Source organism: Oenanthe melanoleuca, chromosome 3 (assembly GCF_029582105.1).
Source record: "Oenanthe melanoleuca isolate GR-GAL-2019-014 chromosome 3, OMel1.0, whole genome shotgun sequence".
NCBI lineage: Eukaryota > Metazoa > Chordata > Aves > Passeriformes > Muscicapidae > Oenanthe > Oenanthe melanoleuca.
Genome location: NC_079336.1, coordinates 41,002,556 through 41,074,644, shown reverse-complemented (window position 1 = coordinate 41,074,644; position 72,089 = coordinate 41,002,556). Strand labels below are relative to the sequence as shown.

The 72,089-nt window shown below is 37.4% G+C and overlaps 1 protein-coding gene across 4 annotated transcripts; it reads left to right on the top strand.

Annotated features, from left to right (window-relative positions):
* Positions 1-12,890: 12,890 nt before the first annotated feature.
* HACE1 (HECT domain and ankyrin repeat containing E3 ubiquitin protein ligase 1) lies at positions 12,891-60,943 on the top strand. 4 transcript variants are annotated; one of them, XM_056487722.1, is made up of 25 exons: positions 12,989-13,078; positions 13,439-13,663; positions 17,454-17,508; positions 18,424-18,513; positions 19,932-20,036; positions 21,336-21,411; positions 21,724-21,855; positions 22,705-22,787; positions 25,012-25,108; positions 27,711-27,812; positions 29,382-29,488; positions 33,060-33,306; positions 38,262-38,599; positions 39,681-39,749; positions 40,398-40,485; positions 41,713-41,824; positions 41,907-42,004; positions 42,203-42,290; positions 42,881-43,030; positions 47,919-48,115; positions 52,738-52,869; positions 53,569-53,667; positions 54,000-54,070; positions 59,481-59,594; positions 60,036-60,943. In XM_056487722.1, the coding sequence occupies exons 3-25, from the start codon at positions 17,480-17,482 to the stop codon at positions 60,136-60,138; spliced, it is 2,727 nt and encodes a 908-aa protein (XP_056343697.1). In that variant the 5' UTR covers positions 12,989-13,078; positions 13,439-13,663; positions 17,454-17,479; the 3' UTR covers positions 60,139-60,943. The 4 variants fall into 4 exon arrangements, with proteins under 4 accessions (XP_056343696.1, XP_056343695.1, XP_056343697.1 ...); XM_056487721.1 differs by lacking the exon at positions 13,439-13,663 and having other exon boundaries at positions 12,891-13,078; positions 33,060-33,210; XM_056487720.1 differs by lacking the exon at positions 13,439-13,663 and having other exon boundaries at positions 12,902-13,078.
* Positions 60,944-72,089: the final 11,146 nt, after the last annotated feature.

Below are 72,089 nucleotides of genomic sequence, written 5' to 3'. Positions count from 1 at the left end.
TAATTCTTTGATATAACACACAGATATTGTTCCCTTAGCCTATGAACCACCCCTGCAAAATGTCCACACAATGTCCCCAAAATGTCTGTTGCATGTATGTAGTCCATGACTTTGGGCTGCATCTGCTGTGGTCACTCAGGACAGGAGAAGTGGTGTATATGGGGAGTCACTGGGCACCAAAGCCAGCTCAGCTCAGCTCAGATCACTGCTGCACTGCAACTGCCTCTTGTAAGGCTCCTCCTCCATTGGATTGGGTGGTGCCTGTTACAGTAATTCCTGAAACATACAACTCAAATCATAGCTTACAACAGTTTAAAGGCACATCCATTACAATCTCCACCCCTGGTCCCCTGTGGGGTCACAAGTCCTACCAGCAAACCAGCTCCAGCATGGGCTTCTCACAGGGTCACATCACATCCTCCTTCAGGCATCCACCTGCTCCAGCATGGGGTCCTCCACGGAGTACATGTGTATCTCTGGGACTACATGTGTATCTCTGCTTTCTTGTGGACTCCCTCACCCATCACAGTCCCTTCAACTCAAGTTCACGCTGGAGCTCCAGCCTGTCCAGCACAGCAGCACAGAACACAGCAGCAGTGCCTGGCCACCTGCCTGCCCAGGCACATCGCCATGGCTGTTATCAAAATGTTCCCAGGCACAATGGAGTGAGGTGATAAGCAGTACAGCAGCATCAAAAGTGAAAAGCAGCCAATAACGAGCACAATACAGCCAGGCAGGCAAGCCCCATGGAAGCAAAGAAGTTGCACATTACTAGCTAAACAGCACTATCAAATGTAAGTTCAGTTGGCCACATCCCAATAAAATCTATCATTATTTCAAAGTCTTTAAACCCCACATTGTGTGCCAAAACAGGACAGACACAGTTTAACCTCAGCCAGCAATCAAGCCCTATGCAGCCTCGTTCACTCCCCACCAGAGAGATCAGGGAGAGAATTTGAAGGGTAAAAGCCAGAGAACTCATGGGTTGAGATAAAGACAGTTTAATAGTGAAAGCAAAAGCCAAACACACAAGTGAAGGAAAACAAGGAACTAATTCACTGCTTCCCATGGGCAGGTATGTTCAGCCATTTCCAGAAGAGCAGGGCCCCATTGCACCTAATAGTGACTTGGGAAGACAAATGCCATCACTTCAAATTTCCCCTTCCTCCTTCTTCCTTCCACTTTGTATACTGAGCACGATGTCAGTATGGTCTGGAATATCCTTTTGGTCACTTTGGGTCACCTGTTCTCTCTGTGTCTCCTCCCAGTCTCCTTGCACCTCCCAGCTCTCTTTCCAGCATGCCAGTATGGAGAACAGAACATGTCTTGGCTTTGTGCAAGCCCTACTCAGCAGTATCAGGAACATTTCTGTATTATGAACCCTGTATTCTGCCCATATCCAAAACACAGCCCCATAAGAGCCACAGTGAAGGAAATTAACTCTGCCCCAGCTGAAAAAAAGTACAATAACTTTGTCTTAAAATGGTAAAACTAGAAAAGCACATACTGAGAAGAGGTGAGCAAGAGAATAACATTTAAGAAGCTGATTAAGCATCAGGCAAGGAAAGAAAACTCTCTTTTAATGGAATACAGTAACTCTATTAGCTGTCTTCAATGAAACTTGAGCTTGGGTTGTACTGACTAATGTAAAGATACCCATGAAACCAAGGGCTTCATGAGCTTCTAATGTAAGAGCTGGGGGTGCTACACTACTTAGTCTTGTGATATAAACAAGCTCTTTAAATGGCAAATTCTAGTAGAGTGTTGAAAAATATAAATATTGTTATCTGAGTGATCTGAAAATTGATTTTTTTTTCTGTTGGAAGCATTGGACTTTGCAGAAATCATCCATGTCAGATATATTTTTAGATAAGTTCTGGAATTTCATTGTCTTGTTGACATTTTGCATCGCTCCAGTGGTACTCATTATAAAATAATTGATGAGCACTAAATCAATGTAAGTTAACTCCTGAGTCTGTGATTCTGCATCCCTTGTGACTGTGTTAGTAGCCTATATGTCTAGTTGCTTCCCAGAACAGAAAGTACACAGGAATGAACTGATTATGTACTAAAAACCAGACAAGATTCCAGGCAAATGACAAGACAGAAGTTGAGAGAAAAAAGAAAAAAACAGATTTTCATCCTTTACCTTTTTACTTTTAATATTTGCAAAGGATTATTGCAAGTAAAGGATACTGTTATAAAAAATTATGCATAAGGAAAAAGCTTTGACATCCCAAAATATTTTCCCTCCTAAATTTTGAAACATCCTACTACAGCCCATTCATTTTATAAAGCACAGAACAGAACTCAGCAGAGCATGAGTCATCTTTCAATCAGACACACAAATAACCTATGTTTGCAGCCATGCTTGTCCCAGATGGCAGGAGACTTTCAGCCATGGGATGCAGGTTCAGACTACTCCACGAGTGCATCATCTCCCTTCTTGCCCTGTGTGAGTGCATTTTATGTGTCCCTGTTTTGGGATTAGTGTTAGGCAGTTGCAGAGTGGTGTCTCTGCTCTCTGACATCTTACCACTGAGAAGACCAGAGCCAAGACGCACAGCACCTTTAATCTGCATATTAGGATGCCTGCTCCTGTCAAAAAACAGAAAAAAATGCCCCAAGGGAGACTTGCAACCATCAAACAGTACATTATGAAACCTGAAGATAGAGAAGGTGAATTAAATTTTAATAAAGTAACTTTAGTAAAATTGCTTTCAGTTAATAGCTGAATGCCAAGAGTCGGTCAGCTCCAGTTAAGTGGTTTGTAAGGCTGGAGGTGTGAGGTGCAGGGGAGGCTGACAGCCTCTGTGAGGATCCCAAAAGATGGCCTGTCTGCAGAGAGCCAGTGAAGGAAACAAAGATTCACAGTTTAATTTCCTGGTAAGTGTTGTGGTGCCTTGGGATATTTCAACAACATGATGATTTGTAAGGGGTTTATTTGTGTTTTGGGCAACAGATCTGCGATTGCTGAGGAAGCAAATGCTGCAGCTTGTCACTGGATCTCACAGTAAAGGAAGCAAAAGCAAATCTGGGTCAAAGCATATTTCAGTGTTTTGTCTGTATTTTTCAGAATCTGGGAAAGATCCTGCTGGAAAATTGCCTTTTTTTTCATAAGGTCTCTTTACAGATCCTGGATATCGCTTCAACTTTTCCAGCACAACTGAAAGATTGCAGAAATAAAGGTTTGAGCAGAAGCACAGAAGCAAACTGCAGTTTTGCTGCAGATCAGAGCAGACCAAAGCAGCACAGTGTGAACAACCAGCAGAAACAACAACAGGAAATTGTGACTGCTGGCAGAAGCTAGTGGTAAACCTGCTGAGCAAACAGGTAGCAAATGCAAGAACAGTGCTGGTGTGAGTAGCAAGAGGTAAACAGAGTGTCCCTCAAAAAAAGCAGTGTAGAGCACAGCTCCTTTGTCAGGGCTCAAATGGTGAACTATGAGGGAATGGATTGTAAAGTATCCCTGGAACAATGATCAATACCTGTCACTTGGATGTCTCTAAACCTGGACTGGAAATGGAAATTGGACTTTCTTATTATTTTACAAACATTCAGAAATGTAGGATTAGAACATGGTCAAGACTATTAAGAAAATAAAAATAGCTTTACAGAAAAAAGCACAAAGTCTATATAGTCTGATACTCCAACTCAGATGGAAGATGCTTAGAGAAAATGTGTGGAAAAAGGCAAGTGGGGTGGGACAAATCCGTGCTATGTCCTTCCTGTGAGTCCCTAGCAGAAGGGTTAAATCTTCTAGAAGAAACAAATATGCACGGAGGCTATATTGGGATCTGATCGTTCATTTTCATGCATATGTTTAGGACTAGCAATATTATTCCTAGATCACTTTCTGCACAAATATTTGAACATAATCAATAGTTTTCCGCTGCCTAGTTCCTTACCAGAAAGGAGCCAATCAGAATAATCTACTGTAATTCATTAAGAGTGACATCTTGTGGCTGCATTTCGTATGACACCTTCCGCCCGGACTTGGGAAAGGCTGAATTCAGATCCTCTCCGTGTTACTGAGGCTGTATTAGCCACACGATTCTGAAAATTATTCAGTAACCCCACCAGGGACCTGAAAAAAGAATTAATGCGGTATCAAAATTTAATTCTCTTTTTTACTTCCCCCTCAGAGCTTTATGGTGTTGAATTGCTAATGCACAAAAGCATTCTTATCGCTGCAATCACAGTCTCTTTAATCATGTCTCTGTTTGCATAAAAATATTTATCATCTTGAATATTTTAAAAACTCTTAGTAATCCTATCCTAGAACATTATGCAAACTCTAGGGTGTTGGCTAGAGTAACAAAGGAGTCTCCTTTGGTTGGAAAGTCTCTCTAGTCATGTTCTGTCTTTTGTGAGCTAAAAGTTAGCATGTTCAGCAGAATGTGTATAGTGAGACCTGCCTTTTGCAAGAATCAAGACAGTTACTGGGATTCAGCTGTACTCCCCAGGGTTTCATCATGTATTTTAGTGTGGTGCAAAATATGATCCATTTCAGAGATTTCACTATTTCTGCCAGTCCAAAGACTTTAGAAATTGCCAAATTATTTTTTTAATCTCAGGGATTGTGTTAAGAGGCTCTATATTCATATTCTCCTAAATTTTAAAGTAGAAGTTTCTTTCTTAGACGGTATTTACAACTGACAATGTGTTGATACAAAACTAGAAAGTAATTGGAATGCTTATCTGAAACTCTGCAATCTTCTGTTGGTACTTGATTAGCTTCTTCATAGGCATCAGCAATGTCTGAAAGAATGCTTTACATGAGGTCTGGGATATCAAGGGGAGTCCACCTGTGTAGCATCAGCAGCAAGTAACAGAGGAACAGCAGGACAAATATCTTCAGTTGCTTTATCAAGTGTGGATACATCAACCTTGTGTATGTAACTAATTCATTTATTTATTTGCCTGAGAAAAGAAGGGAGATTGTCTTCCTTTGAACTTTTCTGGCTGACAGAAGGCTTCCTTGTCTCCCAAAAGCTATTTTTAGTTGTTTTAATATATATTCCCAGTTTTAATATATATTCTCAAGATGAAAATGAGTTGATTAGGACCAGATTAATAGATTTTGCTTGTCCTTCAAAACAGAATCAGTTCTAGAATGACAGCAAATAGTGTCAACCTGAATGCAATTTTTACAGAATTAATAAAGACCTGAAACAGCGAGAGATAGTGAAAACTGCAGGATATCATATACACAAAATTTGCAGCAAATGGAACAAAATAATGGTTACACAGTTCATTCAACATTTTTAGGTTGTTGTTCAAGATGTAACATAGTATTTCAGCATTTATCACCTTGTAGGTTTCCTTTTTTTGATCTCTGAGTGTGGTGATGATCAGTTACAGGACCTTAAGTCATGGTTATTTTTGCAGAATTGTAAATATGCATATTCTAGAAACATGAGAGTATATAACGAAACTGCCATCATTATCTGGAGAAAAAGTTTCCCTAACATCTGTAGAATAAAGGTGCAAACACAACTAACCAGAGAAGTGGTAGGAAAAGCATGACAGCCAGAAATAATCTCACAAGACCAACATCACTAGCATTAGAGAGAAAAGGACAGAATCGTTATTGATCTTCTTGGCCAAGCACGTGTTTAAATACTTGGATCTTCCCTGATTCCATCTAGGCTAATACTGACAGAAGCATAATGATTAGCAGAAAAAACCCTTATGTTTATATCTTTCTTGCTCTCTGCTTTGTGCAGAAGAGTGTTGATATTTTTTTTAATATGAGACATAGTCGTAAGCTTTTCAAACTCCAGTAAAGACAATGCAAACCTAAGGGCTATGACATAATGAAAATAGTTCAAAGTATCTCCACTCTAATCCTTGAGCACTCTGGATTTGTTTTGAGGCACTTTAAAGCTTCTATTTGAAAAATTAATGCAAGGGAGACACAGCACAAATATAGCAGAAATAGAACTGCCAGGAGCTGCTTCAGACTAGGAGCCTAGGTGAATTAGGCAGAGAGAAAGTTTAAAAATATATCTTCAAGCCTGGATGTAGTATTTTTGAGAAATTTCATCAAACCAGTTTTAAGGAAATGTAGGTAGGCGTCATGTAGCATTAACTGCTCCACAGAGAACAGAAATGGATGCTGCATAAGCTGTAATTGATGGTCCTTTAGTTTAGAAATTTTGACAGTCAATGTAAATCATGTGGGTCATAAAAATAGACAATAACATTTTAAACCTTATTTAAAAAAAATTATATCTCTTTTGCTGCAGTTCCATACTTCCAGAAAGAGAAACCAGGACTTAGTATAGTTCTTACAGCAAAGCAGCAAAGAAATAAAAGGCAAGATAGTTCAACAGGCAGATAAAATAAAACCAGAAAAAGTGATGGGGAGTTTTTGTGATGTCCTGACCTATCGTTGCTGACCTGTCAGTTGGCAGAATCAATACAGCTGTGGTGCTTTCAGGGCCCTCTCTGAGCAATTTTCCCTCCTTGATGAAATTTCTTCATCTTAAAATGAAAAGAAACCCAGTCAAAGTATACACAGTTTGTACTCTTCTAGAACATGGTTTTCAATGTTATCTGGGGAAATAAGTTTGCCTACTAAAATAATATATTAAAATTACTTCAAGAAATGCCATTAAGTGATTATAAAGCCAGCATCTTTCTTACATAGGATTATATTACTCAAAAATAAGACAAGGCATAGAAACAGTAGATCTTATTTTGTGAGGCTATTCTTCTTCTTCTTCTTCTTCTTCTTCTTCTTCTTCTTCTTCTTCTTCTTCTTCTTCTTCTTCTTCTTCTTCTTCTTCTTTTTCTTAATGAAATATAAAATTATTATTTTTATTATTAATAATTAATGCAGCCTTTATTAGTATTGCTTTGGCATCTATAGCACAAAAAATGAGGATCAGAAATCAAATCTGAATTCAGCCAAGTTCTCATTTCTTTTGACAGTAGAAATAAAAGTAGAGATAATCCATATTATTATTATTGACTTTTAACCCCATTGACAAAATGTGGTGTTGCATTGATTGTTTTTAAGACAGATATTCAAATTAAAAATTGACTTCCAGTAGAAATAACAAATAAAAGTGAAACAATTTAAAGCTACATTTTCTTACCCTCAATACTAATGATAACAAGGTGAAACATAGATTTTGGATTAAAAAAAATCTCTGGAAAAACACAGATTCACGTATACATATATAAAGCTTATCTATCCAATGGCGAAAAATGTTGCTTGAAGTTTCATTGTGGTAGCATTTTACATGGCCAAATACACAAAAACACAGCTGCATGTGTTTAGGACAGATGTGCAGCTGTGTTAGTACTGGAATTCTCAGAGATATGTAAAGATCCTCTATTATTGTTTTCATTTGGATTAGGCACTGCTCTCTGACTGCAGTGCCTTGATCTAATTTTCTCAATCCCAAAGAGCCCAGCAGTAAGAATGGATCATTTACAGGATCACTGAATGGCTCACAGGGCTGGAACACCTCTCCTATGAAAACAGACTGAGAGAGTTGGAGCTCTTTGTTTTGGAGAAGGGTCAAGGGAGATCTTCTGTGGCCTTGCAGCACCTAAAGGGTGCTTGCAAGAAGGCTGGAGAGGGACTTTGCACAAGGGCATGTTGTGATAGGAGAAGAGGGAGTGGCCTTAAGATGAAAGAGGGCAGGTTTAGAATAGTCGAGGAAAAACCTCTTTACTGTGACGGTGGTGAGGCACCGGAACAGAGAAGCTGTGGATGTCCCATCCCTGGAGGAGTTCAAAAGCAGGCTGGATGGGGCTCTAAGAGCCTTGGTCTAGTGGAAAGTGTCTCTGCCCATGGCAGGGTGCTGGAGCTAGATGACCTTTATGGTCTCATCTAGTCCAAACCACACTTTGATTGCATGAAGACAAGGCCCCTCAAGAGCAGAGGGAAAGCGCCATGCACATGTTGCCTGTGAATGTCTTATGTTCTTTGATGGTAATATAGAGAGGAGGAAGGTAGTTGAACATTTCTATGAATTAAGTTGACCTCTACTACAATTCTGCAAAGGTCCTTGGTTATATAGCTTCATCTTCATTGCAGACAAGTCTCAGCTCAGTATATGCAGGCAGTTTTCAACCTTAGTCTGCTGGCATGTCCAGAAGAAGCTGACTCAGCCCACAAGGAGCACATGGCTGTTGGGAAAAATGGCTCCAAGCCACACTCCAAAGATGTGCTGACTCCTAACACTGCAATGCAGTGGAGAAGAAAATCTATGCTGGCAGAGCTGCTTCCAGGAAGAGCTCAGATTGCACTTGGAGTTCACTGCTAGGGAATGGAATCAAGGCAAATGGAATTGCAGGAGGAAGAACATGCCTGTCTATCTGGCGTATCCCATAAAAATATCATACTCTTTTCAGATTTTTAGTTCATTCCTTGATGAAACAGGGACTACCACGCTATCTTGGTTTGTATCAGAAACAGTATGGCCAGCAGGACCAGGGCAATGATCATACCCTTGTACTCAGCAATGGTGAGGCTGCACTTTGAATCCTGTGTTCTGCTTCACGCCCCTCACTACAAGAAGGACATTGGGGTGCTGGAACGAGTCCAGAGACTGGCAACAAAGTGGGCTAAGGGTCTGGAGTACAATCTTACAAGGAATGGCTTGTTTGTGGGACCTGGCTTGTCTAGCCTGGGGAAAAGGAGGCATGGGGGGACTTTATTGCTCTGTGAACTACCTGAAAGGAGTAGGTCAGGCAGGGGTTGGTCTCATCTCCCATGTAACAAGAGATAGCATAGGAAGAAACAGATTCAAGCTGAATCAGAGGAGGTTTAGATGAGATATCTGGAGAAATTTCTTCACCAAAAGGGTTGTCAATCACTGGACTGCGCTACTCAGGGAAGTGGTTGTCACCATCCCTGGAGGTATTTAAAAGTTGTGCAGTATTGGTACTTAGGGACATGGTTTAGTGCTGGGCATAGCAGAGCTGGGTTAATGGTTGGACTTAATGATCCTAGAATTCTTTGCAGGCAAAATAAAAAATTATGCTCTTCTTTTTCTATTTCCAAATATTTAATGATAATTTTCCTTTCTGCAGAGATTTAGTATTTTTTTTAAGTAGTCTTGTTTCATAGTTTTCCTGTAAATTAATAGGGCCTGTTGAACTGAATCTGATGAGAAACCCTTTTATTTTTTGGTAAAAGGAGACAACAAACTATAGATGAAACTCACTTTCCCACATATTGAATTTATTTCTATATTTTGGTGTTCTGTGATGAACAAAGGTCCAGTTTAGGACTGGATGCTTGGGCTCAGAACTGTCCAGAGAAGGCTCTTTATTAATAACTAGCAATCTAATGACAGAAAAGGTGTGGAAAAAAACTGAGATCCAAAGCTCACTAAGTCTTTTTGCCACAAATTTCCCTTGGCATTTAAACTTGGAAAAATCAATATCAATTCCTCACTTCTATGCTGTAGGCTAACTAGCATAAAGTTTTTCTAATTTTGTATGCCTTTGTGAAGAATGTATAGAGGAAAAAACAGAGTGAAAGAGCTGAATGTTTTTAGTTTTACATAGTACTGCATTCCATTTCTGACAACAATCTGCATTCCTCCCAATCCTGAAAACAAAATAATTTTTATCTCTGAAGAAAACTTTTTATACACTCATCAATTAAAGCAGTTGTTGATCATTGTAGACTTCTTCATGCTGTCGTGGAAAGAATAAGGCTACAAAGCTGCAAATGCCCATCCATATGTCCTATCTGTTTGGGAATGTTTTGGCAAGTAGAATGAGTTTGTACAAGAAAACCTGAAATAGGGTCAAAAATAGAGGGAGAGAAAGCAGGGACATTTGGCGTTTGTCTTCCCAAGTCATTGCTGCACGTGTTGGAGCCCTGCTTTCCTTGGCATGACTGAACACCTGCCTGCCCACAGGAAATGGTGAACAAATTCCTTGTTTTGCTTTGCTTGTGTGTGTAGATTTTGTTCCACCTTTTAATTGAGGTGAGTTTTCTCACTTTTACCCTTCCTATTCTCTTCCCCATCCCATTAGGAGGCAGTAAATGAGCAGCTGGGAGGGGCTGAGTTGCTGGCCGTGGCTAAATCACAACAGAGACCCCAGGAGACAGAGAGTAGAAGAACCTGTATTTAGGTCAAGGAAGACCTTGTGTTTAGGGTTGGGAGACTGTGCAGCTTATTGCTGTGGAAATGAGTCAGTTGGTATGTATGCTCATTCCCTTCTTTCCTGGGCAGTTTGTGATAGTATGGAAGATAATAACCACCAAGCTTTTATCCATTCTCTTTCCCAAGAAGAACTAAGAAGAATTTAAACCACAATGAGATCAAGCAAGGCTGTATTGTATACAAGAACTTGTATTGTCTCTTCACTGTCTACTAATAGCATTTCCTCCCTGCTGATTACAGATCACAGTAAAACACTCAAAATTTAAAACAAAATTTACTAAGGATTTTATACTGCTGTATTAATCCTTTAACTTTTGAGGATGCATCCTGAATATATTTTGTGCTTAACACTGAATTAGAAGTTAAATGCATAAAAAAATTAGAACATTTTTTGACTGATTGCATACTCCTAATGTTTTTGTTTCAGCCCATTATTTTGGTGCTTTTAAAAAATGCCACCAAATATGTCTTGTGGCAGTGTTGCATTGAAGGAATATTACTGTACTTACAGAGAGTTTCAAAAGATAATAATTTAGAAAAAACCCATACATTCTCCAGTTCCCTTACTTTTATCTTCTTCGATTTTTATGAACAGTTGTTCATACATACTGTAATTCTAACATTAGGTGTATCTGGAATCACTTTCACAAAACGGAAAGGGACCTTGAGCAGTCACGTAATTAATCCTCTACACTAGTGAGAACATTTAGAAATTGAAATAAACTCTAACCTCAGTCCCTAGGAACTTGGAATAAAATGAAGCAGCTCTCTTAGGGCTTGTGCAGAGGGGAAGCTGTGCTGCAGCAGATTTGCTGGCAGGAGTTGTGACCCTGTGGGGACCCACACTGGAGCAGCCTGTTCCTGAAGGCCTGCACTCGTGGAAGGGACTCATGCTGGAGCAGCTCATGAAGAACTGCAGCCTGTGGAAGGGATATACACTGGAGATGTTTGTGGAGGACTGACTTCTGTGGGAGTGACTCCAGACAGGAACAGAGGAAGAGTGTGAGATGTTCTCCCTCTGGGGAAGAAGGAATGAATAGAGAGTGTGTGATGAATTTACCACAGTCCTCATTTCCTGTCCCCCTGTGCTGCTGGTGGGGAGAAGATAGAGAATTTAGGCATGAAGTTGAGGAAGAAGGGAGTTGTAGGGGAGAAAGCGTTTTTTAAAATTTATTTTTTTGTTTCTTATGAACCTACTCTGTTTTGATTGGTAATAAATTAATTTTTTTTTTCCCTCAGGTCATATATTCATGACATTCATTATTTTTCCACTTCTACTTTGTCCTGTACAGTGTTTCTTTTCCAGAGAGCAGAATTCCAAGTCAGTTCTCATTTATATGGAAGAATTCACAGGGTCTTTTGCAATAGAAGAAGGGGTCATGGTTTTAAACTGAAGAAGGGTTGATTTAGATTAGATATAAGAAAAAATATTTTTACAATGAGAGTAGTGAAACACTGGAGCAGGGTGCCCAGAGAGATGGATGCCCCAAACCTGCAAATGTGCAAGGTCAGGTTGGACAGCACTTTGAGCGACCTGATCTAGTTGAAGATGTCCCTGTTCATTACAGAAGGGTCAGAATGGGTGACCTTTAAAAGCCTATTCCAATTTAAACTATCACATGAATCTATGATTCTTGATGGTCCTTGTTGTCCTTTCTGAACCTTTTTCAAATCTTAGATAGATTTTCTTCATTTTATCAAGTCAAAGTCATTGGAGCATTTTACAGAATGATACAATGAAAGCATAGTACAGAACCAGACCCCCACAGAGTCCTATATACTTTCTTGCATTTGGAAGTTGATCCTGAATAAAATCTTGTGGAGGTATGTCATCTTTACATTCAATTTTTACATAGTTTTTTCCATTTAACTTGACAGAATTGTCATGCAGCCCATACTCCCCTGGTTTGCCAAGATTGCATCAACACCTGAACCATCATTAAAGCCAAAATACCCAACACTGAGTGCTCCATGACTCTTGACAACATGTACTATCGTGCCAGAGGAAGAAATGAATTGACAGGCTCATGCTGGCAACATTCCTTGTTTCCTTGCACGAGGAAATACAGACTTGTTCCCAGTGTCTGTGGTTTTTGTGCTGGCACTAGAAGGGCAATGCAGCTGCTGAGGAGTCTGGAGCAGGAGTCCTGCCGGGAGCAGCTGAGGGATCTGGGTGCTTATCCTGGAGAAATGGAGGCTCGGGACTGGCCTTATCCCCCGAAAGGAGGGCGCAGCCCGGTGGGGCGGGTCTCCTCTCCCAGGCGAGCAGCGACAGGACGAGAGGACACAGGCTGCACCACGGGAGGTTCAGGATGGACATTAGGAAGAAGTTCTTCGCAAAAAGGATCATGAGGCACTGGAATGGGCTGCCCAAGGAGGTGGAATCACCATCCCTAGAGGTGTTTAAAAAAAGAGTGGGTGTGGCACTTGGTGCCATGGTGGTGTGCGGTCACAGGTTGGTCTGGATTATTTCAGATGTCTTTTCCAACCTGATCGATTCTGTGATTATGTTCCGCTCAGGTGCCTTTGAGCCCTATTCCCTTCCGTAGCTCCGTGGAAACGAGACCGCACGGGCTCGATCACCTGGCACGGGCGGCTTCAAGAGGCAGCACTTTTTAATTTTTACTTGTAACAACAGGCATTTAAAGCTCTATTTTCTACGAACCTTGAAAACCGACGCCCGCCACCCCTTTCCCTGGTTCGGGAGAGACGCTGAGGGAGCGGGCCCCGCCCCCAGCCCCCGCCCCGCGCATGCGCGCAGCCTGCGGGGTGGCGGCGGCCTGGGCCGCCCGCGCCGCGATGGGCTGAGGGCCGGCGGCGGCAGCGGGGTGTCCGCGGCTCCGGGCTGGGCGCTCCGAGGATGGAGAGAGCCATGGAGCAGCTCAACCGGCTGACGAGGTCCCTGCGCCGCGCCCGCACCGTGGAGCTGCCGGACGGTAGGAGCGGGGCCCTGGCGTAGCGGTCGGTCCCGGCGGCCTCCTCGCCCTGGCCGGCGGGGATGAGCTGAGGCGGCTGGGGAGAGCGGGAGCGTTTCCTCTCTCCGCTGTGACGGGCTCTGTGTCTCTGCCGTGCTGACAGCAGCAGCGGTGCCTCCCCTGCCCTCCCCCGCGGGGCGCGGGGGTCCCTGCCGGCTGCTGCCGCCCCTGAGCCCGGCCGGGCTGCCGGACACCGGCCGTACTCGCTTTTAAATCCTTCCTCCTCCATGACAGAGCAGTGATGACAAGTCTTTGTGGCTTTTTTTTTTTTTTTTGTTTTTTTTTTTGTTTTGTTTTGTTTTGTTTTGTTTTGTTTTATAGTGGTGCTGAATTTTGTTTGGAAAGGTACTGTAAGTCACTGTCACCCGTCACAGCCTAATTTTTCTGTCTCTAAACCACTTCACATGGATGCTGGTCCCCCATATCAGGATGAATTTGAAAACAGAGCTTCAGGCTCTTACGGCAAGTTGTTTGTTTTTCCAGCCAGGTCCAGTTTTTGGGAGGACTAACTGTAAAACTCTTGGATATTGCATTGCATATCTTCTTGTGAGTCATATGCTGTCACTGTTCCTTTTTCACTGTTTACTTTTATGGATGAATCTTTGGCTGCCTGTCTGCCAGCTTTCATCTCCAGTGGTGGAGGAGGGGGAATAATATTCTGTTTTCTCTGTGCATTCTGTTTGGACTTCCTAATGTCCTCCTGAACTGTCCTACACCCTTCACTTTTTCCATTTTTATTATGTCACAGTTCCAGAGTCTTCCAGTGCAGTTGCTTATAAATTTCACTTGACAGGCAAGTTTCAGGCAGATTTTGCTGCTGCTTGTAAGTGACTGGCAATTGTGAAAATTGGCATAATACTATTAACTTAATCTTAGACTTACAGAAATAATGGAGTAGCACCAGTTTAACTAATTGAAGATGCTAATATGAATAATGCTTTGCACAACCCGTGTCAGTTGGAGCTGCTGTAAATTCACTCTGGTACTAATGTAGGCAAATAGTTTCTGAATTTCATCTGTTTTCTTCACATCTTGGGCATTTTTATCTTACTCTTTAGAGGTAGTTATGTTTGTGGAATGGCAGTGCAAGTGCAAGCCCTGAGACCTTTGGAACAAGTACTTCTATCACTCTAGTGCAGAAGGAGTGTGAGTTTTATGCATTTCCTAGGAATTGTATGAAAAGAATCAGTGGGACTGATATAAGATAAGTGAGTTTAACACTGAAGTCTCAAATTGTATTCCAAGAAGGTCTCCTTTCAATGGCCATCCAACTCTCTGGGTGCATCTTGCCTCATTAGGTAAGATTACCTCTTTCTTGACCTTGGTGTTCCTTAGGTTCATGCAGGTCTGCCCAAACTGTTGTTGAAGAGCTGGTTTGGCTTGTAGAATGTTGTTCCAAACATGTACTGACAGGATCAGCTTTTAATATTCCACCCTGGTCTAGGATATGTAGTTTGGTGGCTTCTTCTTTGCTGTGTCTGGCCTCTTGAATTATGATTCCCCCCCATCTCCTTTTCCCATCACATTTGAATAACTTTAATTTGACATTTAATTTGAAAGATACGTAGTTTACCCCTCCATCCTTAAGTGAGAGTTATAGGAAATGGAGATGTATGTTTGAATTTACTTAGGCTGAAGAAGGCAGTAAATCCAGGTGTTGAACTTCCATTTCATGTGCCATAGCCATTAAGATATTATGTGGACAGTGTTGACACTTCTTCAAGATTGTCATCTCTGCCAACTTCAGGACAGTATCTCTGAGGAAATAAAGTAGTAAGTGTATCTTGCCAGGGCAGGATTCTAGATGATGAGTTTCAAGTGTTTTTTTTTTTTTTTTAAAGCAAGTTTCAACACCTGAGTCCAGCACCAGTGAATGCTATGAGCTCGCAAGTAGAACTTTTTTTTTTAATCACTCTCCCAAAGTATCCTTCAGCAGTTGTTTTCTGGACACTTGAGAGCTTGACACAAATTTCTGGGTGCTGCTGTTAAGGCTCAGTGCCTGAAAACTAGGTCTTGCTGCTAACACTGCATTTGATGTGCCTTTTTTTGTCTTTGCGTAATCAAGATTTGAAATGCAAGTAAGTTAAATAGCAAATAAATTTGGTGAGTCCATGAGGTGTATAATGCTTTTTTTTTAATGACTAGAGAAAATAATCACACAAGATAGGCATAATAGCTCCTTGGTCCTGCACCCTTTTAATTAATTCTATACAGAAAAACTCTGGGAAAATCTGTGTGTGCTCCACAGTGTGATTTCTGTTAATAAAATGCCAAAATGCTTAGTTTTGTAACTGTACCATAAATTCCTGTTATGGCCCAGCTACACTCATATTTGACTGTTGTCTTTTTCTAGATCACTATACTTGCAATGTAGTTAAACTTAATTAGAATCAATATTAAACATTTCAGTTAAGCATGCTGATTTATTTCAAAGCTTTTTTCACCTTTTTTTTGGTGTCTTGCATAGGGTCTGATTGTGGAAATATATAAGGATGCCATGTTTACATTTAGTTAATGTTCTTTTTTTTTTGTTTTATTCCGAAAGTTTTATCTTCTTGCCTAGAGGTCTGTGAAACAGAGCTCAAGATTTCTTTTTTTTTTTTTTAAAGTTTATGTGTACTGGGAGCTAATAATGGATGGATTTAAAACAAGTGCTCAAGTATTTTTCTCAATTGATATTTATTTAGCATCTATGTGATTTTATTTCAGGGCTCTTTCTCGCTGTGTCCCCTCCCTCCCAGTTTGTTCTTTGCACAGGAGTCAAATTCTAGGGGTGTGTGTTGAAGGTGCAGTTATCTGATGCTCACAGGACTTTGTCATAAGAAATAATTTGTAGAGAGTTCAAACTTGAACTTGGTCATTGTTGGTGACTCACTGCAATGTTTAGTTATCATTTGGTGTTTTGAGAGGCTTGTGTCTCTTGCACCATGTGTTTACTATAAACAATGTTGATTTTTAAAAAACTTGTTTTAAAAATTTTATAGCTGGCAAAATGTGATATGAATTTGACTTCTCTCTGTTCAGTGTTCAAAGACAATAATAGATTAGCATTGCTTCTTTCTTTTGTTAGCAAGGGACACACAACTTCAAACAGCTGATAGCAGCAGTAATCTTGGAGCACTGTAGAACCATAATAACAACGAATACCATAGCTGCAGCATGATAACAGTTTCTTGGATTCCACTTCATAATTCTGAAGAATCTTTATTTAATCTTCAGTAAATGTAACTTTGCTGACTTAGTGGAAGTAGTGAATGTGTAGAGGCATGGTATGTAAAAGACATAAAATACTATGCTTGTTTGGGACTGTTTTGATTCTTCCTGTTCTGGTTGCTTTGTAACTTTGGATCAGTGAAGGTGATGAGGAAAAACTTGAAAATGCAGATTTTGTGAGAACAATCCTGTATTTGCATATCCTGAAACCATATACCTGAGTTCTCAGAAAGCATGTCTTAAGTTGGTATCCACATGAACAATCTGTGAAAATTGTACTCTCAAAAATGGGTAGCTTGTTGAAGGGAAAAGTTAAGTAATTGTCTGTAATAAAATAAAAATTATTGCACATTAATATTATTTATAATTATTATATGTTAAAAGATTTTAACTTTTGCCAAATTAATATTTTAAAAATAGTATTTTACTTCAGGAAGTCTGTAAGTGACCAGACAGGCTCATCACACCCATGCAGTGTGCAGGCATTTGCAGCAGAAGTGATGACAGAGAATGTGTGGCTGAATGTCAGTGTGTTCCCACCACTGATGGGGATTTCTTTGTTCTGGCCCTTCTTCATTGCCTTCAAATGTGAAATAAAAAAATGATTAGAGATTAAAAATTAGAATGAAACTTACCTCACTCAGGTATTCAAGTGTAGAGACAAAATGGAATGGTTGTGAAGTAATTGAAGGAAGTCATTACTACAGAATCATAGTTTCAGGACTATGGAAGTCATCTTGGAAGACAGGAAACTTCCTTCTTTTTAAAATTAAATAGTTAAGTATTTTTGTTTTATTTGGGTTTTTGAAATGCTCATTTCTTTAAAACTTTCATTTGATTAACAGAATGTCAATTCAAATAAATTGATGCTCCACTGAAAATTCTATAATTTTACTTAGTAAAAGAAAAGAAGCCACATTGAGATTTCATGTATTGCAATTCTGTTCTCTCATTTATCTAAGTATGTTGAGTTATTCTTTATAATGGAAATTTGTGTGTATAGAATCTGTGTAAAAAGAATAATCTGTTGAACAGTGGACACTTGGAAAGGTAAATAAGTGTTTACATTTATTTTATGTAAAAGAGATCCTTATAGTAACGGAGTAATTTAATTTCTTCCTAGATAATGAAACTGCTGTCTATACACTGATGCCGATGGTTATGGCTGACCAGCACAGGTGAGAGCATCTTTAAATTTATTTATTTATTTATTTTATTTTTTTTTTTCTCAGATCTGAGAAATGCAGCATGTTTGCTGAAGTTGTAGCTCATAAAGTGCTCTCAGAAGTCCTGCTGCTGAACTGCTGAGTTATGTTCTAATTTGGAGTTAGTCATTGACTGTGTGCATCCCAGCATACTTTTCTTTTTCCTGTTTTGATTTTTGCCAGCCATAGACTGGAAGTGGGATTTGTTTTGTTGAAGCACACAGGAAAATTTGTCCTCTAATAAGAACAAAAGTGTTATTTGGTAACTGTATCTTAGCTCTGAGTGTGTATTTATGGATGACATAGAAGCTCTCAGTCTCATTAGACATCTCAGAAAGACGTGGAATAAGAGTTGGCCAGTGAGATTGATACTTCTGAAATTCCTCAGATAAGCAGCTCTTTTTTTACTGAGTTATCCTCAAAGTGCTTGGAACCTGGAGGCTTGTATCCTTCTACTTCATCATTATGATTTCACATACTGATCTTCCTTCTGAACTTCGCGTGTGTTTGGGAAAACTTTTGGATATGTGGTTGGGGTGATTGTGAGGGAGGAAAATGGGAATTTATGTTTTGTTTAAACCAAAGGTGTTGAAATGCTTGTTTTGCATATTTGTAAAGAAGTGATTTGGTTGTTTGGTCTAATTCTTACTAGTTTACATTTGAAACAGTTTCCCAGTGGCACAGTTCATTTTTTATGTACAGTAAGAAGTGGAAAGGTATTGTTAATCAGCAAATACTTAAAAACTGTTTGATTTCTTAGTAATCAGTTGGAGGGAAAAGAAATAGAGATTAAGTAAGAAACAGTACTTGTGTACAACTTACAGTGTAAATTTTGCTTGGATACTGTGAGTTATTTTTAAAATTAAAAAATTATTTTTCTATTTGAAGGTCTGTGTCAGAGCTACTGTCAAATTCAAAATTTGATGTGAATTATGCCTTTGGACGTGTGAAGAGAAGTTTACTTCATATTGCAGCAAAGTAAGACTTACTTGAGTCCAGTCCAGAAGTTAACAATGAAAATGTTGCCACAAATCTAAGGCACCAATGTAAGCTGGAAAACTCTGTAGTGTCAGTTAACATTTTGTTTTCACACTTTTTGTGTCTTGTTTGTTCTTGGTAATGTACCTGCCTCATAAAGAGGACAGATTTTACACATGGTATCAAGTGGCTTTCCAAATTCCAATGAAGGAGGTCTGGCTAGATACTTTTTTGCCTTTCTGTGAAATATCAAGTCTTTAAAAAAATGCAACCATGATGTCCATCCTGTATAGCTGGGTTATTCTTGCTTTTGTAGAGGTGGAGAACTCTCATTTGCAGGTGCTGATTGTTTTTGAGGTATTCTAGAACAGTGGGAATCATTTGGATATTAGTTGGGAAGCAGCTGTTCCAAAGTACTTGATGTGACCATAACTGAGGGGAATACAACTGGAGCACTCACTTCTAAATAAATTTTGTGTCCTGGATAGAGGGCTTAAGTACAATTTTTGATCTACATTACTTGTTGTTTGTATAGCTCTTCAATGGGGATAACTATTTTATATTTAACTCTGCCCATAAATAGACAGGTTACCATCATATAAATAGAAATGAACCAGATAGTTCTTGACATGACCTTTCAGGACACTAAACTTTAAACTGATTAATGAATGCTCTGTATTTGGCTCCCTTTTAAATATCTTGAAAGTTCTTATATTTAAACTGTTAAAAAAAGGCAAAAAAAAAAAAAAAAAAAAAAAAAAAAAGAAATAGTAGTAGTATTGCATATATATAGCAGTATTTGGTCACAAACGTGGAAATTCCGGTTTCTAAAACAAACTTCTAGAAATAGCTGTTTCCCAATGATTTAATCTCAGAATTACATATTGCTTATATAGAATTTACTTAAGGAAGTACTTACAAAAATGCAAGCAAATTTTAGCATACACTTTAGAAGTATATTTGAAAATACACTGTACTTACTGATTCAGAAGATACAACAAGTTGTGCTACACTTAGTTTCTGGATTGTCCCAGACCCCAAAATATTTAATGGAAAATTTAGTCCTATTAATGGATTAGGGATGAGGGAGGTGAGAGGAAACTGAGAGCAAAACTTTTAAAACAGTTTATAGTTTAAAGAATTACCAGTCTTAAAGAGTCACCATTGTGTTTTAAAGTCATTAAAACCATAGAGAAGGCTAGCATGTATTCTTTGCTACAAGTTATATTTGGTCACTTCTCACTGCATTAAGTGACTTTCCTTTAGCTTTGTGTAGCCTGAACTATGAGGTGTAAAACAATTTTATATAAAGATGTTCTAGTGAGTGTGATCTATACATAATATTGCTGTTGTCTTTATCCAATCCAGATTTGTAAATATTCTTGTTACAGTTTTCTCCTTTCTTATTTTCTTCTTAGCTGTGGATCAGTTGAATGCCTGGTTCTTTTACTAAAAAAAGGAGCTAATCCAAACTATCAGGACATCTCAGGATGTACTCCTCTCCATTTAGCAGCAAGGAATGGGTAAGTTTTTAAAACGCTTAAACTCTTAAAAAATTTGTTCATAATGCGCTTGAGCTGGCATGTTCCGTAATATTTTTGCATAGTTCAAAAAAACCCCTTTGGTTTCACTTTTGGAAATAGAAGACATGGAGTTTAAAATCCTTTCTTGGAGTATTCATAGAATAACTTTTTTATAAATAGTAAGTAATGTCTGAAATACCAATTCCAGTGCCAGTCATTTTAGTGCTGTCTGTTAATCAGGGGCATAATGATTTTTACATCAGTAATTGAACAAGGGATACATTGACCTTCCAGTTAGCTGAGAAAGAAAACATTTTGAGGGCTTGGAGGGGGTCAGAGACTTCTGATTTTTCTGGGATAGTATCTCTAAGAAAATTTTCCCTGCAAGGAAAGGAATACAAAGTTGGCCTGCACAGTGTTAGGGAGAGGGACAGAGAAAAAGCTCCAAATGAGCAAGCACCTTAAGATCCTACTTCTTGAATTGTGGTGTGTGAAAACATGCAGCTGTAAAGGTAATGTTGTCTTTTTCTTTTTAGAACATGTATGTGATAAAATAACTGAATTGTATCACAGCTGGTACTTCACCTGAGGAGGTGATAGTGTTTAGTGACTTCTGGGTATGTGTGAAGTCTGTTTGTAGGAGAGGAAAGAAGCTGCCAAGTGGTTTATGAAGAAGTGCAGAAATTCACACAGGAGACAGTTATGTGGAAATTAGGTATAGGAAAGGTGTGAAAGGTGCCAAATAAAAAGGAAAAGCAAAATCAATTTATAAAGGTAAAGCACTTAGAGCATTAAAAATGTTAAAAAACCAAGCAAAACATGAATTAGGAAAAAATACCTCTACTTTTATTAAGACAGTACTTGTACTCACTGAACATTTGCATAGTTTTACAGTGACTCTCTCATTAAATGATGATTTTGTGGTGTACTGTAAACATGTTCCCTGACATGTACAGGGGACAGTGAACTTCATAGGCTTCTGTTAGCTGAACTCTGGCTTTTTGTCTTGAAAGGGTAGTACTTGCAGAGCTGAAACTGTTAGGGTAGGGGTTAGGTGCTTCTGCACTTTCCACAAAAACAGCTATGATTTTAGCCCTATGTTGTTGTTTGCTACCCTTGCACTGTCTGAGTCTGTGAAGATCACTTTTTCACATGCTCAGTACTATACTCCTTATAAATTGGAACCACCTTCTGTGCTTAGAACAATGATAAATTAGAGTGAGTGAAGCTCTAAGAAGATATTTAATCTTTGCAAGCGATTTTCCCTGACTGGATTTTAATGTATTCTTTTGCTTATAGCCAGAAAAAATGTATGAGCAAGCTGCTGGAATACAGTGCAGATGTCAACATTTGTAATAATGAAGGCTTGACTGCAGTAAGTGCTATTCATTATCATTGTGTTCTTAAAATGAATGAAGAATTTGGAGATTCTTGGTTTTTAAGCATTTGCTATCTTACATGTAAAATAAAACTGCTGTGTGTCCAGTGCCATCAAGAATCAAAAGATATGATCAAAACACCTAAGCATGTGATTGTATTGTGTATTGTTCAAAGCTTCTCTTAATATAGTGCAAAGCTTCTCTTTGTGAAAGTGTTGACAATAATACAACTAGGTTTAAAATCAATTTTATGGGATATATATACATATAATTGCTAAAGGAAATGTGTATCATAATTTTGTACTTAGATTCATTGGTTGGCTGTCAATGGACGAACAGAATTGCTTCATGATCTTGTTCAGCATGTCAGTAACGTCGATGTTGAAGATGCCATGGGACAGACAGCCCTTCATGTAGCTTGTCAAAATGGACACAAGACAGTAAGTTTCTAAATTGTATGAACACAATTGATTTGTGAAGAACTTGGTAATGCTTCAAAGCTGCTGTGATTTTTTTATAAACTTCAGAGTAGTAATGTGCATGATAATGGCTGCAAGTGTGAGGAATGCGGTTGTGTGTTTTAGTATCAACTGCAAGCACTTCCATGGGTACAACTTATTTATTCTTTTGGATGTGCTAATGGGAGTTTAGGTGACTGTATACTGTTCAGCTCTTCTATAGTGCTATTATTGGCTTGTTAATATCAAGTTTTTCTATAATGTTAAATGTTTGAAAATATTTTTCCTTATTTTTCAGAATATGTTTAATTTGTAGTTGTGCAAGCTATTATATGCTTTTGAAATCTGAAATACTAATTTACTGTGAGTAAAAAATGAAAACAGAGTTGGGTTAGTTACAATTTTAACTCTAGAAGTAAACAAGTTAATATAAACTCTTTTGTTATTGATATGTGTGAATAATTTTTATGCCTGGCATTGCGTTAGGACTATTTATATTCAGAGTACGAGTCTGGATGCTTTACTTGAACTGCATTACAGCCCCATAGAGTTACATAGATTGCCACTAAAATTATTTACTGCTAAAAAGAATAAATTGTAATTCTAAATCTATATAGATCCATTCTGTTCTTGTCAGTGCTGGATATTGAAAGGCCAAATTCTAAAAAACTGTTATCTATAAATGTAGCAAATTTATGCAACTGAAATGTAACAAAAGTTGTTTGAGAGTCTGCTCAGTGTTTTCATATTTTAGACATGCACTGAATAGTTACAAGCCAATAGGGTTTTCCAGTGCTCTTTTTCTAAAGCTGGTGTTTTGTTCTCTTGTAGACGGTGCAGTGTTTGCTGGACAGTGGTGCAGATATAAACAGGCCGAACGTTTCTGGGGCGACTCCGCTTTATTTTGCTTGCAGGTTGTATACCTTTAACTTTTGAACACTGGCCTAAAAGGGAAATATTTTTTCCCCTTTTGCAATAACTGATTATAATTTACAAAATATAGGAAATATAAAAGCTGGCTGGTACTTAATTTTGGCTAAATTTTGAGTGTAGTTTGGTGTCTTCTCTAAACACTTAGGTTAGTACTGCAGGCTTATGTGCCTCTTTCTAACAGACATGTTAAATGCATACCTGTGCATGTTCTAGCATGAGTCATAAATTGATGACTGCTCAACCTTTTTCTGAAAAAATGAATTCTGCCAACTTAGATAATTTTGAGTACACTAAAACCAGACCCTTTTATAAGGCAAGTTTGGCTGTTCCTAATGTACAGTGTGGTATTACAGTATACATGAAATGTGCGTATATATGTTAAAGTTACAATGTTGAATTGAAATGACATTGTTGCTTTGATCAGTGTTTTCTTCAAAAGTTTAGTTATATTTCAAAATTAATCACATATGATAAATTATCTTTTGTTTTAATTAGAATATTTCTGTGATTTTTTTTAGAGCATTTACAATTTTTGCAACGCCTGTGCTTTGGTTACAGGTTGAATAGTGCACCTAAGATTAATTGTTGCTGTAATCAAAAATAGAAATGGACTGACCTGCTGGCCTATTAAGAGTTATGTTCTGGGAGCTGTGGTTTATGGGGATAGTGTATGTTGACTTGTGGCAGCTGAGAAGAAGAGAAGAATAAATAGCTGCTAGGTTTGGTCCTTTAGGGACTGGTATTTGTGCAAACTTTAAAAGAAGTAAGCAGCTTGTCTTGTCTTGGAGGATTTTCATAAGAAGGGAATGAGGCAAGTACAGGAGTGATATTCTTTAGAAATTACCCACTGGAGCAGCTGGCAGGATAGAATGAACAGGATGTCTACTACAGCAAACCTGGAAAGAAAGGTTGTAGGTCCCTGGTGGCGGGGAGGGCAGGATGTGGTAGCAGTGGCAGGTGATAGCTGCAGAAATGGTATCAGTATTCCAAGTCTGAGTCTCAAACACTTGTTCTGTCAATGTGTTGGGATGTACACTTAGTCTAGAGAATTACAGTGAAGATGCTGCAAGTAGGCCATTAGTCTTAGCTCCTTTCTGGCCCTTAATGTTTGCTTGCTTTGGGACAAAGTCTGGTATATTAGATTAATCTGTTGGCTTCCTGGGCTGGAAGGACAAGACTCAGGAGACCTCATTTGGGAGTTACTGAGAGATCAGTGAAGCTGCCTCTTGCCCCTCAGCTGTTACTTGTCACTTTGCCTGTGCCCTTTCTGAACTATCAGGCTGAGGATGCTGGCAGCCTCTTATATGTTCCAGTATGCCAAATACTCATATATATTGATGTAAAGGGGGTGCTGCAAACTAGCTTGAGAAATAAAACTTCACTGAAAAAACCTGTAACCTTAATTGCTATGTCTTTTTTATCAGTCTTTCATTTCACCTTTAGATACTTCTCTGTTATGTTTGACAGTATATGCACTTAATGGTGGTGAAGGCAATATTTAAGTTCCATGTGTTTTTAATGAAGTAAACCTCTGATCACTGGTACTCAATTTCTCATTTTTTTCAGAAGAAAAGGTTTGGGAAAGTGTTGAGAAGTATGAATAGTTGGTTTTCTGTTTTCTAGGTAATGCTGGCATGTTGGGAAATTTTTAACTCAAGGGAACTAAGGATCCTATACATCCCATAAGCAGATTAGTGAATAAGATGTGAAACAGACTTTTAATGCTCACCACTTCTAGAGGCTACGCGAGACCTTTATATATAGAAATTAGAGCCATTTGAGAGATGTATTTATCTCTTGTGCAAAAAAAAACCCTATCAATAAAAATATCTTGCTAATAATTTATTGATGGTTAAAGCACAATTAGATTGTTTTTTTTTTCCCAAATATGGTAGAAGTGAGCAAAGAACTTGGCAAAGAGAACTTCCTCTGTGAAGTAAATTGGGATGTAAATTGAGAAAGATCTCTCTTTTTGGAGGAATGCAGCCCATAAATATTTGAGGCGAGGCTAAGATGAATCATTTCTGAGTGATGAGGGTGACTCTGACTTTATAAATGGCCCGAATTTTGCACTGCTCTTTTGCAGTGACTATTTTCCTTTAGCTTATGTTGGTTTTGTTGATGAGATGCAATAGAGACAGATTTATGACTCATAATAGATCATAAATCTTGTATTAACTCTCTTTCTTCTCTTCTTTTGAATAGCCATGGTCAGAGAGACACTGCACAAATTCTTTTGATGAGAGGAGCCAAATATTTACCAGACAAGAATGGTGTTACTCCACTGGATCTCTGTGTACAGGTATTAAGTTAGCAACACTTTTTCTGTGAATTTCTGTATCTTGCTAAAGTGTCACCTGATCATTATTGCTTTTTATATTCCTAAGGCCTCTGTAAGATGATAGTCCTTTGGCAGAAGAAGTGCAAAACATAATTTTTTTATCATGAAATTGATCCTACAGGCAGGTTCATAATTTCTACCCTTTGCATAAGTCATGCAGGAATTGACCTCAGGAGAAAGAATTTCCATTTGACTCCATTTGACTAGAAAGTTTTGGAATCCTTGGTATAATGATAGTAGACAATTTAGCTTCTTACCTGTAAACAAGTGGGAGGTAAAGGCATGCAGAAAAGAGTGTTTTTGGTTTTTTTATGTCAAATAATAGATTTTCTTTTTTCTTGAGGATATGTTGCTGTTAAAATCAAACAAAGCTTACATGGTGATGGCTCTTACTTTGCAAAGATATTTCTATATTTGGATGAGGAGCAAAATTCTTACATATTTTCAACTAACAGCATTTTCAACTGCAAAACAGTTGATACCAAGTACTGCTTGTGCTGCTTGCTAAAGTGAATTTTTTTTGTTTGTGAACACTTACACTTTTTTCTGTCAGATCAGTTGAAGATCAGTGTGTAAATAACATGACTGTATGGAAGCTTTTGAACCTTTGCTAGTAATCAGACTAGGAAACTGAACTGAAAGCTGAAAAAACCAAATCACTGGAATGAGTGGACATCACACTGCCTTTGTGCATGTCATTAGTTTGTCAGGATAAAGTTGAAACTTTCTATTTTTTTTTCTGTATTTTCAAATTATTTAAACCTCAAGTTATTTAATTTCTGAGGTGTCCTCATGTGCCTAAGACTTGCACTTGAAATAGTTGTATATGTGCAACAGTGCTGTCTCCAGTACCTGCGGGATATTTTTTGAATGTTTAACTCTGAAGTCTTTATTTCTCATACTATCTATGGAAGACCTTGATCCAGTTAGGTTACTTACAGAATTTTTTTTCTTTTTAGATATAAGAAACCAAGCAAGTCCTACTCTGGTCACTATGTTTTCTCACTGCTGACTTGATTGTGAAACTCAAGAGCTTTTTTCTTTGCTGTGGCAGAATGACTTACCATTGCATAAAGCCACAGGGAGTGTGATCAGTTTCAAGGTCTTCTGCAGCCATAGACCTATAAGACAGTATATGGCAGGAGAGGTTTAGATTAGATGTTAGGAATAATTTCTTCATGGAAAGGGCTGTAAAGCATTGGAGAAGACTGCCCAGGGAAGTGGTAGTCACTCCATCCCTGAAAGCTTTCAAAAAATTATGGGTATGGCACTTGAGGTTTAGTAGCATGCATAGAGGTGCTGCTAGGCTGATGTTTGGACTTCATGATCTTAAAGGTGTTTTCCAACCTAAATGATTCTGTGATTCTATACCACTGTTTGCTTAATGGTACAGTTATTATTTTTTATGATTAATGTTTTGTGTTGCTGTGTCAGTCTCCAGTTTTGCAATCCCTCGGGCATCTCTTTACACATAAAACTTCTGTTAACTTTTTTTGGTGTGAGTAGTGACACCTGGTGTTTGTTTTGTAGTGATGATCTTACTGTGTTCAAGATCATGCAGTATACAAGTTCATGATGCAAAGTAAGAATGGAGAAAACAGTATGTTTTCTTTGTTTTTACATTGAGGTTTTTATTCTATGCTTACAGGTTTTTTTTTTTCAAAGTTGATACATGTTTTTAGAAGACTGAAATTATAGATTCATATACTTCTTGCCAACATTACCTTGATCTTGAAGACTTGACTTTCATTAATTCTTACAGATTCTGGGTGGGTTAATTTTTAGTACTTAATTTCTTGGTACCAGAAAAAATTAGATTAATTTTTTTAATGTATGGTTTTTACTGAGGTAATGTCAACTGTCATTCAAGGAGGAGTCCTTGGAGTTGTAGCAGTTAACACATAATATGGTCCTCTTCCCACAGTGGAGGTTGATGTATGGTGTTAGGTCTGCTTAAAAATGCAGCTGTGTGAAATAATATTTGATACAAATAAACCAAAAAATCCAAGTTCTGTTCTTTCCAGAAAGCATTTTTTTCTCTGAAGGGTGTGAAGTTAGTCTAAGGCACAAGTGGAATCATACTTGTGTATTGATTTTAAAGCTAAATAACCCTTTCATGGGTTTATCGCATTTCTGTAACAAGTCAGATGTGTGTCCTATGAGACTTTAGAAAATGTTTGTTTTGAAGGATTAGGTTCTGGGTGTTTTTAAGTAGATGTCAGCAAGAGGAAGAGAAGGGAAGTACTTCACTGTTTTTAAACTCTGGTAATTGTCGGCTGAAGTGCTGTTCAACTGTACCTTTAGTTTGGTAAGTAGGAAAATGTTTTGAAAACCGGAAAAATGGGAGTGGATATATGTGTGCTAGTATACTGAAAAAAAAATGGTTCTGTCTTCTCTCAAACATTTTGGAATACCTAACTTTGCTACATTTTTGAATTTCAATTTATTTTAGAATAGGATTTCTTCAACATTAAAAAAATAGTGTAATCCTTAGTAGATGTTATTGCCTGTAGTAGTCCAACTCACAATTCTAATGTTTTTTTTAACTAAAACATTTTCTTAGGGTGGTTATGGAGAGACTTGTGAAGTGTTAATACAGTACCATCCTCGGCTTTTCCAGACAATAATCCAAATGACACAGAATGAAGATCTGCGGGAAAACATGGTAATATGGGATTCTGTGTTACAGCCAGGGATCTCTCTATGTGTGGTGGAAAGCTGAGCTCTTAATATGAATGACAGTCAGTACCACAGTAGCTGATCACTGGGTATCTTTCTTTCCTCATGGAAAATGTACATTCTTCATGTAATTTTAAACACAAGAATTTGGAATTTAATGTAGGATCTGTTTTCATTTAGTGTTCTGACTTTGCACATTTGGCAAAGTGATCTAGACAATTTAAAGAGCAGACATTGCAAACTTCAATACAAAGGTGCTGGTAGAGCATTCCTAGACCATGCTATATATACAATTACTTAATGTAACAGAGCCTATTTTCCTTCATTTAGTCATTATCTGCAGACCTCCATTCTAGGATGTATCTTGAGGCTGAATCATCCGGAATTAACTTAAGAGTTTGTGGTATGAGCACTCACCTGGATGAGGTTGCCTTGTACAATTAGAGTGTAGAAGATTGCAGCCACCATTTCATTTGATTATTATTTCTGTAGATGAAACTAATTTTTTTTAATGATTCTCTTATACTTTGCTACTTTGGTTATTGTGGGGTAGTACAATCTAAAGCAAAGAAAAATCAAGGAAAAAAGCTTTGTTTCTTGATTGTGTGAGGAGAAAGAAGCATGGGATGCCTTTTCCCCCTTGTAAATCTAGCTTGCTGTGGGTTTTTAATACATTATTTGTTTTAAAATAATGCAAATGACCTTACAGACTGCAAAAAAAAATTTAGTGAGGTGCTGGCTGCCAGTTTGCTTAATTTAGTTTGCTAGATTTTTGACGTTTTCATTTTCTTTGACTCCATTACTTCCACTGTAACAGTGAGGATTTCTAAGTCAGTGTTTAGATTTCTGAGACAGGATTGAGTTTTACAGAGTGAAGTGATGCAGGTGAGAATTCTCAAAGTGTATGGGGAGATGCTATAGATGATTTAAATTAAAAGAGAAAGAGCTAAAACAATGGAACAAAAAGACATTTCGTATATTGTAGAAGTGAAGAAAGTAAGTGAGAAATTTTTCATGTGTCTGAGTAATGGTGGAGCTGTGTGCAAAAACAAGATCTTAATGGGAGTGTATACAAAATATATTAGCTAATACAGTTCTGCTTCATTGCTGGAATGTAATCATATATTGAAAATTACCTTCTATGGCCAAGTCTGAGCTGTTCTGCTTAGTCTTGGGTAATGACCAGTTCATATTATCTGGAAGTGGTGACATAGGGAAACTGGGTATATGTTACAAGTCAGGACTTATATTTTAAATGTCGTAAGTTATTCTTATGAATTAATAATACAGGGTTGAGCTTTCAGTGTTTGTAACATTCTGGAATGTTAAATACCCTGTAGTGCATGCATTGTCACTAGAATGTGTACATTTGCATTAATCTTTGTAAATGATAATGAAATGTTAACTGAGGTTAGATTAAAGGTTGTACAGTATAGATGTGCATTATTATTGCTAGATATTAAGGCTTGGGTGATAGTGTTCTACATAATTGATAAATTATTGTTGATCTGATGCTCCTTGACACTGTGCAATTGCTTTTGTTTTAATCCTTCAGTTGCGGCAAGTTCTGGAGCACTTGTCTCAGCAGAGTGAAAGCCAGTATCTTAAAATCTTGACAAGTCTTGCTGAAGTTGCTACAACAAATGGTCACAAATTGCTCAGGTAAGTGTGAGGGCACAAGATGATACACTACCTAGCAGTTAGTGCCACTTAATAGTTTTATAAGTCCAAGCTATCTGATGCTCAGCATATGCTGGAGTATATGGATCTCAAATGTGATTTATATGATGTCTGTTTAGATCACTGTCTTTACAAAGACTTCAAGAGAAAAAGTTGGTGTCCATGTATAGCTGTTGGTATCTAGAAGCTTGAGTTGCAGAGAAGTGTATTTTTGATTTGGTTAGTTTGACTATGTCAGCCCTAGGAAGGAAAGCTGCTTAGACAACTCCCAAATAATTTTTTTTTTTTGTCTACACCCTTCTCACTTTTTCTTCCCTTCCACATTTTAGGTTTTTTTTACATGCTTCCTCAGTATGCTTGAGGAGAGTTTTGTTACTTTTGAGACCTGTCTTATGTTTGCTGGCTCTGCTTGCCTTACATGGCTGCTAATATATATGAGATAAAAAATTTCGTCTACCAGTGTGCTGTCTTAGCACAGTAGCTTGGGGAGATACATGACATAGGCAAGCATCTTTACATGGTATGCTTACCTACTTTTTGTGGCATCTGTTTGAGTTTGTGCAAAAGACTTTGTCTACTATTGGAACATTTTACTGTTTTCAGCACCTAACAGATTTTGGTGTAATCTTTATGCTTTACTAGAAAATCTTTACTGAAGGAGTCAAGGGTCTGAAAGCATGAGTTCCTTATTAACATGTTTTAGATGGCAGAGAGAGGTTTGAGAGTGGTCTGTAGTCAGAGCAACCTGTCAGCATAGGTTGTGAAGGATTATGACATGGAAAGCTCCTTTTTAATTTGGGCTGGGGTCCAAGGAGCCCATCAGTGAGATGGAAAATAAATAGTATATTTTACTCCCAGATGCCTTTTTTTTTTCCTTCCCATTAGTAATGTTTTTAAATGGAGCTTGTAGATAGCAGGTCAGAACTCCTGGATGATGGTAGGAAATTAATTTCATTGCATCATTAATAAATCTTACTCTGATGGGTGTTTATTTCAATGAATTAATCTAAAGGTCTGAATCCCTTTCAACTTTAGGGTTAAAGAGTATAGACATTAATGAAATTTTGTTGCTGCAAAGGTAACTTTTTGAACAATTTCTGCTGTTGCTGAGTTTTAGTATGTATCAGCTTAGCTTGTAACATACACATTTTTGTCTCCAGACTTCCTTAGAGCCGATAGATCTCCCACGATTAAATTGTGATAAAGTGTAAAACTGTAGTGCAGGAAAGGGTTTCAAACTTGCTCTGTATAGGGACATTATTGGAAGTTGTAGTAGCTGGATTGCATCATATGAGGTAGCATTTGTTTCTGTTTCGGTGTCTTCAGAGGTAAATTAAAGTGTTTGTTGGCTAGATTTGATTTTTTACTGTTACTGCTCTTCTGATTGGAGTAATGCTCTCAGTGTGGCTGTAGAAACTGTAGTTCTGTGCCTGTACTGTCCGAGTTTGATTTGCTGTGTGCTCCTGTGTTGCTGTGTTTGGGTGGGCTAGTGGAGGCTGAAGACAGGTGGAAGAGTTTCATTGCATTGGATGAGGACACATTTCTAGGGATGCCAGTACTTGAAGTGTCCTGTAAACTCTTACTGGCCAGCTTCTCTTAGGTGTTTGTAATATGCCACAACAGAAATGTGATAGCAGAAAAAAACCAACAATTCCAAGACAGTTTCAAAGATGCAGTTTTGCAAAAACTGTGTCTCTCTTCTCTCCAGCTTGGTTTCCTGGCAGAAGCAATGAATTTCTACTTCAATAAATATTTCTCAGTTGCTTTCTTACAAACACAATGAGGATTAAGGTAGTACTTGGTGAATACTCTGAGCTTGGGCCACTTTCCTCTCTCTCCTTCTTCCAACAAAAGCATGTAAAATGTACTTCATACATGAAAACCTCCAATAATGATATTCTTACATGGCTGAACTAATATTATCTCTATTATTTTCCTGGGTACTAACCCACTTGCTTTAGGTTTTTTCTGTTGTTTAGTTCAAAGGTATCTAAAATTGTTTCTTATAATGCTTCCAGCAAGTATCCAGGAGTGCCACTAAACTTGTGCCTGAAGACTTCTGCCTTGCAAGGACCCTGTTTCACTTAGAATTATCTTCACCATGTATTCCCTTTTTCCAAGAAAAGAATTGTGATATGATTTGGTCTTGCTGGTGCAGGTTAGGCGTAGCTGAATGTTTACAAACATGCCAGTAGAAGTTTCAGTAAACTATTAAAAGCCCTCTAAGGTTTTTCTATATATGTGAGTTCTTATCCTGGGAGACCAGGAAATTTCACCAGGAAAATACCACTGAGACGTGATAAACCTCAGTTGAAATGTTAATAGTTTATCTTTTTTTTTTTTTTTCCTTGTTTTGATAGTTAACTTCTTGAGTTAGCTTCTTGTATTCATAGATTCTTTTGGTATATAAGCAAAGATTTTACAAATGCTAATTTTTAGCTGTGATGAGAGCTTCTGGGTAACACAATTGCAGACTGCCAGTCCGGGGATTTTCTTTACCTGGTTAAAAACTTAACATTCCTACTGTAGCACTGTTTACTTTTTCTGTTCCTTTCTTGTATTGATTTACTGAAAACTTACCTGATTAAAGTATACATTGTCACTTGAAAGTCGTACTTTGTATGGTAGTTTGGCAAAATTCTTAGTACATTACTTTTTTAAGTTAACTCTCAGTCATTAAAATGTAGTGCTGAAAACAAATAGGTCCTTTGCTGATGACATAAGGTGAATGAGATCATAATAAAGCTGTGCTAGCTGTTACAACTAATTGTGTTTCAGGTTTGTGAATTAACTGGTTAATAATGCACCCTATAAGATGCAGTTTGTTATGCATTCAAGACAGAAGAATTCTTGCCACTTAGGGTTTAAGAAAACCAAGTTGAGTTTGGTGGAGAATGTTCTGCTTGTGCATAAAGTCATGAATATGTCATGTTTTGCACTGTTTTGGTACAGAGTTCAGTGTTTGCCAGCTCAATTAAGGAAACATAAAAATTTCAGTATATTTGTTGGATAAATGAATAACATAGTGGTGGTTCTGTTTAGTATCTTTTGGATTTTGTTTTTCTTGATAGTGGCATCCTTACCATCCTGATCCCTTGTCTGGTTGAGGTAATTATTTGGCATCTAGAACAATAGCTGGTGAGGATGAGCTGTAGCAGCATATCTGATCAGTCAGTAGACTTTTACCATCGGATGCTCTCTTTTCTAGGCTGAAAAACTTTTTCATCTGGATATCCCAATTTGCTTTGTGCACTGAGATTCTTTCTGTAGGAAGTTGAATTTCCTCCCAGGGGCTCATAAGAAGTGCATTAAAAGACAAAAAAAAAAAGGAAGTATTTTGAAATTGCATGTGTGTGTTAGTAAAACCATAATGCTTATATTGGACTTCTGGGGCTGATGCAGGAAATGAAAGTTAAGATGTACTAGGGTTTGAAGCTTAGGGGTTTTTTTCAGCATATGTGTCAGACCCTACCGCTAGATTGCTTACTCCTTATTATACTAAATTGTTTCATCTAGGAAAAAAAACTTAAACATTCCATTTTTTTCCCCCCAGCTTGTCAAGTAATTATGAAGCTCAAATGAAGAGTCTCTTAAGGATCGTGAGGATATTTTGCCATGTCTTTCGTATTGGCCCATCCTCTCCCAGTAATGGAAATGACATGGGCTACAATGGAAATAAAACTCCAAGAAGTCAGGTGTTCAAGGTCAGAAAAGTATATGATGTTGTTAGGAAGATAGACGTTAAAGAGATGAATGTCACAAAGCATGCATTCATTAATCAGACATCTCATGAACAGGAAGTAAGTTTGGTTGATGTCCCTATCCCTTTTTAAGTTAAACCTACCTCTCTCCTTCTCCTGTATTTTTTTTCCCTCTGAATTAATTAATTTAGCCACTGATGCACATCTCATGTTATGATTTCTGTTTATTTCTTATTTAATAGATTGTGTATTAGTTGTTGAAGGTTTAGTTACCTAGCTGACTTTGGTAAATTTTGTTTTTATTTCTGCTAAGAGTATAGTAGTCTCAAAATGTAATGATATTAATATAATAGATTATATTAATGTAATTTCAGAATGGTAGTTGGAGATACACAGGTGGATTGCTGATCAGTAAGCTTTAACCAGCTTCACGAGACAAATGGAAACAATGAAATTCTTGATCTGCATGTTATTCTCACTGTGATCATGAAATCTTTTCCCAAGTTGTTATTGGATTTTATAATTATGTGTTTTGAAACCTATCAGCTCACTACTACCCTTACAAGGTTGTTGATTTATAGCTGCTTTCAAACACATGCTTTAGTGGTTGCCATTTAGAGGTTTAGTTCCTGAAGGTGTTTGGTATTTTTATATTTGTTTATTGCTTGATTACCTTTTTGTAAAGAAGTCCCAGTTTTCTGTATGCTACTCAGTCTTCATTGGATATACAACTGCCATACTTTTCAGAGCACCTAATAAAAAAGAACTATAATAGGTTCTCCCATTTTACTCCATACTCTTAAACAGCACAGCTTGTATCAAGAAATTTAGATGTCAATAATTACTCGAGGATTTTTCTTTACCTTTGCACTTCTTCTACTGTGTTGTGAAAAGATTATTTTGAAGTTACTGCAATTATTTGATGATATATGTTCATCGAGTTAAGTTACTTCGAAGGGCTTTTAAGACAGATCTATATTGATGAGTTTATGGAAAATGATACTCTTAATTCCAGTTAATTTGGTGAAGTGTATCAGTTTTTGTTTAAATTTCTTCTCTTGGAAAGAAGAAAAGCATTATACTGTTAAGAAAACCCCAAAAAACATGTAAGCACAAATGTTTGTTTGTCTGGTAGCACGATAGTTTTAAGAACAAATTGATTTATATAATGAATATAAAACTAGTGCTTGAGTCTGAATAATACCGTGTGCAAAAGTTAATGCATTGTACAATGTGCAGTGTAATAATTGTTCTTTGGAGTTGTTCATCAAAATAGGGCAATAATGTGGATTTAACCAGAATTCTGTTTTTAAAAAGCAAAGCCCTACCCAAATCACAAGAATTTATTTTATTAAAGGCAGCACTTTCTAACAGTTTTAATGAAAATTACTCCCAGTATACCAGATTAAATAACAAAAAGATGTTAAACACACTTTATACAAGAACTATCTCCAATGAGGTATTCTGCTGCCAAGCCCAAAAAGGAAAAAAAGGAAGGTTTCCTGCTTTTCACCTCCACATGATTTCAGAACTCGGCATAAAATAAACAAAACCATTCAATTTCAATTTGCAAAGTAAGTGGTATATCACTGGAATCACTTATCTATGTGCCCAAAGAACTTTATATGATGAAAGAATTGTTTCTTAATTTACTGTGCATTTAAGTCTTGTGCAGTAACTTAACAACTGCCATGGTTGTCCCAGAAAATATCAGTAATTCTTTCTTGTGGGGAAACAACATGTATGTTTTTAATGAGTGAGAAAATGTATACTACTGTTGCATTACCTAACAAAACAAAAAATTCAGGATGATTCAAAAACTATTATTGCAATTATTATAATTATTGTAATTTATTTAGAAGTTTTATGAGTGAGGCGACCATGCAGTAGAGCCACTGTTGTGTCCATGGAATTTTAAAGATTGATTTAAATTTCAAACTCAGAAATATAAAACTGAGAGAACTTACTGTTGTTTGGGAATGGGCACACAGGTCTGGCAAGCTAAGTTAATCTACAATTGTTGTTGGTTTAGTCTGTTCTTCCCTGAATTTGTAGTAGACTGGGTGTAGTGGGAGATTAGATATAGAATTGAGTGAATTGGGTGACTTCCAGTTTTCTCTTAGTCCTACCTTTCCTTCTGCTTTTTTGACCTTTCTTTGAAAATATGCTTGTGATGGTCTTTTTCACCTTTTGGGAAGAGATAAAAAAGACCTGACTTTTCATAATGCTTCATTAAATTTTTCTTTATCAATGTACTGATTGAACATATTTTGTAGAATTGTCACTGTAATGTAGCTGGGAAGGGATTAAAAATGTGAGTATTCTCGATCTGAGCCTACTGAGGAATGTTACTGCTTGACTTGACAAGGTCAAGAAAATCACAGGACTGTCTGTTCTTTAGTGGGATTCCCTGTGTGTGATTCAGGCCTATCCAGATGTTTTAAAGTGGAAGCACTAGCTAATGATAACACATCCTTGTACTGATCCTGTATGATATAGAAGAATCATTGAATTTTGTCTCCCAAGCTTGAAACAATCTGCTAACTCAAATGAGATCTTACCAGTGAGAAACTTAGAGTTGTAATTTTGACCAGGTTTACACTCATTACTTTTCCATGTATTGCTCTTCCAGTTACTGTTCAGTATGATCGCATATCTGGGAAACTTGCTGCAAAATTTCTCTGTAATTGAAAAGGTTGGGAAGTGCTTAATGTTTTTTCCTTGTTTCAGATACTGTTCTTTTCTAGAATTGAGGTAACTTCTCTGCTGTAACAAAGTCACTTAATGGATTAGTGATCTCCTGCACCCTGTGTCTTAAAAAGCTATCTGACCTCTGGCGAAAGATTTTGCTTCAGTGTTGCAGTTTGAATATGGATTTGGTTACTGGTCTTGCTTTCTAGATGAGTAAAGAGGAAGGCATTGCATAGGTAAATTCTTGCATTTGGGAGGTAAGGTGTGCAGCTGTAAAAGCTTGGTACTCCATAAGGCTCAGCTGTATAGTTCTAGAGAAACTTTTCTGCACTGTGAAATATGACAACTGAAATTTGAGTGGATGTCTTTGTTTAATATGAGGTTCATGGTGAGAATTGACTGAAGAGTGCTGACTAGTAGTTTGAAAAAAACATTGCTAGTGGTTTGATTGAATATGTCCATATGACTCTTGAAAAGGTCCGGTCATGGATGCCAACATAAAATGCTGACAGTCATGGACATGGAGGTGATGGGCAATATTTAGAAGTGGTTTTTATTCTGAAGTTGGACTAGAAAGAAATAAAATGAAATATTAAAGCTGCTGTGCTTGACTGGACTTTGAAATGAGGTTATGATCAGAAGCTGTGAAGAGCTAGCTTTGGAATAACAAATTGAGTGGAAAAGTTCTGAAAAATGTGCTAAATCTATGGGAAATAAAAGATCAAACACAAGATATTGGGGGAATATGGTGTCTGGCAAGCTAAACATTATAAAGTTTGAGGGGAAAAAAGGTAGGTTTTAATATTCTAGTAGTATCTAGTTTCTTCTGAGTTATAGGTTAAGAGCACAGCTGCATTTTGATTCTCCTGTGCGTTCAATTAATCATATTTTCCATTAGAAAGTTTTTTACATTATGTTTTGTGGTAAAGTTCTGCCAGATGGGTCTTGGAAGGATAACTTGATCCTGTATGGTAGACATTTATAGAAAATGCTACCTGTGCTGGAGATACTCAGATCACCTTCTAGAGAAATATGTGGTCACTTGGAGCACAAGCATTAAGTGAGTGACATACAAAGTATTGAGCAAAGCCTACCAGTATTAGAGATCAGGCTGGCTTTCCTCCACACTCCTACTGCGAAAAAATGGAAGTGTAGTGGTCAAATTTTAAATGGTGAATTTCAGCAGAATCTTTTAATGCACAGCTCTTATGAGAAGTAATTTAATGTGTATTGAGAATGTGTCAACTATGAGGAGCAACAAACAGTATTCCAGATAATGTGCAGATGCTGTGAGCAGCTCTTTATTTTCAAAACCAACCTGAGAATATGAGAACTTAACTTTCAGTGTTTGCTAAGTCTTTGAATGTTTTCTTTGGTGAAAAATGTTGATGTAACAGTAATATATGGAAAAAGGAATCCATTTAGAAGTTCACTCTTACTTTTGGAATGCTGTGAAGTACTTGAGCTGGTTACCTCCCTGTAGGATTCATATCCCTATGCTACTAGACTGTAGGCTTGTGAAAGAAGCCCTAGACACCATTAAGGGACAGCACAGTTGGCCCTTGTGGATTGTTTTATGCTCATGAGAAAGCCACAGGTCTTATCCCTTTTTCTCCTTCGTAGTAAGCCTGCAGCTCAGAGTAAATGTGTAATGAGGGAATTGTACTGGATTTCAATTATATTGGCTTTTTAGCAGGTGGTAGTGAAAAAAGTGTATCTTTGTTAAAGTAAAATAAAATGTATAGCCTTATAATTTGATATGGGATTCTGCTGATACTTGTTTCTATTTTTTAAAGCTAGGTGTTAGTGACCCTGATTCTGAAACATCTGAGGTACTATCAAAATGAGCTGTATGAGCTCACAAAAAACACATTTTTACTAGAAATGTGCATGAGCCTGAATCTCAGTGGTGTTGTCTGGGATTTCCTCCATCTTCTTGGTAGAGGAAGCTCCTTTGACAAGGTTCTTCAAAAAGAACTGGCACTTTCTTACTCTAGAAACTCTGCCTGTATGTTCTGTTTCCCTGGTTGGCTGCAGTGGTTAGGCAGTAGTGTGCTTTGTGAAGCCAAACTTTTGTCATATAGTTCAGTTCTGTAGTTCTTCTGTAGTTGTTTCAAAATGAGTTTATCTATCTTCCATCTGCTGCTTGATTTTCCTTCTTTGTGAAATTCTCTCTTTGTGCTATTTGGCTACAAATACAGAATTTTTTATGGGTATTTGCCTCTTATCTCTAACATGACCTCTAAAGGATCATTTAAAGCTTTAAAATGTGCATGATATTTATTTGCCTTAAGAGGATTATCACATTATTATCTTATGTCAGCATGTTAATTTTTGTCTGTTTTTTCATGTGTTTATTTCAGCCGCTGGAACTGCTCTGGCATTCCCTGGATGAATGGCTTGTTCTGATAGCCACAGAGCTGATGAAAAACAAAAGGGACTCTGCCAACATTACTTCTATTTTATTGAAGCAAAAAGGACCAGATCACCAAGATGCTACTCCTGCACCTCCTTTTGCCACTGCAGGAACTGAGGGAAGAAAAGAGCTGTCCACTGATGCTGTTGAGTTAAAAGCATATGATGTTGCTGGGAAGCAGGAAGGTTGTGCTGATTGTCAGGATGTTATCTCCATGACAGCAAATAGACTAAGTGCTGTCATTCAAGCCTTCTATATGTGCTGCTCCTGTCAGATGCCTCAGGGGTAAGGACATGATTAGTTTTTCTTACCCAAACTATTACCATTTTAAAATAATACATATTTTCTTGGAAGAATGTTGATACTGACCATATTTTATTAGTGACAAGCAAGGCTAGGCTGTTTAGTGCTTTCACTAGTTCAGTTATTTGAATGGTTTGTTTTTGTTTTTTGTTTTTTTTTTTTTTTTCCTAGTGGTCCTAAAGCCATCAAACAGAGCTGCAAGTTTTCCATAGTGCTGCTGCTATGAATGAGCTGCACTGGGGCACATTTTGTATTGAGTATTTAATGGCCCTTTGTAATCATGTAGTAAACTTGTAGGTAGTAGAATTTTGATATTTTGAAACTTAGCTATATTTGCTGATAGTTCTTAATGTGAAATTAACCCTGAATTTAATGTGATTATCCAACAAGAAGATCTATAAGCTGAGAAAAACAAAAAGTTATCTTTGTGTATGAAAATGATGGCTGGAGCAAAACTTGTTTGACTGTATTACATATAACAAGGAGAGTTCATCTCAAAGTAATGCTCGATTGGAATCCTGTCCCAGGCTGACAAACATGTAGTTTTGTGTGGAACATCCAGTTCAGCTTAGGTTTGGTTTAAAAGGGAAACAAGTGTGACTACTCGTAACTGAGATCATAATCTGTCCAAGATTGTTATGGATTATATTTGTGACTTGAGCCCTCATGAGTAGAAGATTAAGCAAGTATGATGATACTGCGAGCTCCCTGAGGAATCTAGAAGCAAGGGTCCAACTCTTGCTTATTCCTAACCACCATAAGGGTTTTACTTTTTCTGCCAAACTGAGTTGAATAAAAGCTTTCGGATTGGCCAGTAATATTTTTCTGGGGCATAGTTCTTTGTGGATGTTCTGGAAGATGATTGCTTTTTGACATTTTTGCCTTTTCTATTAGTTTGTGGTGAGATCTTAATGCTGTTGAATATTTAGTTTCATGATGACTAGTTAAACAGTATCAATTTCTATTTGTGTAGTATTTATTAAAAAAAAACAACCTGAAAATTTATGTAATTCAAATGAGTTTTGATTGCACTAACCAAAAACATCTTATGATTTTTGAACAGGATGACATCGCCTCGTTTTATAGAATTTGTTTGTAAACATGATGATGTCCTTAAGTGTTTTGTTAACCGGTAAGCTTCAACAAATATGGACCTTGTAATCCACTCCTCTGTTCCTCCCTGACAATAATTCATTTCTTTTCTTCTTACTGAGTTGTATTTTTAGATTGTTGCTGTGATATATGAACAATATGCAATTTAATGGTCTTGCTTGAACTCAAGGGAGTGTAGATTGATGATTCAGAGCTCAGACTTAAATGAACTCTTGTGCATATTTAAGTGATCTATTTGTAAGATTCGTGAGCAAAATCTATTTCACAGAGCAACAGAGTAATTTGATGAATGGATTCTTTCCTTATATTTGTTCCAAATAAGGCCTTCTCTTTTAAGGCAGATGAATTCTTTCATTCTTCCTCAAATGTGTGATGACTTAAAGGAGTCCAGACCATCTTCGTACAGTTGGCTGTTTCCAGAGTTTCTCTGGGACTGCCGGGTTTATAACCTTTCTTCTGTGTGGGAAGCTGCTTCTAATCCTTCCATGTTTAACAGATGAGATAGAGTAAGTTGTTTGGAAACAAGAGTGAGGAAAAAGTGATAAAATAGAAGAATCTCTTGAAACTTGTCTATATGATTAATTGCATTGTTTCTTTATACAGACTTTTTGCATCATGAAGCATTGTTATTAATTCTCTAACAGCTTCTAACCTGTTTTTCTTTCAGAAATCCCAAAATAATTTTTGATCACTTTCATTTTCTTCTGGAGTGTCCTGAACTAATGTCCAGATTTATGCACATCATAAAAGCTCAGGTAACTGTCAGGAGGTGCTTAGTTACAACTTACATGAATATACAAAGGGTTTAAAAAAAAATAAAAATTAAAGAAAATCTCTTTGGGGAGGATGAAAGAACTGAACATGGCCTCTAGTGCTTTTGAATCTGTAATGTGGAAAGATAGTATTAAACAGACATGGCAGCCAGATTCCTGTATTCATAATTCTCTAAAATATATAGGTGAGTCCATTTGAGATAACCAATCCTGGATGTGTCTTACAATTCCAACTTTCAATTAAAGAGAGAAATTTCTGTTTTTAAATCTTCTTGTGCACATCTAATAGATTGAACTTTAAAATGCTTTTTTTCCCCCTGAATGACTTACATTTTGAGATAAACCAGAGGATAAATACTTCACTATTACTTGATTTAGATATAGTTAGTGGCAGCTCCTTTAGTGAAACTTCATGTTGTCTTGTTGTCTGTTTCAATAGCTTTATTTCCTTAGTTGTGAACCATACTGTGCTTTTATTTTTAAAGATAAATTGCATTTATTAATTCAGTTCCATTTTTGAGACATGGTGTAGGAGTATTGTTTATTAATTCTTTTGCTGAAATATGTGTTTTTAAAACTCACTACCTATGAATAATGAGGAGACCCTGAGAACTGGTACCCTGTTTGTTAGATCAACTCATGTACATGCTGTGAATTTCAGGGGATGAGAACGGCTATACTTGTGTCATATCTGCCTTGAAAGAGCTGCAGAATGTCAATATAAACATTGAGTCAAACAAGTTGGAACCTTCTCACCTAGGAACTACTTTGTAAGGTTTCTGATTCCCTTGGGCTGTTTTATATTGCCATTGAACCTTATTGCAAATAGGGCTGGTTTACATCACTTGTGCTTCTGTGCTCAACTGTGGTTGATTATCAGTAGTTTTACAGAAGCCAGTGACTCATGTCTTATCTAAGTTCCTTCATGCCCTCCCCTAAGCTGTAAGAAGTTTTGTGCTATTTTTCTCTTCTCTGGAAAACTGTAATAGCTATTTCTGGATAGCTGGTGGTCCAGTCTTTCTGCAGACCCAACTTCAGCAAACATTCAAGCAAATCTCTAGTCCTTTCTTCTTCCCAAAATACTGCATATTAGGGTAATTCTGCACACCTCAAAAATTAATTGAGAATTATGCATAGCCATCTGCTTATGGGAGAGGAATTATTCAGGGGAATGGATGTGTATGATATGGTTTGCACCTTGTTTTGTAGCCATTTAAAGATCGCTGTGAATGGTTCTATGAACATCTGCACGCCGGACAGCCAGATTCAGACATGGTGCACAGGCCTGTCAATGAAAATGACATACTTCTGGTTCACAGAGGTATTGTGTTCTAAATGGAATTAGTGTGTCTTTGAAAGATAATGAATAAAGATGAAAAAATTAATTGGTATTTTATCTTTAGACTCTATTTTTAGGAGTAGCTGTGAAGTTGTGTCTAAAGCAAACTGTGCGAAATTAAAGCAGGGGATTGCTGTGAGATTTCATGGAGAAGAAGGCATGGTGGGTAAAAGTGCATGGTTTTCTTTTATGGAATTTTCATATGGAAATATTAATTCTCATTCACAAGTGTGGTTTTGAACTAAAGCCTATTTTAAAATTACTTTAGAAGAAATACAGCATACTGTATATACAGTTACTCAGCATAACTATTGAGTGGAAGTTTTGTGTACTAATATATTTTGTTCTCTTGACATGCAGGGACAGGGTGTAGTGCGTGAATGGTTTGATATCTTATCCAGTGAAATAGTTAACCCAGATTATGCCTTGTTTACCCAGTCAGCTGATGGTATGTCTCTGCCGTTTCTTATTTTTATTCCCCTAAGTTATGGGTGTCATTTTTTATAAAAGCGCTTCTGTAATCCAAAAAATCTGTGTAGAGGCATAGATTATTTCATGAAAGCTAAAAGGAGAGGTTCAGGACTGCCTGTCTTCTCCAAGGAGACTAGGACTGGACTGTCTCATGCCTGTATCTGGCTGGACACAGATAAAAGGAAGTAGTTATATTCTCGTCCTTCCTTTGAGCATGTTTACAAGTTGATAGAAGCAAAGCCCATTAGAATGAGTACAACATGGATATAGCAATATAGTAAGATGGAGGACCAAATTTAGCAGTTGGTAATTACCTTTTTATTGATGATAATTATTTCAGAACAGTACCTTGGAGAGTGGCTAAGCAGTATTGTTGTAGTAAGCTGTCATTACATTCTAAGACATTTCTTTCTGACATCTTTTTTGTGTAAACAAAAAACCCCAAACAGACTTTCAAAACCCTGAGATAAAACTCTTGCAGTATTTTCAGATGCTTAGTGTGTTGATAAATAAAAGCTTAATTAAAAAAGAATTATAGTAGAACATGATAATATTTTTGCTTTATAGGAACAACTTTCCAGCCGAACAGCAACTCTTCTGTAAATCCAGATCATTTGAACTACTTCCGTTTCGCAGGCCAGATCCTGGGGCTGGCTCTGAATCACAGGCAGCTGGTGAACATCTACTTCACAAGGTCATTCTACAAACATATTCTTGGTATGGTTTTATTAAAGTCCTGCTTATTAGTCATAACAGTTGTCTCAGTAGTAAGCCTTCCCCGTTTTTACTTTTGTGTGCGTGTTAAAAGTGAAAAAGCTTTGGAAATTCATGTCTTGCTAGTCTTTTGTGTACATCAGAGTCACAACAATTCTTTGCATCTCAGTTGTGACATTTTTTGTTGTTCTGAATAGTGTCATTCTTGAGAAATGAAAATAATTGTTCCCTAGTTAAGACAGACAAAGTTGAGAATGTTTGTGTACTCTGGCAAAAATCTATCAGGCATTCTTGATCATGTCTGAAATTCTTCACTTGTGTAGTGGTTCTTTTTTCAAACGTGAGACCCTGCTGTTGAAAACCTCTCTGTCTACCTATTCCAACAAATACTACTTATTCCCAAAGTAGGGTTTCAGAACTAATGCAGATTCATCCTGTCTTCTTAATGAGAGGAGTTAATTCCTATGCTTTTACTGTAACATTCAGGAGGATTGGACAGACATTTTTGTAGAAATGTAACTTTTTTAGTAAAGGATATGCTCTGTTAGTTAATGGTATCTGTGGTCTAGGGCTCTTTTCTGCTCTTCAAGAACATTTGTGCCTCTTGATTGCTGAACAAAATGCCCCTCTTCTGCATTGTCATGAAAAAACTTCTCTTGAAAGAAGATTCCAAGTACATTCTTGTTACTCCTCCAAGTACATAAATTTATTTGCTGTTATATGCAGAATTTCCTTTGTGTTTGATCGCTCATCTTTGGAAATATAAGGTACCTTGATGGTTTTCTGTAGTCATTTTGTCTGCCTATGGTCTCCATGTGATGCTCGCTGAGTTCCAGGACAGATTAACTCTCAACTTCAAGTTTAGTGTTTATCTTCCCTGAAAGTGTTCGGAGAATACTTGCAGTTCCTTGAAAGTGCAGGCTCAGTCATTTTTGTGAAGATCTTCACAGAGGAGTGTATTTTACTTCTGTCCCCCAGTACTGCTTTCTGTGGCAGGAGAGTGACTATGCTGGGCAGGGGCCAGTGGAGCACTGCCAGTTTGCAGCAGCATCATGTTGGCAGTGCTTCATCAGGCTCTCCTAGTTACTGATCTTCACACAGGAAAGTCTAATGCATCATGGCCTGCCACAGTTTGGTGCTGACTTAAGCCTTGGCCTCTGACATCAAGAGTGAGTAGAAGAATCATGAGTGATTTGGGGTTGAAGGGATCTCAGATACCTTGGGCAGGGACACCTTCCTCTAGACCAGGTTGCTCAAAGCCCTGTACAGTTTGGTCTTGGAACACTTCCAGGGATGGGGCATCCACAGCTTCTCTGGGCAACCTATTCCAGTGCCTCATCACTCCCACAGTAAAGAAATTCTTCCTAATGTTTAATCTGAATTTATTGTCTTTCAGATTTAAACCATTCCCTCTTGTCCTGTCACTACTTGCCCGTGTAAAAAGTCCCTCTCCTGCTGTATTGTAGGCCACCTTCTGGTACTGGAAGGCTGCTTGAAGGTCTCCCTGGAGGCTTATTTTCTCCAGGCTGAAACAAGTCCAACTGTCTCAGCCTTCAGTCTTCATAGGTGAGGTGCTCCAGCCATCTGATCATCATTGTAGCCTCATCTGGACTTGCTCCAACAGGTCTGTGTCCTTATGTTGGGGCCCCAGAGCTGGATGCAGTACTCCAGATGGGGTCATATGAGTGCGAGGTAGCGGGGCAGAATCATCACCTTTGACCTTCTGGCCATGCTGCCTTCATTGCTGTGAATAGCACTCACAGGCTAATTTCCTTTTGATGTATTCACAAAAAAGAAAATCTTATTTTTCTGCTGTTCAGTGTTACCTTGAGAATAGTGAAATGTTGTTCTTGTTACCTCTTTTGGAAATGACTGTGGATGATTTTTTTACTAGTTTTGGCTTGTGTTAATATGCTTGATTTGTTGGTTTCTGATTTGAGAAGATGACCTATTACTTATAGAATAACTATTCAAACCAAGCAGCTGTCATTAGTCTCTGTTAATAAGGTCTAACTGTTCTTAGTAAGGTCTTGTCATTCCAAGATTCTGTTTTACAGGCATCCTGGAACTTTCTAGAGGTTTATACACATTCAACTTGTTTAAGGTCAAAAATATATATATTTTTTTTAATCGCTTCTTATTACTTATCAGAGACAAAGAACTGGAAAAATTAAACCCCTATTTCTCCAAGTAGTTGCTTTTTCTGTCTCAGTCACTGTGATTTATTTAAACCTTTCCAAGGCCTTTTCCATCAGCTTTGCACATCTCCTATCTTCTTGTTCAAGGAATCAGAGTTTCACAGCAGTGGGTTCTCCTAAGTGGATCTGTTTTATTTTTGCTAGCTCTTATTCATGCCAAATGCAAGTTATTTGGTTACAGACATAGAAATTCCCTTCAGCTACTTGTCAGGCCTCAAGCAAAGGAGTATGAAATCTCTTGCAGTCTGAGACTGTTTCCCATTCCTTTGGTTTCTCACCTTGCACTGAGATCCTTGTTTCCTGTAGAGAAAATGTATCCATCTGTTGATGCCACTGAAACTACCAGTTGTGTGTGAAGCCCTTTTGAATCTGAGGAACACTGTGAATCTCTTTCAGAGAGGCATCCTGTTTTCAGTCAGCAGACATGATGTGTAAATGCCTTAATTAGAAGCTGAAATTTGTATGAACAAATGTTCATACATTTCTTTGAGACTCAGGTGAGTGCATTATCTTTTTCCACTGTGATGAGTTGAAATATTCCTGCAACAATATTTGATAGGTGAGGAAAGACCATCAACTTACGTGATGACTCAGCCAACACACACCTAATGTGCTTTATAAGGTATTAGATATGCAGTGTGCATGATTTTGTGTGTGTGTGTGTGCTGTGAAACCAAACATTGTTCCATAGGTATGCATGTTTATTAAGGTTGCACTCTATTCCATATGTAGCACAGGGAGAAATACAGTCAGAAGTCAGTAAGACCTCTTAGGTTTTTTTTTTTTGTTTTTTTTTTTTTCACACTTCTTATCCTTCTGCTTAAGCAGGGGAGGAGCAGATGGTTTCTCAAGTGATGTTTTCCAGTTACTTTGTATTTCTTTGTAGATACAGGTACTTTCCATTTTGTAAAGGAAACTTCCACCTCCAGCTTACAAAGATAGGGGACAAATTCTTAACTGTTCTATCTACTCTTATATTCTACTCTATAATAGAAACTAGTCCTTGAAATGGTGCAAACAAAAGTGAAAATTAATTTCTGGGTCAGTGTATTTTGAACTGGAGGCCTTAAAGCCTTAAATAATTAATAAGCTTGTCTCGGAGCTTACCTGTAGTATCTCTTTGAAGTTCTGTGTTGCACAGAAATACCTGCTTCTCACAATTATGCTAAGATAGATTTCTCTTCCTTTTCAAACTACAGGGTCCTCAAGGGTATACAAGAGAAAGATACATAGTATTTTGTGGGATTCAAATTTTGTCATGATAAATCTGATGGAATTTTTTTATAACTGCCTGCTTGAGTCTATTCACAGGTAAAATATCTGTCAACCAAATGACTGAGCTTAGTGCTTTGGTCTCACAACATGCTGACTATGAATGTACTCTCAACACTTGTTGAGTTTCTTCTCTAAAGGAGTCTCTGATTCCTGCTTTTTAGTCTTGTTTTCACACATTTTACATATATCCCTCAGAGACATCATTATTCCCACGTTTTGTGTATCAAATGCACATATGCTTGCTAGTTGACAAAAGTGAAAGTCCTCTGGAAGCTACTAGACAGCTGTTAGATTTTTTGTTTTGAGAGAGATGACAGTGATATTTAATTAGTAAGTTATCTGTCCCTCTCTTAAACTGGAGTGTTGCTTGATTTTGTTTGAAAAACAATGCCTTATAGCTGTGTACACACCATTTCAGCACTTGTCAGCTCTTCCAGGGAATACGATAACATTTTTTACACTTGGATGTTTTGCAGTGGCTTCTAACCTTTGAATTTTTGTTTCTCTGCATCCACAATCCATACTGTGCTAAGGCTTCTACTAACGGGCACCCTTATGACACTGCACAATGCATGGAAGATGGTGAAGGAAGGACAGTGCTTGCCAATAACTTGCTTTTCTCTTAAGCTACTGCTTCTCTCATCCCCTGCCCTCCTGGGAAAATCCTTTTCCCAGATATTCTATCTGTCTTAGTGCAGTTGAAGCATCTATCATGCCAGAATTAATATAATTGAAGTCTGCTTTCCTGTGAAGAGGGTAGCTGCCTTGCCTAAACTAGGGTCACTTTGTTCTGGGCCCATTTGCTCAAGTGTTCTTGAGTGCCATGCCTCTGAAAGGGTTTGTAAATAGGCCCTTTCTGTACCTGGATAGAAGTCAGATTTCTAGCAACTCTCCTTTTAATGATTCTAAATTACTCACAAGTTCACTTTGAAATGTAAAATTCCTATAATAATAATAATAATAATAATTTCTCTCCCGCCCCCTAAGTAATGCTCTGGGGGAAAAGATACTTTTATAGAGAAATACAGTATTCGCATTTCTAAAATTTAGGTAGAAAACTTTAAGACTTTTTAGGAAACCTTTAACGTTTTGTGTTCAGAATGAATGCATGCTTTTACTGAAATCCATTAGTGAACTAAAATTGTGCAAATTGGTTTTGCCTGAGTGGTATGTCATTTGCTTCTCTAGGAGGAAAAACATACAGAGGAAACTTGATTCCGTAGTATTTTAAAAATACAGAGTATGCAGTTCTGCTGTAGTTAGCAACAGTGCCTCTTATTCTCCCTTTTCCTATTACTGCATTATTCTGGTTTCTCTCTAGAGGGCAATCTTTTACCATGTATTAAGTCAGAACCCTTTTTGCTTTATCCTATTTATTTGAGCAGTTTTGTCTTTTCATTTGTTTTTTTTTTTCCTAGGCATACCTGTTAATTATCAGGATGTAGCATCCATTGATCCAGAGTATGCAAAGAACTTGCAGTGGATTTTAGATAATGATATCAGTGATCTGGGTTTAGAGCTGACCTTCTCTGTTGAGACCGATGTGTTTGGAGCAATGGAAGAAGTGCCATTGAAGCCAGGGGGTGCAAGTATACTTGTTACACAAGAAAACAAGGTGAGTATACAGGTTTATTTAGAAGATGGCAGTATAGGAAAAACCATCAGACTGACTTTCTGAATAACTGGAAGGATGAATGGTATACCTGTTTTGAAGAAAATATGAAAAAATTACAGTTGCCAGCACTTTCCCCCTTTTCTCGATTAGCATGTTATGTAAATAGTACTGCTTAAAATCTTTGGAAGAGTTCAGATTAGAGGTTCTTCTTTCTGACAGACCTGTGGAAGTGAAAGAAGATCGATTTAAACCTTTATTTTAAAGGTTACAGATAGTACTAGAATTATGTCTTGGGTATAAAAACCAAGAATGTAGAACAGTAGCAATTGCTAAACATAAAATTATAGGTAATGTTGTAAAGTGTGCTGCCTGCTAGGCCAGTCTATAGCACTGGATTGCTCTAATTAACATGCAGATAATGGATAGAGTAAAAATCTGCAGGAAGCTTTTTTAGCATTTGCAAGTCACTTGATGTGTATGGGAAACAATCTACTTTTAAAATTTACTTTAATAGTAACAGGTTGAAAAGCCCCCACTTCTTCTGCAGCATTAATTAAAAAAAAAGAAATATGGGAAAACACGGCTAGATTTTGAAAGTTGTCTAGAAATTGTAATAAACATTGAATCTAAATGAATCCTGCAGTTACTGACTAAACAGTTCTGAGTAACTGCAGGAGTGCAACGAGTAGACCTGCAGTTTTTTGTGATGTTGACTCTTGGTCCTACTGTGTTCTGATTTTTATTTGTGTTGGGCTGGCTGAGCCTGTTCTCTGTGCTCAGTGAGTATTTGGCTTCAGGAGTAGTGTCTACAGCTGCTGCACTGGGGAACAGCCACTTGGTGTCAGCCTTTGCTGCAAGGACATTGCAATTTTTGGTGGAGCAATTGGCACTGGATTCTTGTAGCCTTAATGCTCATTGTCATTAAGGCAGAGTGTCATTCCAGTAGCAGGAATATGTATTATTAGCCTGATTCTGCACTGATTCTTGCAATACAGTCGTTTGTGAAAGAACACAGGTGGCAAAACAAGTCTGATTGTGAAGGTAGTGGATGCTTAATTTCTTTATGTTGGTGGAGAAAGCAAAGATGTTGATTCTTGTATCTGGTCAGTCTTAGCTTCTCAGTATATAAAAAAAGATGCATTTAACATAAATTGTAGTTTCATAACAACTATTTAAGACTTTTCAATAAACAAAATTTTAGCATAAAATTAGATGTTTGCCCACATGGGGGTACTACCCAGTAGCAGCTTAATTTGCTCTCTTAACTTGACAGCTGGGGCACAGTCTGAAAAGGTGATTGAAAATGTGTGGGGGAGATGCCTTTGTTCTATCTCATCAAGCCTTCATCAGCATGGCAGGAGGGGACTAGAGTTTGTGTAGCTTTGAAAGGTGATAAGAAAGAGGTGACTCTGGTGGTAGCTTTGAAATTTGAAGTTGCAAAATGTGAACTCAAAAAACATCTCTAAGATGGCACTGTTTTGTTCACTGGCAAAGCTCTTGGCCAAGTTGTTGAAAGGTGGAGATGTGTATGTTAGTGGTTTTGGGGGGATTTTTTTCATTTTTGTTTAATTTGACATAGTTTTGCAGTATGTTTTAGCTTAGCTGTTTTGTCAGTTTAAATGGGAATGTGTCTACTTCAATAAAAAAAATCTCTTTCTCCTGCAAGTGATATTTTTTTTTCTGCCTTACCCAAGGAATAATAGATCACTGTTTAAAACTCATTGTATTTATTACACCTCTGGGAGAAGAAAATTTAGCTTCTAAAAGAATTTGCAGTGTATGCACACTAGCAGATTACCTGTTACAATTAAATTATGAATGAGTCTTTATCCCTTAAAAAGCCCAAACAACAAACACATACACAAAAAAATTCCCTGTGCCAAAACCAAACATACCCTTGCCCCTCCCTGCACAGAAACCACACAAACGGTCCCTTTCTTTTATTGAAAGCTGAAACAGAATAAATGCACTAGTAGTAAGAGCTATTTGTAAAATGTATTTTCTCGGAATGGGGTAATTTTCTTTTTTTATATTGACTGTGTAATAGGTGAATGGTTGTGGGACAATTAGATGATGCAAAAATTCATGTCTTGCAATTGCTGTGTCCATGTAACCCAGCTGAAATACAGTTATAGCTTGGTTCAAATGCCTTTTGTCATGGTAATGGAGAGACTTGAAAGGGAAAAAGTCAGCCTTTGTCCTGAATTTATCTTTGCTCTTTGCTGTGTATCATTTTGCAGATTTCTACTTTTTAGGAAAAAAATAAAATTAGGCCTAGTCAAAGTTTGACTATTTTTGTATTAAAGAATGGAGCAGGTCTCCACAATCCTATGGCTTTCTTTGTCCCCCCAGAACCTGTCTGTGAGCTGGCCATTCTGTCTGGCAGTAAAATAGTAGTTTTTTTTTTTCCCAGGCAGCTTTAAAATGGAGCTGCTCTCTGAATCTGAAAATCATCATAACCATTGATCCTTGTCTCACAGTATATGAGACTGTGAAATCGAGGAAGCATGATCTCTGCTTTATTTACCTCAAAGTAAAATATAGAACAACCCCTGAACTAAACTAGACTTTGTCATTATATTTGTGATGCCTGTCTAATGTGTATTCAATCAAATCTCCCTTCCTTAAAGAAGGCTTCATCATAACTTTATGTGCTGTGTAGGAATGCATATGTAGATCTGAAGTGATGTAGATATTTCTGGTTTGTAATGTGCTCCTAAGGCTTCAGAGGGGAATAAAATGTAAATGAAGTGCACAGAAAGCAAAACAAATTGATCAGGTTGTTTACTGACATGTATTATGTAAATTCTGTGCTACAGGTCTTTCATCATGTGCCTTTGCTGATAGCCAGGATGCCTGGCAGTTCCAGGCTATTTTAAACATTTCTTGTTGCACCTAAAGTGCAGCAGATGCTTTCTCTCATAATTAAAGTGTTCAATGTAGTATTTTGTCATGCATAAAATAAGTAATTTTTTTAAGTTGATTTTTGAAAGTAAGATTGTGAATTTTTCTTTCCACAACACTGTTTTTCTGAGTAGCCCAAATTACATAAGAACAGTTTAAGAGATGTAAAACATGCATTTCTGATCATTGGAGACAGCCAGTATTTTGAATCTTGATATTGTAAAAATTTCTGATTTCTTCTGTATTCACAGATTGTCTTTTGTCTAGTGCAGTTAATCTCCTTTGGCTGCCTCTCAGTCCTCAGAGAAGGGAGGTATCTTCAGCTCCACTGATAATAGAAGCAACCTGGGGAGATTACTACATTGAAACTAGGTTTTTGGGAGCAGTACTGCAGTTGAAGATACTATTAGGTCACATTCCTCTTCTTCAGAGTGCTTCACAAATTAATTGTTCTCTCAATCCTATAAAATGGTGATAATGCATTTAAAAGTATTTTTCAACTGCAAAGCAAACAACCCCTCTGTACAGCTGTGAATGTAAGGAGCTGCCTTTAAAAAATATTCTTCTGTTTTGAAATGTTTCATACTTCATTCTGTTTTTCTGAAAGGGAGAAAAGAAGAAATGCTTGGTTGCTTTTAGCAGGTTCAGAACCTAAAAGTTTGGTTTGAAGTATTTTTAAATAAAAAATCAAAGTAGTGTTTTCATAAGATTTTTTCTTGAAGGAAGTTATAGTTGAGATGATTTAATTGGGAGATACATTTCATGATTTTCTTATCAAAAGTCATGATTACGAAGTCAAAGCATTTCTTTAAACAGAGTACTTTAAATAATCTAGGAATGAATTTTGTTTTCATGTAGAAAACTCTTTTCTTGAGTAAAGAAACTTTATTAAACTTCTGTAATTTGGTCGGGGTAGATGAGACATGTTTGTAGAATTTAAATGTAGGCACTTTTCCCTTCTAAAAGGCACTTGTCTCCTTCTAAAAGACTTCTTCCATTAACACCTCCTAGGCTTTTGTGTTCTCAACAAAAGCAAAGTTCTGGTGGATTCCTTTCCTGACTGGCATCTTTTAAAGGAAATGGAGCCCACAGATCTCTAAAGCCTGTTATAGTCTATTCTCTGGCTATGGTAGAAATTGTTTTCTGGTGTTTTTCTTTTTTAAAAATTAAGGAGATTTTTCAAGACTTTCTTAAAAAAAATGAAATTCTTAAGACTAATTACCTCTGCAGGCTTTATTTTGTATTATTTTAGGATTCCAGAGACAGGGGGGGAAAGCAAGGAAGCTTTTTGGCTCACAGATATTCTTTCAGAAGTTAGCCCTTTTTCCTGAGTAATGTGAGCTTGCTTAAATAGTGTTTTTTGCCTATAAACATTGATGTGTTTATTCCATTAGTTGAGTTTAATGGAGGTTGTATTAGATGTGGGCATAATAAATTAAGTTTTATTTACTTCCTTTGTCTTAGTCTGAGTCCCTGTTTTTTGACTGGCTTATGTAACAATTCAAGCACTTCTGTTTTGAAATTGTCTTAGGAAGGAATGTGGAAGAGCAGAAGGGGCTTATTTTAGGTTGCTTCCACATGAAAAATGCAAAGGGACTCTTACTGCCTTACAGTGGAGGAGATTTGTGATGCAATGAGGACTGCATTTGTATTTGAGTGAGTTTGAGCACTGTGTGGTTTTTCTGGGGTCGATCTTAATATTGTTTTCTGCGTTGCAGGCTGAGTATGTCCAGCTTGTGACAGAACTCAGAATGACAAGAGCCATTCAGCCTCAGATAAATGCCTTTTTACAAGGCTTCCATATGTTCATTCCACCATCTTTGATCCAACTTTTTGATGAATATGAACTGGTAAGCAGAAATGCATATGTATTTTTATACACTTTTTTTCAGCATACTTCATCAGCAGTGTAAATGATGTAGAAGTAAAACTCAGTGACCACAAAATAAAGATTTTGTAGCTTTCACATGGGCTTTGCTTCCTGGGCATCTAACAGTGAGGATCTCATGATGTGTATTCCTGCTTTTTCTAATTACTCAGGATTACCATCTTCCTGAAACTTAACATGGCAGAAATAAATGTCTTAAATTGTAATTTCAGTATGGAATCAGCATGTTGTGGCCTTTAAGTCTTTGCATATTTTCCTTGAGGAGGACAGAAATCCTTTAAGAGTAAGGAGATGCTATTGTCTTTACTTTTTTTTGAGTCACAGAGTGAAATTCTGGTAAATTTTTTGGTGGTTTCAGCTTCTGTAATCAACAAATCTCAAATTTTCTCTGAAGTTATGTCAAGACTCAGAGATTTATTCTTTTAGGTTCTTTGGCAATAATTATTCTCTCTTGCTAGTGCATACTTAAATTAAACAGATTATGTGAAGTTGCCTGAATTCATGAATCTCCATGTATTAAAATTTAGTCGTGGGTTCCATAAAGTTGCAATAAACTGAAACAGCACTGTAAGCTTTATACTTCTTAAAACATTTGTTCTTTAATCTTGAAATAAGTGGTTAGGCAGGAGAACTAATCACAACCTGTGTGCTTCTTCTGAAGGAGCTTTTGTTGTCTGGCATGCCAGAAATTGATGTGAATGACTGGTTAAAAAATACGGAATATACCAGTGGCTATGAGAGAGGGGACCAAGTTATTCAGGTAAAATTATTTATTTGGTTTTCTTTTTTTTTTTTTTTTTTTCTTAAATATAGCCTATTTAATCCAAAAGATGTGTTGTGTTTTTTTTTTTTTTGGTTTTTTTTTTTTTTTTGTCATTATCTGTGTGTGTTTGTGAAAGCTTATTTTGGCTGAAATTTGTGGAGGTTTTTTAATATTGTATTTCTACATTAAATTACTTAAATATGCATGAATTTGGTACAAAAAATTCCATATTTTAAGTAGCTAACTCAGATATTTGTTGTTTCATCAGCATATTTTCAAGTGCTACCAGTGTTTAATGGAAAATACAAACTAACTTTTTTGTCATTTAGTGGTTCTGGGACGTGGTGGAAGAGCTATCTCAGGAAGAGAGAGTGCTACTATTACAGTTTGTTACTGGCAGGTGAGAGCCTCTTCTGCAAGAACAAATACATTGTCTAGGTACTCTGAAATAAAACAGGAGACTTGAGAGACCATAAATGATCATCTAGAAGCTGTTTTGCATACTGCTATAGGTTGATCAAAGTAGAGGAAGTGTGTGTTAATACTTCTGCTGTGTTGCCTGCAAGGTGATTGATTATGTATTTATTATACTTGAGTACTTTGCAAGAGGCCTTTGTTGCTGTCCAGGCTGTTCTTGACAAAGCCATAGTGAATTTAACTGAGCTTTATATTCTTGCTTCTGTTGCATATTTATGTGACTCTTGGCTTTTCCAGTAATCAGCTGAGGCTGTAATATATAAAATAAGTAGGTATCACTTCAGTCAGTGTACACAGAATATCCTTCTCCTCAAGCTGAGTTGAATTTAACATTAGTTCAGTGTGTCAAGAGAAGTAAAGATGTAACTTTATGGAAGCCTGTCTGCTTTATAAAGGTTTTCTGTCCTAAATCTATTAGTTCTCTAGGGAAAGCCACTTTTATTTCCCTTATGGTTTGGGAGCAGTGAGGGAATGTTGTAGCAATAAATGCCCCTGTGAGCTGGGTGAGTTGCTGAGCTTGTGGGTAAGGACATTTCACAAAGTCATAAATGTGACACCTGAGTTGTGAAATCCAGTCTTTTTCTGGTAGCAGGCAGAGATCACACCATCTTCTTAGTTTGTTGTTCCCTTAATATTCTAGGAGTAGTTCACCTTTTGTGTATAAGTTTTGTGGTTAAGCAATGGTAAAATAAAAATTAGGATCATCAAAACTACCTTTTATATTAAGGAATTTCACAGTCACAGATGTATCATCAAATGGCCCGATCTCCAAATTCTATTAGTTTCATTTGATTTATTATGAATTTCCTTGGTTTTAGGGATCATGGATGATTTAAGAAGCTAGTTGTATGCATGTTGATCTTTTTGTCCTCTGAAGAAATGATTCTGAAGTTGTAACTGCACATATGTGGCATGCCAACTGCTGGTCTTTCATTTTTAGTGGACTGGTCTATTTCTAAATCTAGACAGCAACCAAAGATCTTTAAAATGTAAGCTCATGTTTCAAATGCTTCTTAAAACATTCCAAATGATGCTGAAGTGGAATTCAGTATTTTCACAGCATTTGGGCTAATCTACTAGATTCTAAGGGAGGCTTTCTATCAAGTAAACAGTTACACTGTCTGATTAATACGTGCATCAGCATCATTTGTTTTGGTCCCAAATCTATCTTGTTCTTACCCATTTTCTTGTTAGCAGGAAAGAAATTTTTGGTGTGGCTTTAAGAACTCTGGTCTTGAATTTAAAACCAATCTGCTCAGGATTTTTTTCTTCTGTATCAGCTAGGAGGAGCTCTTTGTTTTTTCTTCAGAGTTTGAAATGCAATAGATATATTTTTCCATAAATATTTAACTTTTTAAAGTTACCTCTAATAGTGATATGCAGCTGGCATTTTTGCACATAAGTCCATAGGCAGTCCTATTTTCTTTTAAATGGAAGATTCAGATGCTGACTTTTCTGAGAGCCTAGTACAGTAGTCAGGCTGGTATCTTAAGTAAAATTTTACATTAAAAGTATACCTGATTTCAAACAATGATATTTTTCTTGCCTTAGTGAAGAATTTGTTTCTATGGGTACTGGTTGGTTGGCTACATTTAAAAGCCTTTTTTTCTCTCCATTTCTCTTTAATCTCTTCTGTGCATTCACTTACTTGATTTTTCTGGTGTGTGTGAAGTGGAACTATTCTTTCTTTCCAATCAAAGACTGTGAAATTAATCTAGTGAATTAAATAAAATACGTCGATTTATGATTATGTTTTCATTGTTTCTTTGACATCTCTAAATATTTTTTAGACTTCGCCTTTTGTCTTCTCTTTCTCTCTTTCTCTTATGAAGTTTTGCTTTGGTAGTTTCAGTGGAGATAGCATTTTATTTGTCATTAATACCAATTTTGAGACATCTTTTAATAGTAATTGTCTTGAGCGAAGTTTGAACGTATTTGAAGGTCTTAGCACACTCAAGAAAATGCTTAAATGTTTTTGTGGCCCATGTTTGGGATCTGAACGTTCACTTACGATGCCATTTATTCTTTCTCAGCTAACAGCTGCTTGAGATGATATTGCCAATTCTAGAAGCTTTTAGTTTTCTCCCTTTTGATCTGTTTGGTATTTAGAATAGTATTTGGCTAATTTATTGTTAATTCTCCATTGGCAACTTCTGATGAGTTTTTTAGTGAACAGTTAGAAGGAAGTGTTGACAGCTGGATAGATTCTAAATGATAAATTCTACTTTATTTGTATTCTACAGCTGCAAAGATTGTATAGAACTTCTTTGGGGACTGGAGTTTTGGTTAAGCAATAAGCAATATGCTTATGCTCTTTTAAGAAAAATTCAGCGTTGTTGTTAAATGTGAAAGATGTATGTGTCTACTGTCACATAAGAGTAAGAAAACATAAAGAAACAAGCTTAAAATCTCTTCTACAGTGTTTTCATTCTAAGGAAATTTATGCAAAACTTGTCAGTGGAAAAATAGGTAAAGAAGTCATGATTCAGATGTAAACTAGAAATTTCCAAAGCTATGAAATTGTGTTGCTGCTCTTGCTCACAGCTATTGTGGTATTTTTTGCATCTATTTGGAAGGTTTTCTTTACTATATTGGCAGTGGTTTGCGTAGAGTGAAAACTCATTCTTGGAGGCACGGGTTGGCAGCAATCTCTTCCTTTAAATGTTCAAAGCCTTGACCATGCTTTACAATTTTGACCTGTTCTATGGAAAATATTATAATAAGTTACATTGAAAAAACTTTTAGATAATAGTGGACTGAAAGAAATTTTCAGCAGTTAGGTCTCTGTTTTGTTGCTGATTTGAGTGTGGGATGTTTATCAGAGGGGAGAAAAAGTCGTTGCAGGGGAGGCAGGACTGTATTGGAATGTGAGCCAAAGCTGTGGTATAAGAGTACTGATGTACCATCTTTTACTGTTGTTCTGAAATGTTGCTGTAAGCACAATACTATTTGTGTCAGAAATAATATGCTGCAAATAATCAGCACTTCTCTCCATAGTGGTTACTTTGTGTAGCAATGTTAGAACTATATGCTCAATATTGCTGTTGTTAAGCTAGGTAATACAGATTTATGTGTTGGATACTACAGCTTGTTCTAAAAGATATGTTTAGAAGGTGTTACTGTGAGTTGTGCTCCTTCACATTCAGCGGCAGCAACCATTATGCTTTTGCATTTTTGCCAGGTAGTTTCATTGTGAGTGGAAACATGTCTTCTGTTACACTTGCTTCTGGCTTTTACAGTCACTTGATTTGGTGAATATGGGAGCACTGCTTTTAGTATAGGTACCTGTAATCCCAAATTCTAACAGCTGTTACATATTTTTGGAAGATTTATTTTGTTTTATCAGATTCTTTCTTTGCTAGCTACAAAATCACAGAATAGTGACCTCTTGAGATTAACTTTCACAGAATATTCTTGAGTTGGAAGAGGTGCACAAGGATTATCAGATCCAAAGCAAGTGAATGGCTCACACAAGGATCAACCTCGGCATTATTAGTACCATGCTCTAACCAACTGAAGCAATCTCACTTTCTCGTCCAACATGGTATTCAGAGCAGGGTCAGCTACAGCTGGATGCTCAAGATCTTATCCAGGCTGATTTTGACTGTCTCCTGGAATGCTGACCTCTCAACTTCTCTGGGCAACTTGTACTAGTTTGTTTGACCACTTTAAAGTATAAGAGTGTTCCTTATGTTTAAATGGAAATTTCCTAGACTTCAATTTGTGCCCGTTGCCTCTTACACCCTAACTGGAGATCACTGCTTCATCTTACTTATCCCTTCCTTCAAGTATTTATACACATTGATCAGATTGCTCTGAGCTTTCACTTCTCCAGACTGAACAGTCCCAGCTCGCTTTTGTCTTGTGTCAGGTGCTCCAATCCCTTACAATCTTTGTGGGCCTTCACTCAGCTTGCTGGATTTTGTCCCTGTCACTCCTATAGTGGGGGATTGGGAGCTGGATATTTTTCCCCAAGTACAGAGAAAGGATAATCACCCTCTCCCTACTTGGTGGCATTGTTCCTAATGCATCCAATTTCCTTTATCCTTTCATTATAGTGGAGTTTGAGGGGGGTGGTTTGAGGTTTTTTGGATGCAAAGGCTGTGCTAGCAAGATGTTATCTTGTAGTGTATGTCACCTTAAGTTGATATTATGAAAATATCTGAATATCTGAATTTTATTCTATTTGTTAGTTTAGAATGACAGAGAGGGTGTCTGAACAATGGGCTATTGCCCATTTACACCTGGAGTAATCTTTAAATAATATGTTGGTAAAGAAAAAAAGAAAGAGTAATATGATTTAGTGAAATAGGATTCCTGAAGATGCTAGTGATTTTTTTAGTGTGTTGTAGTTTTGCTACACTTTGTCACTGGGCTATAGTGTGACTGATGTAACGGTTTTATTAGTTACTTGAAATATTTGGTCTGAAGTAGTAAATGAACAGACATGTCAAGGACACTTTGGTCATTTGTCCCACAGATAGTAATCAGAGAATAAACTGTTTTGTGATGTAGCTTAAACTTTAAACATAAATAGACATGTTTGTCTTAACTGAGATAATGTCACACTATAAGAAGGATATAAATCTGTTAGAAAGCATTCAGAGGCAGTAAAGATGGTGAAGGGCCTTGAGGGGAAGCTGTATGAGGAGTGGCTGGGGTCACTTAGTCTGTTCAGGCTGGAGATGAGAAGTCTGAGGGGAGACCTTGGAGACCTTGCAGTCTACAGCTTCCTCAGGAGGGGAAGAGGAGCAGCAGGCACTGATCTCTTCTCTGGTCGCCAGAGGCAGGACCCAAGGGAATGATGTGAAGCCGTATCAGGGAGGTTTGGGTTGGATGTTAGGGAAAGGCTCTTCCCCCAGAAGGTGATTGGGCACTGGAACAGGCTCCCCAGGGAAATGGTCACAGTACCAGCCTGACAGAGTTCAGGAAGGGTTTGGACAATGCTCTTAGGCAAGTGGTGTGATCCCTACAGCATTAGGAGTCAGATTTCAATCCTTGTGGGTCCTTACCAACTCAGAATATTCTGATTCTATGAACATTCTGCTACAAAAACTGGTTATAGAAATGAGTCCTTCTTGCAGGCAGAATGATCTTGAATGTCAGTCAAACAATATGGTGCATATTGTAAGTGGACTGATGTGTTATCCAGTCTTATAATTAAAAGCTTTTAAACAACGAGAATTTTGATATCAGCAAGAAAAAGGGAACTTGGGTAATAGTATTAGTAACTGTCAAATTATCCTAAGTAAGAGATATTTTCAGTGTAAAGATTACATTTTTTTTTCCTTTTAACATTATCACACTGCTCTAATTTCTGTACATTTTCTCAGTTCCAGGGTGCCTCATGGTGGCTTTGCCCACATAATGGGTGGCAGTGGGTTGCAAAATTTTACTATTGCTGCTGTACCATATACTGCAAATCTTTTACCAACGTCAAGCACATGGTATGTTAACTATTCTCATTAAAATATCTTAAAACCAGGGCTTTTTCATGTCAGTCACAGTCAAAAGTACAGTTCTTTAGAATATTAAAAGGTCCAAAAATTTTAAAGTTTCTGCAGTATTCGCTTTCCAACATGAAAGTGGTGGGTTTTGTCCCAAATGATGTTACATTGTTTGCTCATTGTTTGAAACTCAAATTTGTCTAATAAAAGGTATTTAAATTAATAAAGGAATATTAAAGTTAAATTATTGTATTAGAACTTACTGAAGTGAAAAAACAACTTAATTTCCTACAATATATTCAAATGCTCAGTGGTACTGTATGTCTGCATAGGCTTGTTTTCTTCCATACATGTGATCTCTTCAGGGGTTTTAATCAAATTTTTAATATTGAGTTTTTTGCTGAACTGTGGTGTCTTTTTTTTTTTTTTTTTTTTTCCCAGTATCAACATGCTCAAGTTACCTGAATATCCAAGTAAAGAAATCCTGAAAGACAGGCTTCTTGTGGCATTGCACTGTGGAAGCTATGGTTACACAATGGCATAATGAAGTCTAGAAAACCCATCTGACTGTTAATGTGCAGTTTTGAGTGGCAGAAGTAATTTTGGAAACTGTCAATTGGAAAGCATCTTAGATGCTGCAGCCCTTTGGCAGGGGTGGGCTTCAGAACTGGCACAGCACCATCAGCTTTTCCTTCATTATTGTGTTGTCAAGGTAGCTCTGATACCATCGTAACAAACTTTTCAATATGCTGTATTTTCATTTTTTAAAATTACAGATCTGTGTGGAAATCAGTTTACATGCTTTTCATTATTACTTCAATCTGAGAAAGTTTTTCAGAATCTCTTTCCACGGTTTACATTTGATTTCCAGCTACATGGTTGAATGACATTTGCATTGCAGTTTACTTTGCACTCAGATGGAATACTGCAAATGAAAAGAGTTGTACTTTATGCCTTGTTGCATGTGAAAGTGCCATTTATTTTTGCAGACCACTACAGAAGGTTCAATTGGAATATTGTACAGTAAGAGCTGATGTATTTTCCATTTCTTTGCATAGCAACAGAAAGAAAATTTTATAACTTTTTAGTATTCTAATGTGTATAATATGTAAAGATTAGACTGTTATGACTGGAAAAAACCAACAGATTGAGTTTATCTAGTTTATATTAAAATTTACACTATATTCTACTAAATATTTAAAGTATTTGTGACTTTATAGTTAACTTGCAGTTTAGAATTTGTAAATATTGTTTAAGATCTATATCCATTGTTTGAATGCCTTTACTCTTCCCTTGATATAATTGTACGTTCAAAAGGTATTAATTAAATTTTAATATTTTAACCAGAATTGGAATGTGTGTGTCTCTGTGGGCAGATTATTCTTTTTTTCTACCAGATTTTTATTAATCATTCTATAATTTAAATTGTCATGGAACCAGTATTTGAGGACTCATAGTCAAAGTGTGTGGATGGACATAAAAAAATGCACAAGGAAGTAAATTGAACTTAGGAGGTTAACTGACTAAATTATGATAGAATCTCGTGTCAAAATTTATAAAGAATTAGAATGTGTTACACTTATCCAAAAATACACAGCAAGAGCTCAGCACATTTGATAAGTAGCTGCACATGTTTGGGTTTATGATGCTGTTGCATAACTGCTTTTCTAGGGACCCTGGGGTAGGCCTACATTATTGTTTTGGTTCAGGCTGGGAATGTTTTTTTGTTGGTGGTGTGTTTTTTCAGTTGTGGGTGTTTTTTTCTTTGTGAATTGTTCTGGTCATCTGTGCTTGTCATGCTTTTTGCCTTGGAGAATGCAAATTGGATCTGTCCAGATGAGATTAGACCAGAAAAAATTGATCCAAAAATGTACCAAATGCTAAAGGGTGAGCATCAAATTTATGTCTGCAAGGCTTAAATGATATGAAGAATATCACAGAAGAATATTACAGATCTGAATAGTTCACAAATTAATTTGGTCATAGCAAACCCACCAAACAGGCAAATTTTGAGGTTCAGGTCCACAGCAGAAAGTTTCCTACTGATTTCTTGATGCTTTCCTATACTAAGTGCTAATACATGTGTAGCCTAAATTCACCAGCTGATTTAGGCTGCTTACTTAGTGCTGGTTTTTTTCATATTTTATTTATTCTAAGCTAAAGCATACATAACCTCTCTGGGGGAGTGAGAGAGAAATCCATGGACCATCTTGCCACGGTAATTTTCCTCTGGACTAAGCTTTATATATGAACTTACTAGCTTCACTTCCTTTTTGGTTCTGTTTGTGCACATGTTGTATAAATGTTGGTTTAAATTCTGAGGCAGAGTCTGTGGCTGCAACATGAGGAGAGTACTAGTTTTAGTTAGTGGAAAAAGCAGACTCTTCCATCAGGACAATCCAGGGAAAGTTGCTTGGCTGTTGCTTTCAGGAAAGGGAATGAAATCTTAAAATCAGAGAGCAAAGTCTAACAAATGCTCTGGAAAGGAGATATGATCAAATTAAAAAAAAAGAAAAAGTGCAATTGAAGAAAAGCAGAAAATTAGGAAATGGAGTGACTATAGCCAAATGGACTGACATTAAATAAGGCACAGTGAAAAGAACCAAAACTTGCCAAAATTACTCCAACTAAAATAATGAAATCAGGGAAGAAAGGTAAGCAGAGAGGAGAAGGAGCTAAAGAAATGAAATGTTAACAAAAAAAAAGAGCAATATTCTGAAACCATCTGAAAACACTAAAAGTGAATGAGATGACAAGAAGTGCAGGGAAATGAACCAAAGCTTGCCTGAATAATCCTCTCTGAAATCACAAGGTTTCATTCCCTTTCCTCAAAGGAAAGGGGCAGGTGCTGTTTTTCTCTGGCATGCTTGAGGAAGCTTAGGCTACTTGAATAGGTTATATGTTTGAGGATGTGTGGGGTTTTAATATTAAATCCCAGTTACCCTGGATCCTTCAGTTCAGGAAAAGTGCTTTGCTTTCTTGCACAACTGAGCTGTGCTTGGTTTCTTGGTTCTATTGCTTATTTTTACCATATGCTTCTGCAAAATAGATTGATAGGAGGACAGTGTTTTGAGCAGTACAATTTTATCAGGCATTGGGTATTTGTTTTCTTTACATAAACTAGGATTTTTGTCTTTATCTAAGGTTTTACCATAAATAATGTTCTTTAACTGCTATGCAGTCTGTGAATTTTTTTTTTCCCTTTCACATGTTTTATTTACAGGAATATATAGCAGTTTCCAGGAAGCCAAAACATTGCATGCTCCTGCAGTGTTCCAAGTGAGTCATACTGCAAGGCTGAATGAAGACAAAAAAGAATTTTTTTTTCCAATTCTGTATTATACTGTAGGTGACAACAAACTGAGTTTGGTCTCAAACAGTTCACCTAACATGCTTGGCAGCTGCTTTTGAAATGTAAAGGAGGGCAGAGTTTTAATGTTCTCAGCAGCTTTCTAAGACAGATCTCCCTGTTAACAGCCTCACAATGGTAAAGCAGATTATTCTTGTTGCCTCTGTGCCCCATGTTAGTCATGTCCCTTATGATGTATCTTGTAGGATTTCTTGAAATGTTTGCACTACTTAGCTCCCCGAACAGATCAGAATGAAATTCCTCTAAAATCCTCCTGTAACAAGAAAGCATGATGTAAAGATGTAGATAATGGGAGGAGAGCTATTGATACTGGACTCTTGGTATAACATCAACCTTGTTATCACTTGTTTTGAACAGGGTTTTTTCCTGCTGAAACTGAACAATGCTGTTGACTGCAGCTGACCATGTGAAATTAGCAGGATTTAATTACTGCATTGAAAGACTGTTTTTAGGACACCTGTGCCCTATTAGCAACAGGGTATGAAAAGCCTGTTGAGAAACTATAACTTAATATAGCTTATAGTTTAGAATGGTTAATTGGTTTATATTTCTTCTTTCCCACTGTGCCAGAACAAGGCAGGGTGAGTCTTTTATCTCGGAAAGAACAGAACAGATGTCTTGTCAGATCATAGATCATGAATGCTCATTAGATTTTATTATCTTTATGAAATGTTAGATAGCAAAGCTTAGTCTTTGATGCTTGAAAATGTGTTGTGCATCTCATGTTGCAAAACCATTAAAACTGTAAACTGTGAAATGCAGCTTAATGACTCCTACTGTATGTTCCATAGTCAAATAAGATTGAAAATGGAATGAGAGGAAGATGGTGGTTGGCCTGAACTTTCCAGATACTTGGAGACTTTTACGTGCACTGTAGGAAAAAATATTAGGATCACCTGTGCTTTAGAAATTATGGGCAAGTCAGTAGTTTATGCAGCTATTATTGCTGAGAATTTTTATCATGTCAATAGAAAAGCTTTTGTCTAGTTAAGAAGTAAAATCAGCGAACTACTAAACTGATGCTAAGAACCAAAGCTTTAAATTAACTAGATTAAACCTCCTCAGGGATTCTTGAGTTGTAAAGATAAGTGCTTTTCAAGTCAGAACATCTGTTTTTATCCACTCTTACTATAGGTAATCATACAGACAAGAGGCAAGATAGATAGACAAGAGACTGTGATACATGTTTTATGGACACACTTGTCAATTCAACAACATTTTTACACTTCAAGGACACCAACAGAATTAAAGTACTTCTGTTGGGCTAGCTGTTGTTTAGAGGCAGTAGGAATCACACCACATAAGGAAACCTAGTGTAAGGTTACTGACTTAGTCTTAGGTTAATTACTGGCTACCTTCATTTGAAAATAGCTCTGTGCAGTTAGGTATATTGAAACATTTATAATTATGTGTGTAAAGCAGTATTTCTAATTTCAGTTTTACAAATCTGCATGTAATTCAAACTAATAGAATATATTAATAAAAATGAAATAGACTGCACCTTTAGTTTGAGTTTAAAAATGTCGTTTCCATAAATGGCATATAATTTAGTTGGAGAACATTATTTGAAATGCCACAGATTAGGCTCAAAACACCACTAAGAAGGGCTGCAGTGATCCACTGAAATATTTTCTCTGAAATCAAAGCCATTTGTGTGTCAATCACTTGTGTGTTAAAAAGTCTCTCATCAGAAACAATTTGGTCACCTTATTTTATTAACTTTTATTAACTTTACTTTGATAGATTTTCTTTTATATCAGACCCCTCCCAGATTTTTCCTGATCTTTTTCTCTGAATGTAACATACAACCATTGGTAGGAATAGCAAATAACATCCCTAAATATGGGTCATGTTTTTCCCATGGGAAATTGTTTTTAAAAAATAAAATACACTAATATTGTTTGAACCTGGCTAATGCCAAAAGAGCAGAACTTGAGCAGGAGTACAAACACTATGAAGGGAAGTGTCCCTGAGCTCACTGTTTGCAGCTGCATAGACTTGCTGCATTGAGTGCTTGTGACATTCTGTGCCAAGAGTTCAACTATTCAGTTTCATACAACGCCAAGTGATTCATTGGGATTATTAGGATACTCCTGGGATAGCTTCGCCATACTGATTGCCTCTGACATACCAGTTTGCTTAGATTAAAAAGCAATTGTTGCTGTCTAGTCAAATTTATAACCCCTGGTAAAAGGAAACTGAACCCTAGTGCTGTCCAGTATATAAAAACACCTTTGGTCTACAAATTACATGGATTGGAAAGAAAACTGAGCACTTGAAGAATGATACTAGTTAACATGCATAGGGCAATGATTTCACAGGTGTCTAATAGACAGCTTTTCTGTGCTGGTAAGTTTATTCTTGATGTATTTAGGTCAATGTATAAACACATTTTAGATTAATTCTTCTAATTGCTCTCTTTATTTCTGCAAAGTGATGCAGCTATTGATTGGTAGGTGGATGCCTGTAGATGTTACAACAGCTTGGCTTTTTGGTGTATGTCAGCTAAAAGATGGGATTGTACTATGGGGGATCTAAATTTTGTATTAGAATAGGTCTGGATAGGTGGCCTGGAGAAAACTACTGTGCTTTACCCCTGATTTGTGGGACATATTAGTGATGCTCTTAGGTGTAGGACCATAAGCAAGAAAAAAGAGGAAATAAATGGTAGGGGACACTTGTGAAAGTGAAGAGTATCATCAGGAAAGAGGTGAGTCGTGTCCTGCGTATAAATGTGGAATAATGGGTGTTTTGAGAACAGATATGTCATTCAGCTGGCAGATGGGAAAAGTGCCTGGGCCTTGTAGAGGTATGATCCTTTTTTCTTCCCTGCCTGGTCTGAAGGCTGCAGTCTGCTGCCTCTGAGACTGGGAAGGCTGGTTGGGCTCAGCCAGGAGGGTTGCTGGAGCACGGTGGATTTTCTTTATGTTTGCTGCCATCTCAGAATGAGCCTACTGCTGGCTTGTCATTTTGGTATATCCCCCCCACCCCATGCCTTAAGGCAGATTTTTTGGCAGTTTGCTAAAGCAAGTTAGGCTTCTGCTGAAAGAGCACTACTTCAAATTGTATGTGAGAGGGAGATCTCTTCTGTGGAGGTGAGATGTTCCCCATTAAGCACAGTGACATGAATAACTGCTGAAATGTGTCTCTGGTCTAGGAAAATTCTAAATGTAAAATCCATGGGCAGTACACGTGGACATTGGTAGTCATATCTGTGCTTTTGGTCCTTAATGCCTTGACATAATTTTAAAATGCACCTTATTTATGTTGTGTGTTTATTTGCTTTGCAAATAGTCTCTCTGTGTCTTTGTTAAGGTTGTAGCTCTTTGTGGAAGTGTTGTTTTTTTTTTTTTTTAAGCATATTTATAATCTCCATTTTCAGTATCGACTAGATTGTGGCAATTTAGGCAAATGTACTTTCAGTCTTTGCTCTTCATTAGTTCCTGTACACTGTGTGACAATTTCCTGTGTCTTCACTGGTAATGCTACCAGAGGAATGGACATGAGTGAACAACTGTGATAAGCTTTAGTGTAAAGCTGTGCTTTCTATAAGGTGCATTAATACTTCAGTTTAAACTGTCTAAAAGTCCAGTAGCATGTAATTACAGCCCATAGCAATGTGCACTTTGTGTGTGTGCTTGAAGAAAAGGTTTTTCTTACTGTCTTTTACAAAAAAAAAAGACAAATAAAAAAATCCTTTTACCATGTCTTGCCCTGCTGGCCTGTAGGTTTTGTTTCTGCTCGTCTCTCTGTCTTGTTTCCAGTACCAAGCTTCTCTTACTCAGTCCTGACTGGTTTGATGTGAGTGCACCAGGGTCTTTTCTCTGTCATGTATCTTTGTAGTTAACAGACAGCAGAGTTCAATGGACAGGCAGATGACAGGGAGACTGCTGCGGCTCGTGTGTGATGTCTGCGTCTGCCGTGACCCCCTTTGTAACCTCGGCGGATCCCTTTGTGTCCCTGTACGTAGGCTGAGCTATTGCAGTTACACTGTAAACTTGTGAGGGACGGAGACAGCCTCTGTGTGCCTGCCTGACGCCGCGCAGAGCGCGAGTTTGGCAGGGATATGTGGAAGTATCCAGACACAGTGTCTGTGTTTTCACCCAGGGTTTACTTCTGTGCCTTGGGGACCGTCCTTGAGTGGGGTCTCAGGAGTGTACTTGATCTTCTGTCTCACCCATCCTGCTGAGCCCTTCTGGCAGCTGGAGCAAACCGGAGCAGATGGTTGTCATAAACTTGTGCTCAGGAAACCTGGGTATCTTGAAAATGCTGCTTAGGGCTCACCAGTCACACATTTTGAAAACGGTAAAGACGGGCTTGTGATCAACCAAAGTCTCTCCAAGACTTGCTTCTGCTTCCGTGTCTTGTCCTGCCTGTCACCATGACCACATGCTTGGTAAAGTGTGGGGGAATATGTTCATTCCTGTGCTCTGTCTGGGAAGCAGTGATGTCTGATAACCAGTGAACTGGCAGGGATGTTCCATACAAGTGTGACTCGGGTGCTTTAATTTGCCCTGGAAATACCATCTTGTCAAGAGCCTTTGTAGCCTTGATGCTGGAGGCTTTTACACCCAGGCACTAATGTCTGAATGGAGAGGTGCTTCTGATAAGGTGGGAAATCCCCATGATTTAATGCTGATTCCTTGGTGTTCAGACAAATAAGGATCTAAACGTTGCTTTCCAGTTTGTGACAAAGTTGAAAAGTTGCTTTTAAGCAGTAGGAGTTATCCTATGGCAGGCAAATATTTCTCCTTAAAGCAGAAGTGAATTTAATTTTCAGAAGCCTTCATGCTCCTCTTATTTGGGTCTGTTTCTGCATCCATTCAACATCACCTGGAAATTTCTGTCCCAAGACTAACTGCCTAAAGTTGAACCCAGACTTTTGGTCTGTGTTTGAAGGGGCTGGCACTTAAAAAACTCAACAATTTGGGGAGCAAGGGTGGGGAGTTTCTTGATTTTTCCAGAAATGTGCTGATCTCTTCATCCAGAGTGCTATCCTCCACCTCTACAGAGATGCTGCCTTTTTAAAACATACCAGATCTTTCAATTTCATGCAATTACCCTCCCCTTCAGGCAAATCAAATTTCACAGCATCAGGAAGGCTTCTGAGGAGGATGGAAGGCAGGATAGAAGGCAGTAAACCAGCAAAGAATCTGCAGGGTCTGAAGGTCTCTAATTTTGAAGGTGACACATAGTTATGTGGTGATTTATGCCAAACATCAACTCCTATCATACCTCAAAAAAGGAGTGCCAAGTATCTAAAACATTTCCACTGATTTTGCTGCCTTAGGACAAACTACTCTGATCCTGGACCATAAAGCTGTACTAGTTCAGTATGTCTGAACCTGCTTAAGTAAGGGAAGTTAGCTATTTTGACATTTTTATCTGATTTCAGTCTTTGTAGGATACCAGGTCTTCCAGATGCCAAAGGCCAAACTAAATGTGGGATATCCTGTTCATCAGACTCATGTAAATTGGTAAGTAAGGGAAGGTCATTATTCAGAAACCTTTGCTGAGATTCCAAAATCCTTTAACTTTTGGGTAAAAGCATAATTTCTATCAATTACTTGTTTAAGAAAATGGTCTCTTGCTTATAAATTGGTATAAGTTGCTGGAAAGGGAGGATCACACAATATGCCTCTAATGAATAGTATTTAATACAGAGTTAATTAGTCCAATTCCTCTTTCCTCTAATGAATTTAGTGTTTGTATGTTAGCCTTCCTTTTGTAGACAGCTCTCTGTGAGAGGTGTGAATTTGACCTTTGAATAATATGCCCAGTCATTTCTTCCCATTTTTGATTTCTTTTTATTTCCAAACTGCTAAATTTATGTTCTGAGCAGTGATTTATCTAAATCTTTACTGAATTCAGGTAACACAAATCAGGACACTTACCTTTGAGGAGCCTTTTACTGTCTTTAGATTCTTTCTTCGTGTATAAGACCAGCTTGAAATATGAAAGTTAACATCTGCCATCTGTATCTTCATACATAATCTTGAGCAGTTCTTAAAATTCTGAATTTTGGAGGAACATGTGTTTCTGCTTATGTTGTCCTAAGACCATATTTCCTCTTTATTGCTGGATCTCAAAGACTGTGGTAGGAAAAGACTCTGATCAGCAGTCTCCAGAGAAAGCATCAATGACTTGATAAGGCATTTCCTCTGCTACTTATCACAGAGTACCTAGGGCAAACTGGGGAAGAAGTTTCCACAGAAATGTGGTGGCACAGGCTGCTGAATACATCATCTCTTTGTTTCAGAGCTCGGGCTGCAAATACCATTCAAATGTGTCAGTAAAACAGCTTTACTTAAAAGAGGATAAAATTAATGCCTTGAGGGAGAAGCCTGATGGGCAAACAAAGGGACTATAAAAACTGTGGAGGCCCCTTCGGATGCATGAGCAAGAACAGGCTCCTTTCACTTCTAATTGTTTGCAGAAACTGCAGGAGGGCTGCTGCAATGCTCACCTGAGGCTTGTCAGCTCTGGGATCTGCTCCCCCTTTCTCTCCAGCCTTGGTGACTACAACTGCCCTTCTCTCTCTGTTTCTTCTTCTTTTTTCTCTCTCCTCTTCCCTCTCTCAGCTTTCTCTGTTCTTCTGTTGATGGGGGAATTATCCTTCCATTAGTCACAAAGAAAGCAGGTTAGAAAGAAAGAACTCTGTTTTGTGGAGACACTTTAACTGTATTTTTGCTCTGCATCAAATGTTATTTAATTCATGCCACCAGATGGACCAGCAGTCTGAGATGTTTTCCACTGTGGCCCCTCAGCTGGCTCCTATTGCTTGTTTTGTGTGTGGATGAGTCTGCTCCCCTTGCACATACACAAAGCACGTGCTTGTGCCAGCCTTGAAAAATGTTAACAATAAATTTTCCTTTAGCTTTCACAGCTATTTCCAGTTTTCATTAGCAGCTCTGATTATTAGGGCAGATGCTTTAAAGGTGAGCACATACTAGAAAATGCAGTGAGGAAGATCATGGTGATGTCAGAGGAGACTCTGAGACCCTTGTCATAGGCATGAAAACAGGAGAGTTTAGTACAAGTCAACTCTGAAGAGCTAATGAAGGTCAGCTAAAATTAAACTTGAGGCAGCAGTCACTTAAAATGCTTCTTGCTGCAATCTTGCTGTGCTCTTGGTGGTATTCAATCCTTACACCGTGTGTCCCAGCTGAACTTAAAAGGTAACACTATCCTTCCCACCCCACAGCCTCTCCCAAAGAAACCACTTTGTGGTAAGTGTTTTGATTTTCATTTTTTTTGAGAAAAATCTAATTACTACACAGAGAGAATGAATCCATAGCAAGCATGGGTGGTTTTTTTGGTTTGATGTTCTTGTGTTTATTTTTTAATGTAAATTTTAGCTAAGTGAGATTGAATCCATCTTATCTCAAACCTGATAAGGCAAGGTGATTCCTTTTGCTACCTGGATTTCAGTTTGACTGCAAAGTGGTGATGTCCTGGCCCTGTGGCCTTGAACACTCTGCCTAATGCAAATCCTTTTATGCTGATGTGTAAGAGGTCTGTATTTACTGCTGTGTGGCCATGCAGGCAGTATTTCTGATCTAAGCCCTGTCCAGTGCTGTTTGTTGCTCTTGGTGAGATGGTAATGGTCAGCAGTAGATAAGATTCAAATATCCCAGTGGGACAGATCTATCTAAACCTTACAGAGACTGTGGAGCTCCTCTTGGAAAGAAAAGGCCATTAAATTTATTGATGCTGCAGTTACATTCTGGTGTCTCCTGCCACTACCCACCCTGCAGCTCTGTTGCTGGCCATAAAATCAAGTTATTTTGTCCCCTATGGTTATTAATTTTAACTTAAGCATTGTAAATTTAATGCAGAGATATTTACTTACTGTAAATTTGTCTCCCATGAAACAAAGGGGCACTAACTTTGCAGACTTATGTAAAAGGTATCTGTTTCTGTTAAAAATAATGGTTAGGACATCTTGTAGAGTAAGTGTATATACTAAGAATCAATAAGTGTTTTATTAGTGCCTGGAGATCGTTTGACTATAAAGGATTCTTTTTAAAAACCCAATTCCTATAAAAAGGTAAAATTAACCTTCTGCTTTACTTTCCTTTAAAATCTTGTGTTTAATTTCTTCTTTGTAGGTAACCAATTTCTGTTATTTTGCTGTAATGTTTGGGCTTGGAAGAAAATGGCTTTAAATTATGACTTTTATTTATTCAAATGTACTGTTGGCATCACAGGTTTTACAGCTCCTGTTAGAAGTTTGAAAAATATTTCTTGCTACACTGAAAGAGAACAAAATTCAATTTAGAAGTATAATTTCCTACCAGTAAGACACTTGATAACTTGGGAGAGATTAATTGAGCCTTATGACAGAGACTTGATTTAAAGCAAGAGATTAACACTGCTTTATCAGCCCATACCACAAGTGCATTAGCTCAAGAAATCTGTTTGAAGTTGCTGAGTTGTCTGTTAGAAAAAGGACTCTGGATATTTATTTGATCACTGCTGAGTACTTGCTATAGGTTTGTCTCTCTGACAACACAGGAACAAACTTCACACCAGCCATGATTATTTCACAGTAGCATATTTTATTTTATTCTTTGTTATCCCACAGGAAGCTGGAGTGCTTTGGAGATCAGTTATTGTCTCAGGGGGATAATTTCTAATAAACAAAGTCAAAATTATCAAGCAGAATTACAATGGTGTTCTGATTTCATTGATATTGAGGACAAAAAAAAAAAAAAAGCTTAAGTGGTGTTTTAATTGGAAATGTTCTTTCCCTACACTTGTTGTAAATCTTTTTTTTTATCAGCAAAATAGCCTCATTTCCTGTCCTACATATAGAAGTGTTTATCTTTGGAGCACATTAAAGGTGCTCAGAAGTTGGGCCTGACAGGCTGGTAGATACAGGACGTACACAACCAACAGAGGGAACTGGGAGCTGATGTGCCAGGGCTGCAGCTGACTGCTGATCCAGGTTGGCACACCAGCTCTGCTTCTGATATAAATTATATCAGCACCAAATGAGAAAAAAAACCCAAAACTCTGTGGCACTCAATCCATTCCTGTCATTTGGCAGCTGTGCTCTATATCTGAAGATAAGAGACACCAAATTAACTGGTAGTCCTTAAGATCCCATATGCTTTATTTGG

Bases quoted from the DNA above. Each gene is read 5' to 3' on its own strand.
- HACE1 (XM_056487720.1), top strand. From the start codon at position 13,003: ATGGAGAGAGCCATGGAGCAGCTCAACCGGCTGACGAGGTCCCTGCGC. The intron at 40,486-41,712 runs GTAACTGTCAGG...CTTGTTTTGTAG, and splicing joins TGCACATCATAAAAGCTCAG to CCATTTAAAGATCGCTGTGA. The intron at 42,005-42,202 runs GTGGGTAAAAGT...CTTGACATGCAG, and splicing joins TTCATGGAGAAGAAGGCATG to GGACAGGGTGTAGTGCGTGA.